The 72,089-nt window shown below is 33.6% G+C and overlaps 5 protein-coding genes across 5 annotated transcripts in view; 2 read left to right on the plus strand and 3 right to left on the minus strand.

Annotated features, from left to right (window-relative positions):
- Positions 1 to 688, minus strand: part of LOC133288065 (thioredoxin reductase NTRB-like) — a 3,174-nt gene extending 2,486 nt beyond the window's left edge. The window contains exon 1 of the mRNA XM_061485762.1: positions 1 to 688. This exon is cut by the window's left edge and continues 398 nt beyond it. Within this exon, the coding sequence (XP_061341746.1) occupies positions 1 to 668 (668 nt within the window). The 5' untranslated portion in view covers positions 669 to 688.
- Positions 689 to 7,891: 7,203 nt separating this feature from the next.
- LOC133288039 (AT-rich interactive domain-containing protein 6-like) lies at positions 7,892 to 16,817 on the minus strand. The gene is made up of 13 exons (XM_061485735.1): positions 16,670 to 16,817; positions 15,364 to 16,319; positions 15,213 to 15,252; positions 14,469 to 14,521; positions 13,965 to 14,010; positions 13,317 to 13,409; positions 11,901 to 12,008; positions 11,745 to 11,796; positions 11,580 to 11,655; positions 11,328 to 11,394; positions 11,196 to 11,246; positions 8,723 to 8,815; positions 7,892 to 8,297 (listed from the first exon to the last, which is right to left on the minus strand). The coding sequence occupies exons 2-13, from the start codon at positions 16,278 to 16,280 to the stop codon at positions 8,196 to 8,198; spliced, it is 1,698 nt and encodes a 565-aa protein (XP_061341719.1). The 5' UTR covers positions 16,281 to 16,319; positions 16,670 to 16,817; the 3' UTR covers positions 7,892 to 8,195.
- Positions 16,818 to 36,278: 19,461 nt separating this feature from the next.
- LOC133288045 (protein PIN-LIKES 3-like) lies at positions 36,279 to 40,393 on the plus strand. The gene is made up of 11 exons (XM_061485742.1): positions 36,279 to 36,426; positions 36,628 to 36,798; positions 36,894 to 36,973; positions 37,098 to 37,222; positions 37,823 to 37,944; positions 38,103 to 38,333; positions 39,219 to 39,311; positions 39,424 to 39,524; positions 39,613 to 39,665; positions 39,762 to 39,947; positions 40,037 to 40,393. Exons 2-11 carry the CDS (start codon positions 36,664 to 36,666, stop codon positions 40,159 to 40,161), a joined length of 1,251 nt encoding a protein of 416 aa, XP_061341726.1. The 5' UTR covers positions 36,279 to 36,426; positions 36,628 to 36,663; the 3' UTR covers positions 40,162 to 40,393.
- A 3,819-nt stretch (positions 40,394 to 44,212) lies between these two features.
- On the plus strand, positions 44,213 to 50,039 carry LOC133288072 (protein FAR1-RELATED SEQUENCE 5-like). Its single transcript, XM_061485770.1, has 2 exons — positions 44,213 to 47,031; positions 49,649 to 50,039. Exons 1-2 carry the CDS (start codon positions 44,827 to 44,829, stop codon positions 49,814 to 49,816), a joined length of 2,373 nt encoding a protein of 790 aa, XP_061341754.1. The 5' UTR covers positions 44,213 to 44,826; the 3' UTR covers positions 49,817 to 50,039.
- An 843-nt stretch (positions 50,040 to 50,882) lies between these two features.
- LOC133288047 (diacylglycerol O-acyltransferase 2D) lies at positions 50,883 to 58,823 on the minus strand. Its single transcript, XM_061485744.1, has 9 exons — positions 58,425 to 58,823; positions 58,270 to 58,344; positions 58,063 to 58,148; positions 56,983 to 57,089; positions 56,741 to 56,896; positions 52,953 to 53,039; positions 52,644 to 52,741; positions 51,959 to 52,046; positions 50,883 to 51,409 (listed from the first exon to the last, which is right to left on the minus strand). The coding sequence occupies exons 1-9, from the start codon at positions 58,625 to 58,627 to the stop codon at positions 51,308 to 51,310; spliced, it is 1,002 nt and encodes a 333-aa protein (XP_061341728.1). The 5' UTR covers positions 58,628 to 58,823; the 3' UTR covers positions 50,883 to 51,307.
- Positions 58,824 to 72,089: the final 13,266 nt, after the last annotated feature.

Here is a 72,089-nt window from a genome sequence, read left to right on the forward strand (position 1 = left end):
GTGAGGAACGTGGCTTCCTCCATGGCCGAATCCCCACCGCCGATCACCGCCAGCGGCTTGTTCCTGAAAATAGGAGCCGCACCGTCGCACACCGCGCAAGCCGAGATCCCCCTGTTCCAATACCCGTCGGGACCGTCGCCGGAGCCGGTGAACGGCAACCGCTTGGCGACGGCTCCGGTGGCAACGATGACGGACTCGGCCTCGACGGTTCTGGAATCGGTGAAAACCCTAAAAGGTCGTTTGGAGAAATCGACCTTGGACACTGTCTCGGTGAAGATCTCGGTGCCGAAGCGCTGCGACTGCTTGCGGCAACGTTCCATGAGCTCGCCGCCCATGATCCCGTCAGGGAATCCGGGGAAGTTCTCGACGTCGGTGGTTGTGGTGAGTTGGCCGCCGGGAGCAATGTCATTGGCCATCCAACCCTCGAAGAGAATGGGTTTCAGCTCGGCGCGAGCGGCGTAGGTGGCGGCGGTATGAGCTGCGGGACCACTACCGATGATGCAGAGTTTCGTTTTTTGGATCTGAATGTCACTCATGGTGGTGAAAGGGGCGGTGGAGGTGGCGAAAGTGGCGGTGGAAGTGGCGGAAGCGAGTCCAACACAGACCAAGTCGCGCGCTTTGTTTAAGAGATTGTTCCAATTCAGATTAGGGCAAAATCTAAATCTCATTTCCCTCCTTCTCTTCTCTTCCTCCTTTTAATTTTAGGTTATTTATTTGTTTTTAACCCATTCTATTTAATTATTTATATTTTATATTCTTTTTAATTATAATCCTAATTATTCTTTGCTTTTTTTTCTTTTTGAATATATTATTCTTTGCTTTGGTTCTCTTGTCTTTCTACCTAGGGTGTTCCTTAATGTCCTTGTACGCATAGTTAAGGATAACATAACACACAAGTTCTTTCTTGATGCTGATACAGGTAAATTTCATGGGAAATGTTTTTCTACGAAATTTTTTATCTCATGTTATATATACATCAAAATTTAAGGCAAAATTTTTATTTTTAATTGTGAGACCCACCTAATTATGTCTCTACATAAGACAATGTGTCTCATATAACATGAGAAAAACATTGCCCAAACTTTATTAGGGTGCATCTCGACTTGGGCCAACCATTTTTCATATTTGGGTTAGCTGCATGTTACACCTTTTAAATTTTGTTTATGTGTATTGACCAGTGTTTTAAAACTCGGACCGGTCATTAAACCGATCGAGGTACTGAGTCACTGGTTCAATCGGGTTGAACCGGATTTACTGTTCACATATTAAAATATAAAAATATTACTTATATTAATAAAAATTCATATAAGAAAACTATCAATGAGCTTCAAAAAATAAATTGATTTTCAATGATAGCAAATATTATATACTTTTAAACTTCTAGCTCTAGACCATATCCTAATATTGGATTAAAATTGCAATATAAGTTAAATGCACCTTTTGTGCTTTGACATGATACGGATAAATTAAATCATGATAACAAATAGTATGCATGAAATATACACTAAGAAAAAAGTGTCACCGTTATCATGATAATAAATAGTATGCATGAAATATACACTAAAAAAAAGTGTCCACCGTTGAGATGAGATCATGAGACCATCAATGTTTATTACCACTTAACTTCGTGAGATCATTATAAGATACAACTAAATTACATAAACGAACATAAAAGAACTGCACTAATCTAAAATACCTTATTATTTTCACCTTACTTTTAATCATATTCATCATAAAATATGAATATGATTTAATTCAAGAGTTCTTATCAACAACAACAAAATTACCAAAAAAGAAGAAGAAGGAATAACCGGTCTAACCCGGGTAAACCGGGTCGCCGAGTTTTGGCCGGTCCAATCCGAGTTGACTGCAGAAGCGGTCCAACTACCCGCTCGGACCGGGGAACCCACCGGGTCGACTCGGCTGGTCCGAACCAGATTTTAAAACTCTGGTATTAACTTTGTGATTGGTATTCTTCATGACGTAGGAGATAATTTTATCTTTTACACACATGTAAAGGCATACGAGGCCAATTTTTTTTCTCTTTTCTCTTCGCATAATCCCATATAGGCCTTATATACTTTTATAAGAGATAAAATTATCTTATATAACACAAGAAACATTAAATTCATTAACATTAGGGTTTGCAAACGTGGAGATAACTCTCTAGACTTCATCATTTGAACACCAAAATAAAAAAAAATCATTAATAAAATTGCTAGTTATTTACGTGACTTGCATGTGAAACTAAACAAATAGTTAAACTTAAAGGATTTAGTGTGTGTCATTAGAAGGACACAAGTTGTTTTTTTTAGTGACTATGACTTACACAAAGTATAACTGGTCATACTTTGTGTAAATCTGAAAAGTTTTTTTTTTTTTTCACTTTACACGTCAGCGATGTGAATTGGAAGAGAAAAAAAAATAACTTTTCAGATTTACACAAAATATGACCGGTCATACTTTGTGTAAATCACCTAAAGGATATTGTGACATTTTAAATAATACTTCTTTTTCACGTAGTTAAAAAATGAAAAGTTAATGATGAATCTCACGAAAAAAAATTCGTGAATTAGTTACGAACGCTTGGATGCATTTTCTTTTCTTTTTCTTCAATTTTTTTGGTTAGCTGAAATAAAATAAAAAAATGGAGTGGGTACAGTACAATTGTTTGCCTTGCCCTTATATAGGAACTTTTTTTTATACTCTTGCAAACCTTTTGGGTTTATTGTGTTTTGTGTACACAAGCTAAAATTAGAGAGTGAGTGATATATATAGCTCAAGTTACCAATTAAGTCGCAAAAATAAAATTGCAAATATCGTTATAATAAAAAATAATAATACTCTTATAAATAAAGTTTATACTGACACTGTAGGTAAAAGTTTAAAGAAAATAAACAACTATAATTAGGTAATCAAATGAACAGTTTCCTCTTTAAAAAAAATAATTTTATATACTGACAGGCGAAAAATATATAATTAACGTGAAACTTTATAAAGATATTAAATATTCTATAAACTTTTAATTCAATCATTATTAAAAGAATTTGATTACTATAATAATTATTTAAAGTTACACTCTTAATATTATAAGAACACATTACATATTAATGTTACACTAACAATAAATCGAGAACTGTTGGTATTAGGATTTCAAAACCTAGATTATTATGGACAGGGTTGGTAAGTAGAGCTAACCTGTAAGCCAATTTAGGTACAACCTGGCCTTGTAATAGCAGCCTCAGTATGGCCCACCAACAAATCCCTAGATTATTAGCTGAAAAGCTAAGCATTAGTGGATGCCTAATCATCATCAACAGTACTAATATGGGAATAAAGTTTTATTATTTCAATATGGTTAAGAATGGAACTCATGTGAACTAAATTATAACAAAGAAACAATTTACAAATTCCGGGATATGAGTGCCATTCTCTTTCTAATGTCATCAATAATCTTCCCTTTAGACTTAACTTTATGTTTAGATTAGTCAAAAAAACGATTGTTGTGTTAGGTGGTAATACTTATACCACCTTTAGAATCTTCATATGTACCGACTAAGAAGTATAAACCATTCAACCATTGCCACTTGCCATTAAAAAGAAAAAAATCTACATTCTCTGTAATGTTTAATAAGATTTCTAAATTGAAGGAACAATATCTTACTAGTTATGACATTTTTCAAACTTGTTTACAGAGAATAACTCACTGCCAATGCAAAACTTTAGATGAAATATATATATATATATATATATATACAGAAAGAGGAAGAACTATATATTCTCAATCATTCCTAAAAAATAAAAGAAGACAAAAACACAGAAATTCATGATAGTTTTAAGAGGACACCAAAAAAAACCAAGATAAGCTAATCTTGGCATATTAATTTTCTCTCTACCAAAACCAAGAAAACAAAATGAGTCATGAGTTTCTATCATGAATATGACCAATTGGGTCTTGAATTTGGTCCATGGAAGAAATAGATGTTCGTTTGATGAACTCCAAGCAATCTGCAATGGCTTCTGCATAGAAAGAATTGTTCCTCCCATAAGATGATAACCTACAATCAGCTTGACCCTTGATTCTTTCCTCTCTTACTAAACCACTTCTGTTTCTGTTGTTGTTGTTGTTGTTGTTGTTTCTTTTGAAGCCACCTTTTCTGTGAAACACTTTCTTCAGCAGATGAAGAACCTGAGCATATGAGAGTTTCCACCTATCAAAGAGCCTGATGAAGAATTTGAACCTCTTGCGTAGGCGCAGAAAGTAAAGCCTTCTGAGGTTTAACCTAAATCCCCTGCATTTTGCATGGCAGGATGATCCCTTGCCACTGCTAACTCTATTGTAACTCATATGTCCCATGTTTTGGTGTATGCTAGCCAGGGAGGGATTGTGGGGAGCAACTTGTGTTGTGTACAAATATATAAGGTTAGAGGGTGACTTTTTGGATGGTGAAGTAATAATGATAGGTGTGGTGTGAAGGAGAATGAAGGAAGAAACTTGGAAATTTGTAGATTTGGACTGTTTTGGAACTTTGGATTGGTCTGGTGCTGCATAGACAAAGGTGTTTGAGTTGTGATATATGTGATCAGGACCAAACTTGAAAACTCATGTATGTTTAAATATTGGAAGGGGTGATAAACAATTAAACATCAAGGTATTGAATCATTGATTGGTGGGGTAGGGCCATTGGGGGGACAAGGAAAACAAGCAAAAGAGAAAAATGCCATCGATTCTTTTTCAAAGTAGGTGACTAAAGCGGCCCAGTAATATGATAATCAGTAACAAATTGGTGAGATTCCGGAATTGTGTAGCTAAGCCTATATTATAATATGATTATTCGAGCTTTGTTAGTCTAACAAAGTTTGACTTCTGAATTGGCTTTTATGTTGGAGTGGCTGGCTTTTCTTATTAAGAATGTGATGAGTTCCATGTTTTCCATAAAAAATTTGTCTGATTGCTGCTTGCCTTTAATGATAATAACGAACTTTGAGGGCTAATGCTCACTCAGATTTATGATATCTTTAATTACTACAGGTTTGTGTCAAAAAGATCCTCTAATCTTCCAAAAGAGTAGCTGATCCACAGTTTTCATTGAAAATTGATGTTATCTTTGATACCCACCTTGTAAGCTATTATTATTGTTGTTAATTTGGTGATAAAAATTAAAAATTGTCTATAGAACATCAACATTATAATAATTATAACAAGGGCTTTATGTATCTCCTGTTACAGAAGAGACTTTTTTTATCTCCAACTGACCCACAAAAACAACGGGCCTGCCATAGTTTTTTTTTTAAAAAAGAGTTGCATGACTTTTGATGGTGTGTGTAGGAAAAAAATTATATCACCAGCGGCATAAGACTTTATTTTCCCTTATAATAAAATCAAATGTGCTACTGTGCGTACCTTAAAGGGGTGAATTTGATACTAAATCTTTCTCTCTATCCTTTGTTGTTTTTGGCAGCCTTTACAATTGGAACATAGAAAGCACACATTGTCAACCTCTATGTGTGCTTTAACTAGAGAGGGAATCTAGCCAAAAATAATATGTGTTCACTAGGTCCACCAATTATAAAAATCAGAATTACACTAAAGCCTACAATACTGCTCAATTAGGTCAAATCTACTCAAATGTGATCAGCCAAAAAAAAAAGATAATATGAGTACAATCGGCTTAAATTTAATTGAATTGAAATATTTCATCAACCCGAATAATTTTAAAATAGCAAGAAAACATTAATTAATAAAGCCAAAAATTCAACATTTGGTACTTGTTTTTTTTGGAGAATTAAGGAAATGATCTCTATATTTTCCATGAGATGAGCTCATCAAGTCTCTCCATTGGATTTTCATTAGTTCTAGATGTAACTAAGTGTTTGTCTTAATAAGAACCCGAATTGATTATCTATGCCTTGTTCTTCTTCTTGCCTAATACGAACCAACATTGATGGTAAGTGTTTCTCCAATCTCATGGATGTATCTGCTTCTAGATAACAGTGACTGACAAGAAAGGGAAAACAAAGTTAAACTTGTATAAGTAATAAATTCATGAAACAGGAAGTACATGAAGTTATTAAGGGAGGTAGATTAAGAAAGTGATCTGAACATTGGCCAAAAACTCTGCATAACTATTGCCTTATATTTGGGACAATCCCCATTGGTTTGCTGAATGCTTGTTATGATGCTATTGCCTCACCTGTCTAAACAACCTTTGTGTATATTTGTTAAAAGAAGAGCATAGCTTTGACATTTGAAACCAGAGACTCCCACTTTTTAGCAGCCAAAAAACTTTTGTGTATTAACAGCCATCCATTACCCTCACATATTTAATTCCTAACTAACTGTGCATATATTTAAAAGAGTGCCCACTTCTGAAGTACTTATTATTTGTAACATAGAAGGACTAAAATTAACATCAAAAGATTATCTCAGAAGTATAGTTTTTTTAGATGGATTATTACTTTATGAAACAAGAAACTTGTTGCTATTAAGTGCTTAAATTGAGTTACTATCAATTATATTTTTCTTTAAATTTGTAAAAAAAAAAAAAAAACAGAAAAAACAAACAAACAAACATAAGTTCTATTTAAATTTCACCAACTTTTATCATTCCTGTTCTGTACAAATAATTACATATATTACTAGTGAACAGTAAAAAACTATATCATTAAAGTAATTAATGGATTTCACTTAAAATAAATTTTTAATAATTTCTTAAATTAACATCAACATCATAGTTTTGCATCTAGTTTAAAACATTACGTCTGCAAGAAAATGTCTGTGAAAACCATTATCGACCACAAAAAAAGTCAAGTCTTAATTTGTTGGACGTATCAATATAGTCAATAGTATAATAAATTAATAACTGAAGCAACAAGCATGAGTTTGACGATGAACAATTATCCCCCTTTTTCTTTTGCTTCCCAAGAGCATGGAACCTAAAAATAATAAACTAACTCTTATCACAAGGTGATCTGAAAAAGAAGATATGCAATTTGATTTTAGTCATTTGTTTAATGGTAATACTGCGTTTGCATCCATTAATTGTTGACCACTAACCTATTTACTCATGGGTTTTGTCAGTGTTAACAAAATCATCTATTTATTTATTTGATACGTGAAAGTTTAAAGAAGAGGGAGCAACGTGATTTGAGACACGGCTTACTAGTATACGACCTCTTTTGCATGAGAAATACTTGCTTTGGTTCGTATTATGTGTCATTTTGGTGGAAAAATCAGGAACTTAAAAATGCTCTACTCCAACTTGTTAAACGGAATAACCTTTTATCAGTTGATCCAAATACTACTGGGTGGTATCGAGCCTTCAATATAAGTATTTTTATCAAATTAACCTTAATCAATTTCGAACAACTAATTACCCCAATGTACCAAGTCAAACCAATTCACGAGTAATTGAAACTTACGAGTTAAAATATAAGGATAGAAGTGGAGAAATAAAAAAAATAAAAAAACGATTTATTGGCATGCAATTTTGCCACTAATTATGAGCCAATCTTGAAAGTTCTGGTGTCGAAACCACAGTATAAGGTCTTAATAATATAAAATCATTTATAAATCTCCATCAAATTGTTTAAACTTTTAAGGGTTATATTGACACCATATAAGAATTTCTTTAACCAAAAGACGAAGAGTTTAATTCTTGTGGGCTACAAGCTTCCAAATAAAAGTTGAATCTGACGCGAGAGGAATAATTCGTATAGACGAAAATAAATTACATCATTTTTAATACAAAAAAAATACTTTAAAGGTAAGTTTACACACTTTTTTTTTCTTTTATAAGAAAAAATACAGTAATAAAAAAAGGCCTGCCAATTAATTAGTGTAGGTGCAAGTGGGGCAGATTCAATGCAACTGGTAACAAATAAAAGATCAAAAGTATAATGTAATGTCACAAATCAAGTTGCTAATATTATGACATGAATCTCCACTCTCAAGCAATGGCTGGATCCTACCTAGCTCATATTAACATGGTCAAATTACAATGCTTGAGAAAACCATGTACGGGGATTTTAAATTAAATATCCGAAACATAAAATATTAAATATATACCAGTACTACACTAAGCTAGAAATTGACCCAGTTTTGAGGGCAGAAATAATTCCTCTAAATGGTTTTTCGGGTCAACTATACTATAAATCATGGTAGAGAAGATTTGGCATACAACCATCAGCTACCACTATTCTGATTGTTCAAATGGAACACGAACAAACAACTGCCCATGCAGTGTCACCACAGCAGATGTCTGATGAGGATCAATCCTTGAGGGCAAGCTGACAACCTGGATTCATAAAATTCTTTATATTAGAGAGAAAGCGGGAAGAGTAACACGCCATAGTATTCCAGAAGAATAATGTAGAACCCCCCTACCCCCCAAAAAAAAATGATGGATTAAATATGGAATGAATTAGTAAGCTTTTTACTGTAATGATTACTGACAACTAAGTATGTTGAAAAAATAAAGTTGTAGCTCAAGTGATGCAAAATAATATTGATGAAGATATAGGGTGGTTGTTTCACTTTAAATCCAACGGTGCTTTGCTATGAACACTACAATTGCAGCACATACATCATGGATTTATACAAGTTATTGACATGTAAACAATACATGTTATTATCAAGTAGAAGGTTGAAACAATAGCAGTTGTTGAAAAAATGACAAAGCCAGAAACATCCTTCTCATTGTTGAAGAAAAAGAAAATCTACCTTTTTGAATGGTGTCACACCCCAAGGATTATTCGGATGCTCAGGCTCACCACTTATAACCAAGCGACCCGCAGGGTCTGATTGAACACGGACCTGGTTTGAGAAAGTATACATGATTATCCTCAACTCCACAACTTCAATTCAGTATGTAAATTATGTTTTTAAATTCATGCCTCATTGCATTAAAAAGCTAACAAATCTGAATAAAGACAAAGTTACCACAAACAGAATTTACAATAAAATAAATGCTAGAAAAGGAAAATGTAGAATAAGTCAATTAAAGCACTTTACGGAAAGTTAACTCTGATCCCCATATGCCAAAAGCAAATCCTCTAATGTAAAGTTGTATTAACTATCTTCAAAAAAATAATAGTGGCATTAATGAAATTGCTAATTCAGGAGAGCACAAACTGCACCTACAGTTTTCAAGGGTTCTACTCCATGTGCTGGCATGTAGCTTAAAACTGTTGATACCCTTGTTATAAAACATTTTGAAGCAAGGACACCATCATCTTTGTCAACATCAACATCAACAACACCTTTATCCCAAATTAATTGGGGTCGGTGGTAGATGAACCCACATGAAAGATACAAAACGGTTGAAAAAAAAAAAAGCAAAAAAAATAAATAAATAAATAAATAAAAATAGACACATAAAATAAAAAAATAAAAAATAAAATAAAATAAAATAAAATAAAAAAAAAATATATATATGTATATATAAATAAATAAAAGTAAAAAAGAAAGGGACAAGAAGAAGTGGGGGAAATGAAGGGGAAAAGGACTAAAAAGGGACCATCTGGAACATAGGAATAACAGCGGGTCTAACCCTCCACCATACTTATAGCTTTTCTCCATTCCTTTCTAAGACATACTGTCCGCCAATCTATATCTCACTCCATTAAATCTTGTTTTACTACTTTCCCCCAAGTAAGCTTCGGCCTACCTCTGCCTTTTTTTGTGTTTAGCTCTTGGTAACAAACTTCTGTTCTTACAGGAGCATCCATGGGTCTTCTCATCACGTGCCCAAACCACCTCAATCTATGTTCTCTCATCTTCTCGGCTACCGGTACTACTCCGACCTTTCGTCGAATATCTTCATTTCTTATCTTATCCATCCTTGTGTAACCACACATCCACCTTAACATCCTCATCTCTGCTACTCCCATCTTATGCCCATGTTGCCTATGTGCTGGCCAGCATTCCGCTCCATATAGCATTGCTGGTCTTACTGCCGTTTTATAGAATTTTCCTTTTAACTTCAGGGGGATTTTGCGGTCACACAAAAATGCAGATGCACTGCGCCATTTCATCCACCCTGCTCTGATTCTGTGATTTACATCCTCATCAATCTCTCCACCGTTTTGTAAAATGGAGCCCAAGTATTTAAAAACATCTTTTTTGGGTACCTCTTGACCATTTAGATGCACAGGTTCTTGGTCCTCATCTCGTACCAGAGAAAACTCACACTTCAGATACTCAGTCTTGCTTCGACTTAATGTGAATCCTCTGGATTCCAATGTGCTTTTCCACAATTCGAGTTTTCTATTAACACCCTCATTGCTCTCATCAGTAAGCACAATATCGTCTGCAAAAAGCATACACCATGGCACTTCCTCTTGAATATCTTTTGTTAGTTCATCCATATCTAAGACAAAGAGGTAAGGACTTAGAGCCGACCCTTAGTGTACACCTACCGTGATAGGAAAATAACTTGATGATCCGTTACAAGCTTTTACACATATAGTAGCCCCATCGTACATATCCTTGATTGCCTTTACATACTTTAATGGAACCTTTTTCTTCTCCAGGACCCACCATAAAACTTTCCTTGGAACCCTATCGTATGCTTTCTCAAGGTCTATGAACACCATATGCAAGTCCTTCTTCTTTTCTCGGTATCTTTCCATTAGTTGCCGCATCAAGAAAATGGCTTCCATGGTACATCTTCCTGGCATAAATCCAAATTGATTTACAGAAACCTTGGTATCTCTCCTCAAGCGATGTTCAATAACCCTCTCCCACAACTTCATAGTATGGCTCATTAGCTTAATGCCTCTATAGTTTGAACAATTTTGTATATCTCCCTTGTTTTTGTAGATAGGCACAATCATACTTTTCCTCCATACATCAGGCATCTTATTCGTCTGGAGAATCTTATTAAAAAGATTGGTCAATGGGACTACCACCACTATGCTTGCTTATGTACCATGGATCTATACACGGGAATCAAGCAATTCACACAAAATCAAGTAATCAACTTTCTTTTGTTATTTTATGGCTCAATGTTGAAGTATCACAAAGTATATAGAAACAAGTAATCTCGCCCTGGTATAAACTGAATTTCTCACTCACTCAACCATGAATTTCACACCCTCCCAAGGGGGAAATAAAGAAAACAACAAGCTTAATTTTCATCATAACACAATTGATACAGATAAATTAAAGATATAACAACCAGAATATGTAGTACCTCTTCCCGCAGAAGACCAGGAACTAAAGCATATACCTCAAAACAATCTTTCTGCACAGAAAAGTTTTCATTGCTATGAGTAAATTACATATACAGCTTATATTATACTTGAACACAAAATAAAGAACTTACAGTTTTTTGCACATTGACTTTTACCCAATCAGCAGGAGGTCCAATATCGACCACAGCTGTGTCCAATCTATCAGCCACACATCAACACACGCAGGCAAGTCAGTGAATGAACCAAAGCATCAAAGTAAACACTTTGTAGTGAGGTTATGGGTTGTCAACATATCACACTTGTTAACTAGACAAATATATAAGTAAGAAAGCACAACACACAAGATAAAAGAGAGGTAAAAAATGGAGTAATTGTGCCCTAACTGTGGTTTAGATGGTTTACTGCGTGCCGCTTTGACTGCATTATCCATGTAAGATGGTTTCTTACGTTTAAGTAAATCTGAATCAATAAGGGGGAATCCAATAGTGAGAATCATTTAACACCATCTATACTGTTAAAAATGATAGCAATAGGATAAAAGACCATACTGATGTTTTTAAGCTGCTTTTCACGCTTTTGCACAGACACGGAATTCCTATCCTAAGAAAAACAAAAGTATCAAAGGAATTACACAGATGTAATGACACAGAAACTGAAAAAGAATTCAGGAGAACATAAATCACAACTTCAAAATTCTACCAGACCTTAATAATAGGGTCACTAACTTCCCCATTGCCTAGGAGACGTTGTGAGTGCCAACCCTGCATAGCCCGCGCTGCAGCATCTCTTCGGGCTCTGCCTGATGCTGAAGCCTGGACACATTCATCATTTAAAAATGATTGTAAGGCACAAAAAATTATAGTGATTATAGCAATAATGACAGAGTCATAGTTCAATTCCTCTTGCAAAGCCTACCACATCTAAAGGAGGAAATTTACAGGATTGCAAGACAAAGTAGAGACCAATTTCAGATATTAACCAAGCAACTTCCATATGAAATTTAACTCACAGTTAATGATGTCTTAATCCCACATGCAGGTCATTACTTACATATAGGCGGGGAAAGGAGAAAAATTAGTAGACAAGACTACAAAAATGCAGATTAAACATGTCGCAACGTGGGGGCAAAAAAAGGAGTTACCCATCCTGTATATTATTTTTATAATATTAGATTACCTCTTTTATCTTTTCGTTTCCTGTTGGATTTGAATAGAAAAAACTTATTAAAAGTTATCTATTCTCTTAAGATGATACCCACTAGCTAAAAGTCCAATTTTTCTGATTCGGCAGTTTGATCTACACTATGATTTCTCATTTGCAACGCTGTAGCTAACACCTTAAGTATCTTGCCTGGGGAGTACGTTCGCAAGAATGAACTTTTTCCTGATGCAACAAAATTTTATTAGGCCTCCTCAAGTTGTGAGGCACGAGAGGACCCACATACAATTTAATTTTGTGAAAGCAGAAACTGTAAAATAATGATGCTACTTGACTTCAGAACAATCTTGTACTAAACATTAGAAGCGACATATTTTTTATCTTTTGACTAGGTGTCCCCCCCACAGGCATAACTGTGACCCTAATCCCTCGGGCAGGGGTGGTAATTTGGCAAAACCCTCTCCATAATGGTGCCTCCAAGATCCAAACCTCTAACATTGTAGGTAAAGTTCATCTGAGTGTCAGTCCACTTCCACTACAAACATTAGAAGTGACACATGCCAGCAACTAAAATTATTAGAGATAAAACATATGAGGAGCAATTTGAACTAATAAATAGGACTTAAAAATCTTCTCTTAAACCAAAACAAATAATTTTGATAGACAATCTGAACAGTATTGCACCCTGTTGAAGTTTAGTAAATGCATGTTTGGTTTTGATTATTTTGGGAGAAAAGTCGTTTCTTTTTTTTTCTTTCCAAAAGCTCTCAGTAAGAACCTGATAAATAAGCTGTTTTGAATACAAAAATAAACTAATCCAAACACGGTCAATCAGTGAAATAACGGTGATGCTGAATGTGGTTTTCCAATAGTTCCCCATCTTATTTCAGGGAATTTGATGAGAATGGTCCTCTATATTACTGCTCATGCTATGGAAATCAAACACAAAAATTACATATTACCTGATTTTCAACATTAACAGGCTCTGGTTGAGGAGCAATAGGCACATTCAGCTCACCACCTTTTATTTTATGCCTTTCATAATCAAGAAGTGCCTGTAGTATATCAAAAACAGTAATAATAAAGTAAGGGTTAAAAAGAAAATATATATGCATAATTCTAAAGGTACAATATCTGATAAGAGTTTTCTGACATTTTGCAAATAGGAAAAATAATAATGAAGTAAGCCAATATGTCATATTAACCTCTAAATCAAGTATGGTTAAAAAATAGGCATTTGAAGCCAACCATGAGCAAGGAAACAAACAAAAAATGTAGCCCATGTCACATTTCAGTATTAAATTTATTATAAGAAGATTTTGTCACATGGCCACTATGTAAAGCGGTACGAAATATTCTCCGATAAGGTCATATAGCTTGATGCTCATCATCTTACAAACCAGAAAATTGTGGTAAACAAAAATTATCCAAGCAATTCAGGTAAATGAATATCATCTACATCAAAAGTCAATACTCATGTCCAAACAAAAAGTCTACATATAAACTTAGAACATCAAGTAGACACAGACACAAACTGTACTAGTAATTTGTGAAAGTAATTAAAGAAAGAGAGACAAAAGCTAAAGTATCACTTATTATTCTAAAATCACCTTCTCATAAAATCCCCTAAAAGTCCATGAAACTGTGGTGCATGTCCTGCATAAGTTGAAAATAGAGGACAGTGTTAATATATTATAAATAATAATTCCGATCCAAACAGCTGACAATATCCAATAAGTCAATAACCCTACCCAACTGCCACCACCACCACCCCCCGAAAAAAAAAAGGAAAAAGGGAAGGTAAAAAAATGTAGTTGGAAAGGGTCTGGGAAAAGGGGGGAAGAAATATTGGAAGACCACAAGCATCCATCAGTTTGTTTTCCATTGACACTTGGAACTTTCAAAAACACTTCCATTGCTCTCATCATCCTTCTCCAATACAGACTATCATTGCATAGTGCCATTGCTTAGCAAAATAGACAGAACACACAAATTTGACATCCAGTAACACTTAAAGAGACACAAAACAGAAATGCAAACTGCACATATAAGAAACTTTTCAATTTCAGAGCCATTAACAAGATTTAGATAAGAAAGTACAAGTCGATCCTTACTTTGGAGGTTTGAAAGACTCCCCCACTTGCCGCCATAACTTACATGAGGTTACCTATTCATAAATATAAGCCAATTAGCTGTATATCCTGGAAACAATCAAAACAACTGATCTAAAGTAAACAAACTGACAGCTTAGAGTGTAATCAACATTAATTTGGCTCAAGAAACAACCCCCAGAAATTTTGCTCTTCTAGAGTAAAATACATGAAACCTATTTAAGAATAGAAGAAAATTATGCAATTTTATAAGTGAAGTATCAGCCAAAAATAGATTTCAGGATCATTAAGGGAGTATTTGGCAGGCTGGTATCTTCATACCATTAATTAAGAAAGCTCATTATCTCGAATGCCTATGTCTGAATGCCATAGTCATGAGAATGTAGGATATCTGGGAATCTTAGATATCTACAATCTTGGGTATTGCATGTATACTTTGAATTATACTTATTTTCATACAACGCTAGCAATCATAAATACCTCGGCAATGATAGCAGAGTATCTCACACACTGATGTGAGAATAAACATATTACCACTGCTGAGTCCACAAAAGTTACCCAAATAATTAATAATAATAATAATGATATGTGCTAAACAATCAAATGAGGTTTGTCAACCAGCTTAACCAGTAATCGCTGCTTGCAATTACTAGGAACCTCTATATTTACTCATTCATCCAAATTCCTCGACATAAATTTGTAAACTGATTCATCAGGAGAAGAAAAATAGAAAGAAAAAAAAAATACCTTATCATAGCCACCCAATCTTGTTACAGCTCTCCATAACCTTATATTCCAACAATTAAACATTAAGCCAAAGTGAAAATATTTTAGAATTTGGTGTACTTTTGTCATATTTAAAGATTGGGAAAAGTTTAAATAAACACGTATAACTCACTTAAGGCAATTAAGCCCTTCTCCGTAAAACTTGGGAGGTTTGAATTCCATGCTCCTCTCCCTAAAGAAGTTTTCAAGCTCCTTCATAAAAGCTGATTGCTCCTCATCCGTTCCTGACTCATTACCATCATAACAATGGTCAGGATCCAAGAAAAACATGTGCTTTGAGTTTGAATTCCCATTATCTACATGCTCAGCAGCTTGCTTTTCATCAGCCTTACTCTCAACTTCTAACACATTCTTAATTTCAGTTTTTGTATCAGCAGGGGCAGGTTGCGGTGTAGTAGGCTCATTATGACTTGAGGGTATAAGGTCACCATTATTACAATTTTTATTTTCAGCAGGCCCATTATGACTTGAGGGTATGTGGTCACCATTATCGCATGTTTTACTATCAGCCACTCCGCAAGCTTCAGGCTTCTCCTCCACTGCTGTTTCAGCATCATTAACACTATCTTGACGAACATTATCATCATTCTCAACGCCCTTATTACTCTCAGGAAATTCTTCAACTTCCGTCTTCCCATCAGAAGCTTCTCCACACTCCATTCTATTCAAAATCCCAGCATCAGCCTCTACCGGGACCGAGTGAAGGATACTCTGAGCATCCTGTTGCGGAATGCCTTCGGAAGCAACCTCAAGTTTCACATTTTTATCCTCAGCAGGTTGCTCTTCCTTCCCATTTTCAACATCTTGTTGCGGAATGCCTTCTGAAGCAGCCTCAAATTTCACATTTTTATCCTCAGCAGGTTGCTCTGCCTTCCCATTTTCACCATGATTTGAAGTTTCCTCTACTGAAACAGGAGCAGAAGCAGCTTCAGGTTTCATTTGAACCTGTGCATCAACCACCTGCTGGTTTTCTTCCACAGCCAAGGGCACGCCCTGGCCAACTTCCTGGTTTTCTTTTGCATCATTCATTTTGCAAATTTTAATAATGCATCAGAACACAACGACCTCCTACACCAACCCATAACAGGAATTTAAGATTAACAAAAAAAACAAGAGAACATCTATCTCACACACCAAACCCACTAAAAAAAATTATTATTATTTTCAAAACAGATGAAGAAAAAAAAAATTACCCTAAGAACTAAACCCTAGTCTGTCATCTATTACTGCAGACAACCATAATAAATTCACCAAAAAAAAAAGCTCCAAAGAACCATGTGTTTGTGAAATTCACAAAGATCAAAACTTTGTTTTTCTGGGTGTTCTTTGCAAGCATTAGGAGTGAGAGGAATAAATAAATTTTAAGTACAATAAAGCAAAAAGAAGATTAAAAGAACCAAAAGGAAATGTAGCATTACCTGTAAATATTGAAATTGAAGGGGAAAGGCTACAGTGGGAGCACAAGAATGGAAGAGGCAAATAAATTGAAATTGAAAAAACCCTAATTGTTTATCCTCTTATGTTGTGCTCTCTGCGGTTTGCAGGAATTTTCAGCTCAACGCAAGTTTCTCGTTGAAGCGGCAGATTTTGTAGCATTATGCCACGCGCCGCGCTATGTACAAGCACAAAACTGCAGGAAGCTGATACGACGTCGTCGCCATCTTTTTTTTTTTTTCAAGAGAACTCTGAAACAACAGACTCGGGCCTGAGCCTACAGAGAATAAAACAAAGTGCTCTTTGAGCCCATAATATCTCTGCTTATTCATACTACTGTTGTAATATTATTGAACAAAAATATGATGTTATAGAAAAATTACAATTTATGATTAAGAGTTGTTTTTGTTTTTATAAATTCGTTGATTACTTTTATTTATTAATGTACCTAATTTGAGACATGCATATAATATTTTGTAAATCAATAAAACCTCCAAAAAATTTCCAAAAAAAAAAACTAAGAATAAAACATGAAGCATATTCAAGAGATGCAATGGATTGTAGCACTATGAATGATTTTCTGATTCCTTGTCAGCTATGAGAGATAACTCATGCAACTATACGAGAGATGACTAATGGTAATATATACATGAACAACTTACCTGAATATATTTTGAAGATGGAAAACCACACCGCAATTGACTCCTAAAGTTTTGCACAAGAAATACCATTTGTTCCTCTAAAGCTTGAACTCTTGCATCACTTGAATGTAATTCTGATTTCAAACCTCTCGATTCACATGATGTGACACCACTAGTTGAATACATCATTGAGACCCCAGAACAGCTAGTGGGTTTGAGTGCGTGAAAGGAGCAAACACCAAATCTCATGCCTTGAACAGTCTTTGATTGCTCTTTCCCAAAATACTTTAGTATAGGCCCCTTCTTTTTTTGGGAAGAAATCCTGTCAATTTGTTCGCCTAATAACATTAACAACATGTAATAGCATGCAAATTCTAGTTGTTAATTGTTCATTAACAGCATAAACTCATAAATAACATATTCTCCTCGCTCTCATTTTCCTAGCCTCATCATAGGCAAAAGATCAACCTTTTTTTGTTATGAGTTGAGTTGTTATGTAATAGAACTAGACCTCTATTCCCTAAATGGTGAAGTATATTGCTACGTGGTTATTTATAGAGATAATGACATGGGCCAAAGTTAAAGGAGTCACCGTAGGGGTATGTATATCTCATGTGTTAAGAGAGGGGGAATATGCAAGAGCATAATAATTTTACGTTTTTATTACGAGAAGAGTCATAGTCATTTGACCACTACCTCACTAGTGTGAGTAAGGAATTGCTACACCAAAGTGTAGGATTGGTGAGTTGTGCAAAGAAGGGCGATATCCTCTACAATAAAATCTATATGTTCGTTATGAGAAGATAGAGAAGTGACTCCTTAATGGGCCTTGCAGGCCAACCCAAATGAGTTTCCTAACATTTCATACCGAATTAGTAATATCATAAAATAACAACTTTATATTTTAGAATTAAAAGGATAAATACTTTAAATAAGCTATATCAGCTCACGTTTCTTCCTCGTTATCATCTTTGACCCAAGATCATGAGGAATAATTCATTTTTGTTAGTATTTTTATCACATATTCCTGCTGACCATATTAGTTTTACTTAAGCTAACCATAATTGATGAATTTCTACAAGTGATTTGATGCAGCTTTAACACTTGGGTCTTCATTAGAACGAGGTAGGGAGTGTACTCGCAAGACACTCTGACGCGCAAGTCAAATTTTATGTAAATTCATGTAGAAGAATGTGTACCTTATGTTTAGCACACTTATATTTATAGTGAGGAGATGACCAGCTTTGGCAAATGCCTCTGATTGCTTTCGGCAAGTGATGAGGTAGAAATGTCTCTCAATTGGTTCTTGTAAGGGTGACTTGAAGATCAGTTTGCAAAGGAGTGGTATGAGCAACCTTTCTTGACTAGGATGTTATGTATTTCTTCATGGTGAAGGCTTTAAATATGAGCCTTAATATAGTTATTCCATATCACCTGCATTATTAAAAATAAACAACAACAAAGTTAGTAAATGGTAACCACTATTAGAATATTTTCAATGTATGTATTATTACCATAGTTTTGGCACTTTTAGTTCGAAAAAGTTAATCATTTGTGTTTAACTTTTGTCATCCCAACTACATGATGGATTAAGAGAGGAGGAATATGCAAGGGCATAATAGCTTTATATTTCAGCAGAGTAACAATTTATAAAATGTATGAACGTAAGATATATCTTCAATGGGTAAAGAATCGAAAATATTCTCTAATGATAACGAAGAGAAGAGTCATAGCTTTTTGACCACTACCTCACTAGTCTGAGTAAGGAATTGCTCTAGCAAGATGTAGGATTGGTGAGTTGTGCAAGGAAAGGAGAGATCCTCTACAATAAAATCTATATGTTCATTATGAGAAGGAAGTTAAGTGATTCCTTAATGAGCCTTTGCAAGCCAACCCCGAGTTTCCTAACATTTCATACCGAATTAGTAATATCATAAAATAACAACTTTATTGTTTAGAATTAAAAGGATAAATAATTTAAAAAAACTATATCAGCTCACGTTTCTTCCTCGCTGCTGTATTTGCAAGATCATGAGGAATAATTCATTTTTGTTAGTATTTATCATATAAGAGTAGGTGTAGAATTTTAATGCAAAAAACACCACATAATCCATAGGAATGCACCTTGAACATTCATAAAATGAAATATTTTTTAATTGAAATTTTATATATAAATGCATGAACAAAAATAACCATATATGAGCATTTTGAAAAGAAAAAAGGAACAAAGATTCACAACATATAAATGCATATGTTCGTAGATCTCACATCTCCTAAATATACGAGCAATGTTTCCTTTATAATGTTTGAGCAATTCTCTTTCCTTGAACTAGCTTCTGAAATAGAGTTAGGGCTAATTATTCTCACATAGTATGAGAGCCTATCCACACTTCCATTGGGCCACCTGAACATGCACAAATCACAAAAGTTGAATTCGGGGGGCTCTAGGGTTCTAGAAACACCTCAATGCATGAGACACAAAAATGTATACAATTACACACAGTCAACACAAAATAATCTCAAACATAATTTTCCTCTCAAGAACAACAACACATAAGAAATTACAAGCTTTTCTTCTATTCAAATTTCAGAAGAAAAAAACTTTTCTTATTTCCCCCCAAAATACTCCACATACAAAATCATATAATAATATATAGAAAGATCCAATTGAGGAAGAAAAAATAATTTGCATCATGATATATAATCGATGATCAATGATTTCGCAACTTACCGAAATGAAATGATGGATAAATTCTGGCATTATATTCAATCACCGGAGGAAAAGGTATGCGTAATGTGGCGAACTCTATGAAACCCTACCTTACGCGATAAATATAATAGATTTGGACTAATAACTATCAATAGTGGAATTTCAGGTACGACACAAACAGTGGTGAGGAATGATGGTGATGGTTTTTTGGGGGGGAAATGGTGAAGGTAAAGACACAAATTAGGTCGAATGAATTTTATGAGACTTATAAGGCCTAGGTAAAAAATTGTTAATACTATACAAAATGAATTAATTGCCAAGTTTTTAATGCTTGCCAAAACAAATGGCTTCTCATTAATTATATTATAGTCACATTTAAATATACAAAATTAAAGTAAATTTTAGTGTTATATTTTTTGTATATATTCTATTTATTTCTTTGAAATAATATTCTTCATTAAAATATATTTCAAGCTCTATATAGATTAAAACTCAAAAAGTTTTGAGATAGAGAATGAACAAGACTTCACCATTGTTCCCAAATCTATTACCTTCCTTCAAAATATTGCAATAAGTGTATGAATCCATTTTCCCCCTACTTATCAATTATCATTCCCTCTGTAACAACCTTTGATTATCAACCTAGGAATATTACTTACATATTTTGAATTCTAATTATATACGTGTATCACAAAAGATTTGGAATATAAGTCTTACTGAAATTGACTTTATTCTAGAATAACAAAGTACAAATCATCAAACCAATATAGGGTATTAAGTCACCCTTACTGTGAAACCAATGCACTTAAAATGAAGAGTTCAATTATACAAGAGTTTTGATGATAACAAACAAGCTTAGAAGCGACGTCAAAGATAATACAACTTGCAACAATCAAAAGTCCAAGGAAGTAATTCAACAAAACAACAAGAGCAAATCATTCAACACACATGATCAAGATCAAAGATCAAGATTGCAATATATCCTTGAGAGATTAGATCTAAATGTAAAGGTAATTGATTAATGATGCATAAATGAGCTCAAAGAATATTTAACTCTATGCATGCATTATCCATGACATCAATCACTTGAAAGCTTTAATATTTATGAAAAAGACCCTTGACATATTTGGTAACTTCAAAACATTTTCAACAAGTCAAGAAATTACATTAAAAGTGATCAGAGGAAAGTAGAAATGCTTTACAACTCAAAAAATTGCATTATTTATGTTATGTCAAGAAAGTATTCCAATACTTTCTTGACTGTATTCAAATACTTATGCTGTGAACAAAGTATTCGAATACATTAAGAAAAGTATTTGAATACTTGATGAAGTATTCGAATACCTGATGAAGTATTTGAATACTTCACGAAAAGTATTTGAATACTTACTAGGCAGTAAGCTTTCTAACGGCTAGTTTCGTGCCAACACCTATATAAACTTATTTATTACGATTCAGAAAGCTAAGATTTATTGTTCCATTGATTTTGCAATCATTACTGACTATTCTCATTGAATCAAACTCATTCATCACTTGTTCTTACTCATATTGATCATAAAAATTCTTTGAGCTTCATTCTTTTGTCATTGATCAATACCCATAAGCTTCAACTTGTATAATCTGTACTTCAAGAGTACAAATCCATTTCTAAACACTCTCATTCTGTTTATTTGAGTTGAGGGTAATGAGACCCTAGTGAAAAGGTTGCTCATAGCCTAAGAAAGTGAGTGAAAGTTTAAGGGTTTCAAGAACCTAAATTCTTGAAGGTTGTAGTGATTTGTCAAGCACCCTTGAAGCTTGATCATTAGTGGAAAGTTGAACGAGCGGCTTCAATCTGGACATATGTCACGGTGGTGGTGACCGAACCAGGATATATCTTGTTTGCAATCTCTCTAACTCTTTATCTCTTTACATAAGCACTATTAGAATACTTGAGCTTATTTAAATCTACAGTTTGCATACTATTTGCTTGTATTAATTTCTATTCTTTAAGTTTTGCTTGTGTCAACATTATATTAACTCAAGAAAAACGTTTTCAAGAAAGAAAGTGAGGCATTTTGCGAAAATATTTTCAAAACTCAATTCACCTCCTCCTCTTGAGTTTGAGGCCACTTGTCCAACACTTACAAAATACTAAACACAAATACTACAACCAAAATACAATCATGGTTTAGTACAAAGCTTCACAAGTAAAAATATAAACTTTATTGGCTAATACTTCTGCCTTGCACATACACAACATCTACTTTAGGTTTTGTCCTTCGTATCTGGAAGTACACACTTAATGAAATATTGATCTCAGTGAAGATAACAATTAAAGGGTTTTCGCAGAAGTGTATTATTTCTCGCCACAACTTATTATGAAAAAATCCTTTATGACTTTAATTAAATAACGTCAACATCATAATATTTTGAAATATTATAACATCACAGATATATAAACATTATTTGTCAAGACATTTTCATAAACATAAATTTTTCTATTTACCAAAGATTTGTACTTTGCAAGGCGTACCCTTACCTTATCTTGTCTAGGGAATCTGTTTCTTAACTAAAGAAAACTAGTTTCTTAACCACGCACATATTTAAATTACCTTCTATGAGAAATCTCATAAACTCTTTAGGCAAACAATAAGACAAACATGCATATACCTCCAAAAGGATCCCATAAAAAGGAATTGTAAATCATAATATACAATTATTTAAAATTGTCATAACAAAAAAAAGTAAGAACAATCACATTTAAAAAATATAAGTTATAGGAATTGTTACAGTATGAAATTTACCATGCAAAATTTACTGAAATATTTTACATAAAAATTAAAGAAACAACATATCAAAATAATGAACATATAGAAATGTAAATAAACAATTAAATATATACATGAATGATATTTTTCACGTATATGACATTATTATGCACATATAAAAAAAATTATAAACTGCAAAATTCTAAATTTGCTTAAATATAAATTAGAATATATATACATGGTTACCAAAAAAAAAAGAATATATATACATAAATATACAATTATAATATGCAATAACATAAATTGCAAAAAACTAAATTACTGAATATAAATTGCTTAAATATAAATTAGTAAATATATATATAGGAAAAATAATTTGTAAAGTGGTTGTATATAGGGATTGGTGTGGTAAAAAATTTATAACTATGTATTCCTGGGAATGCATAATTATAATATTAAAATTATTTTTTTTCCTCTCTTCTGAACAACTTTTCAGACATTATCGGGTGACGTAGAGAGAGAACAAAAATAACTTAATATTATAACTATGTATTCTCGGGAATACATAGTTATAATTATGAAGAAAAAAAAAACTTTAACATTAAAAGAAACATTATATCATTCACACACATATTTGGACTTCATATATGGGTTCAACGGTCCAAAATAATTGAGAACAATCTCCTTCCAAGTGTCAGGCGGGTCCAGGGTAAGCTCGTGGCGGAGGACCACCACCAAGAAGTTAAGTGGATCAAATACACCAAGTAGATCTGACACCACATCTCAATCCAAAACCTTAAGGCATTGGGTTCATGGATTCATCCACTTATATACACTTCACCTAGCCCATTATCAACCAATGTAAGACTTATAACGCTTAAATAACCCAACACCAAGCTCTTTAGACCCTAAACTAAATTTACTAAACTAAGTTTTTATATACATATTTATGTTCATGTGACATTACTTTTAAAGATTTATGCCTATTTAGTTTGTTATTCCCGAAACCCATGATAGAAGCATTTTTGTGGAATTTTTTTTATCAAATCCCCTCTGGGTATTTGCTATAGCGTAGATCTCAAAAAGTTACATTAAATAAAAAAAACCTGATTAGGACAACCGAGCCAAAAGTTATGCCCTTCTAAAGATTACACAATTTAAGGGTATAAAGAACTTGGACCCGCAAATACCCATCCTAAGTCTATTTATACATGTTCAAGATATTAGAACTTGGTTTGAATAAAAAATATTCATATATCCAAATTTGAGATGCCCACTTGCCTAATTTACTCGAGTAACTCGTGATCAATGTGGTCGAACAATGGTAAATTGGTATATAATTTGGAATAAGGGGCAAAGTGATAATTTTTTTAAAACAAGGGCAAAAGGTCAATTAGCACCAATTGTTTATTTATTTATATAGCGTTCATATTTTCTCCTCTCCTAAAAAAAAGTTGTCCATAAAATCTGTTTTATTGTTTTATCTATTATAGTAGCTGATGAAATCTTTATCTAATTTTTTCTTCCAGTTCCTAGGTGACTTCTTCTAGCGTCAATTATTCCTAAATAACTTTTATTATAGGAATTATCTAATTTCTCAAAGTTTTGGTACTATGATCAATAATCTGTGTTTTTTTTTATATATATGTTTCAAATCATCTTTTAATTGAATTGACTCTTTATCTATGACGTGTGAAGAATAAAAGATATATTTTCTGGGTTGTGACACATGAAATATGTTATGATGCAATATGGGTTATTTGGTCAATCTATCCACAATAACCCATATTATATCATCCCCTACTTGATAGTCCCATGACGAAAATCATAAGCAAACTCCCACTTCCATCTTGGAATTTCTAATGGTTGGAGAAATCCAGTGGGTTTTTTATGTTCAATCTTCACCTTTTGACAGATCAAGCACTTGGTAACATACTTTGCAATTTATTTCTTCATTCTTGGCCACCTAAATATTTTCTTAAGATCTTGATATATTTTGGTTGATCTAGGGTGAATTGTCATCTTACTCTTATGTGCTTCTTCTAGGATCTTTTCTCTTAATTCTCCATCTTTGGGGACATAAATCCTTCCTTGGTATAGGGTAGTCTCATTCCTTGTCTTTGTGAAACAATCTTGGTTCTTAGACTTAGGAAATTCATCTAATTCTTGAGCTTATCTAATTTGTTTGTGTAAGTCACAAATGACTTCTAGCTTACACAGCCTCAGACTAATCAGGCTCAGGATTATTGTCAAATTCATGTCTCTAAACTTTTCTATCAATTCCAACTCTTGAACCATCATATGAGATAAGGGCAAGGACATGCGACTACATTTGCCTTATCGAGGTGATGTTTCAACGCAAATTTATAGTCTTTTAGATATTTCATCAATCTTCTTTGCCACATGATCTATTTTTTTTTTATCAAATAGATGTTTAAAACCTTTTTTTTGTAGGCAAAAAATTTAAGTGAAGTTAGATACCGGTATCCCAAATCCTTGCCCTTGAGGGGATAAACCAAATCCTTAACTAACTGTGTTCATCTTTGTTGGCACAAATATTTAAAACTTTAGTAATCACTATAAACTTCAAATTTCACTCAATAATGTCTCAGTTAATTCTAAATCATGAATAGAGTAGCTTTTCTCATGCGTTCTGAATTATCTAGAAACATAGACTAGAACCTTTTTGATTGTATGTTCTAATTGAGATGTTAAATGGCATCTAAAGGCGAATTTCTCAAATTGTGTAAAAGATGGAGAACTCGATTTGGTAAATGCCTTTTTCCATTTCTCTTTATATATGCGGGAGCTGTTATGATGGATCATCTCATGATGGCATTAATTAGCAACTATAAATTGATCTTGAATTGTGACTGTATGAAAAAAATTGTGTAAAAATATTTAACCTTTTATTTGTATGGACTTGAATTAATGTATCATGCTTAAAATAGTGGTGATATGTGGACCCCATGTGATGTACTAGTGTTCCACGTGCATTAAATTGATCGGATGTCTCGGATGTCTTCATTGTCTTGCAGACAGATTCTATTTGTACCATGTTTCCGACATCGTGTGTATGTTTCAACAGCTGTAGTGGGTTTCTACGTACATTGTGTTATTTTTCAATGGATGATTGCACAAATGAATTTTCTTCGTTTTTCAGTATTGTCCTTTGCTTCGTGGCTAGCTATTTTCTGGTGCGTAATTTACATTTTATAATAGCCTTTATTGTAATTTAGTCTTTTATGGAGATTTTTTTTTAATAATCACGTGTATCCTCAACGAAAAATAATATTATTCGGAATGAGTTTATATTAAATTTTAAATCCTTCCTAAAAATAATATTAAAAAAAATCGAATACACATACTCTCGTTCACTTACTTAGCTCTTATTCTTTTACGAAGCTTTATGACTAATTACTTGGCATAAGTGTGTAACTCCTTGTTTCGTGCAACCAGAGTTCAAAACTGCAGTCTAATATTTAATTCTATTTTTTGGGGGTCAAACTCTAAAAAAATTTCTTTCACACACGTATAGCTTATCTGTATGTATTTTAAACTTAATTTTTAATTACCGAATTAGATAAGTCACAAAGTGATGAATCGATTAAAATATTTAAAATAATAATAATTAATTTTGTTAAAAAGCGGATGATGAGATTCGAAAATGTTAACACTTAATTAGTGATAAGCTTTAATATCATATAATAGAACTAATTTAACCGAAGGTGTTGATCATAACCAACGAACTCGAATATACATGTACTTCCTCTGAAAATGGGAAGGACAATAATTCTAGTTGCTTGGAGATTCCCGGAGGTGAATATTTGTGTACGTACAAATGCTATTATGACACTATTAAAGTTTTGCGCTTTCGGGATTTTTATTCGAGAAATGTGTTTTTCAAAATATTCCATCGATTTAATTTTTTGAACAAATATAGTAAGGGATTAATGTAAGAAAACGTGTACCAAGTGATTACGCGCTTAGTCGCGCTCCATCCCTCTCCAGCACACTCAAAAAATTAATTTTATTTTTTCTATATGATGTGGGATCTATTTAAAATATGTTTATGCAGGAAGGAAAAATAATTCTCTGGCAACAGAATAAAATGTTCTCCCTTATAAAATACATCAAGGATTTCAAAAAATACATCAAGAATTATACTATTATCAATAAAAAATAAAGAATTAAATTAATTAAAAGTAAAAACAAAAAAATGTAAAATGATTGCAGGTGTCAAACTTTTTTTAACATAAATATAGAGTTATACCATTTTGGGTACAAAATGTTCCTCCCGGTCCACCTTGTATCCGTGTGGACCGTCTCTGATTGTAATTACGTGTAGGAAGCTTTGACACTGTTCAATAATAAGTTCTCGTTTAAAAAAAGAAAAAGTTCATGCTTCTGTGGTTTGCTTCAGAATCATTTATGTCCTTGTGATTTTTTTCTATTACATATACCCATGTGGTTTGCAAAAGAGTATATTTTTTATTATATATGCCCCTGTAATTTTTTATTTTTTACAAAGCACAGGGGCATATGTGATAAAAATAAACCACAAGGGCATAAGTGATTCTGAAGCAAACCACAAGGGCATTGATGAATTTTTTCCTTAAAAAAAATGAAAAACTATTAATTGTTTCTAAATTTGTACGATATCAATATCTAGCGTTATGACTATTTTTAAATATTTACTTAATATTATTATTATATATGTATTTGATAATTTTTCAAATATAATCCCCAAGAATGGGTAGTGTGGGTACTGGGTACCACTATCATACTAAACAAATCCTCAAATATTTACTATAAAACTAACGATTAATAATATTTAATTAATTTGGATACCAGTATCCATTAGATTAACATAACTATTCTGGTGTTTCATGCTTTTACTTTCTAAGCATCATCTGTTTGTCTAATATAAGCTAAATAAATCTTGACTAATATATGTTTAAAAAATATAAATTTAATTTTCAAACGCGATTGATGGAAAATAATTTATATTATTATCTAATAATGTATTATTATATTATTTAATTTACTCGACAACTTATGAGATCTTAAATTTATTAAATAATGTAAAAATATTTTATAAAAAAAATTCCATGAAATTTATTTACATTAATTGTACATTTAAATCAAATTTAAAAAATAATTGTCATCTCTCACGAACAAAGTGTTAAGAACCATTACAACACAAAATCTTAAGATGTTGGGTGATGGTCTTTATAATGATTTATATTATTCTCTAATACAAACAACTAAACTTTTAAAGAATTATATAATATTTTCTTTTCCTTTCACATACAGATGAGCATGAGCATGAGCATATATGTATGTTAAAATTTAAATTTTTTGAAAGTATTATTTATTTTCAATCTATTTCAATATTCTCTTAATGAATTTTTAATGTTAGCTTTTTTTTTATATAATAAGATCATGAGGAAGATTATATTTTTTGTTTACAACTTTTTACAATTATAATCTTAATCGTTGATTTTCGTCACTTAACGATTATTATTTTCTCAAATTAAATTTATTAATTAATTATTAATTCACAAATAATAATAACTATTTTTTAACAAAAATCAACCATTAAAATTATTATTATAATTATAAAAAATTAATTATAAATATAACCTTATTCTAAGATCATTTTGAAAAATATTAATTTGTGTTGAATATAACTACCAACGAATCAGTAAAATGATAACATTAGGGACTTTTGACCGTATTGTCACGTTCCCAAAAATAAAATATCAGAACGTTACGACTTGCGAGGCTGAAATTATTTTTCAAACTGTCACGAGGTCCACGATGTCAAATGTACTGTTAGTTGCAGTACGTATGATTTGTCATGTAGCATATTTCTTGAGGCACCAAATTTCCTGCCAATTTGTATAGTTGCAATAGCCAATGTGCCATGCCACAAACAATCAAAATGCATCTTTTCATATTTAAAAAAAGGATTATAGTTTGTTATGTTACATAACATAACTTTATTTTTCTATACACACAGTGGGGGAGCCGAATTCAAATTTGAGTCTGAGCCAAAAAAATTTATGTGTATTTATTTTTCTTAACTTTAGTTAGTTCATATCATAATATATTTAAATTGGAAAAGAATCTGTTTATAAAAATTTTTTGCAATTTTTTGCAAATTATACTATCTACTCTCAGAAGTACATAGTGTACTTCTGGGAGTACATAGTGTATTTTATAAAAGTTTATAAACAAAAAGTTTGTAAATATAACTTCGCTATTTAATAGGGGTGTTCGCGATCTGGATTGGATCAATTTTTGAAGCAAAAATTATCCGATCCAATCCCTTCGGTTTGATCATGTAATCATCCATTCAGTTTGGATTTTTTTTTTAAATCCGATCTGATCCGATCCAATTTTTTCGGTTTGGATTGGATCGATTTTTGATTTTTTGAAAATCTTAAAATTTATTTCATGATTATTGTGCAAATAACATCTATTGTATATATTGACTTTGTAATTATTATTTTTTAAATAAAAAAGCATCAGTAAACGATAATATAATTGTTTTTTTTTGGACAATGAGATATGAAGCTCTACATAGATAAAATTTTGTTAATGAGATGTGACTAGATTTTTTTCTTGGATTTAGCTGATGGGTTAATGGGTCTTGGGTTAGAAATTTTTGGACTATAATTGGGGAAAGACCCAAGTAGGTAGAGGAAAATTAATATATTGGATCGGTTTGGATTGGATCGGTTTTCATCTACCAATCCGAAAACCGATTCAATCCAATTAAAATCTACGGTATTTTTTGGTTTTCGATTTTTCGGTTTTCGGTTATTCGGTTATCGGTTTTTCGGTTCGGTTACTGCGGTTTGAATCGGTTTGGATCAGTTGATGAACACCCTACTGTTTAAATTATATTAAATATAGAGCACCTGAGCACGCAGTACCAAGAAGAATTATAATTTTACTAAATATTTTTTTTATACAAGTGGAAATTGAACATATAACCCAATACAACTTACTCAAATCTCTTACCAAAAATATTAAGTTTTAGATAGGATCAAAATACAAATTGTAGCCCAGGCCAAATTATAATTAATTATATAAGGGAAAAATATTTCTGCAGTTAATGCAGATAAATTATCTGCATTTATTCTCAAAATGACGTCGTTTTGGTATTGAAATCTTAAAAAATTATAAATATAAAAACTATTATAACCCTGAAATAAATTAAAATTACAAAAATACCATGATTTCCGTCCCAAAACGACGTCGTATTGGGCTTACTGCAGGTAAGTTATCTGCAGTAACTGCAGAAAACGAGAACCCGTTATATAATTACATATAATAAGTATACTTTGTTAAAATTTAGCCCGGATCAAGGCCATACCCAAGATATACCTGGCTCCGCCACTGTATACACATATTAAAAAAGTAGGATTCACATATTTTGCCTAAATGTCATAAAATAGTACTTTTTATCATATTGTCATAAGTTTAAATTCGTTATCAGTCATAACGAATTTGGTTAGGTCACGTGACATGTTCTCATTAGCGTATCAAGTTTGCTATCGGTTATAACAAATTTAGTTCAGTCAGCTTTTTTGTTTCAGAATGTGCACCTGCCATGAAATCATAGATGACGAAGTTCGTTACAACTGATAGAACATGATACATTAATACAAACATGTCACATTTCCTAAGCAAGTTCCCTATGAATAGTAACGAACTTGAACACGTGACAGTCTAATAAAAATTATTATTTGCGTGATATTTAAATATTTTCTTGAAAAAAACGTGACATTTAGGTGACTGTTTAAATTTTTTTTCCCACCATTACATTTCGATAATTTCCTTTTTGGAAAATAGTGGCAACACGGTAAAAGTCCCAATATTATTGAGGAACAAAGTGACCAAGAGGTCAAGTTAAGTGAATAAATGAAGGAAAAAGTGTGTGTCATTTTAAAATATGTAAAATTGTGTCATTTTAAGAGAGAGAAAGAGATAGATAAATGAGAAGAGAGAGTTGACAAAAAAAAATAAAGGTGTGGGTCCCCTCTCTTTATGTGAGTGAAAGGATATAAGTTGTGTAATTTAAAAGGATAAATATTTTTCCCATAAATGAAAGGACAATAATTGTACATCCTTTTTATTAATTGATGTGACCATTGATTAAAATAATTACCATTTAAAATGATTTTAAAAAATTTAAAAAATTATTAAATATTTTTAATTTTTAAAAACAGTTATATTTAATCAAATTATATATTTGCTTCATTAATATTATTTTCATTTTACTTAGTAAAAATATTGAAAAATAAGACTAAAATTAAAAAAAAAATCTTTTCTTGAGAAATTTCAATTGAACCTTATAATGCATATGAGCTATTGCAAATCTCACAATACTTTGTCACCTGTGAATTTCGCGTGTATATTTTGTTTTTTATAAATATTAACAAATTTTGATAGGATTCACCAATGTAATACTTTAAAAAAAAAAAATCTTAAAAAGTAAGAAATGGTCGATGTTCATTGATGAAGAGAGACGATTGCAAGTTTTGTAGGTTTGTTTGGTTATTGGCACTTTGTACATGAATGGCACCAATTACGACTCATAATGACATAAACCAATGTTTTGTTGGTGAACACTGAACAGAGCTCAGGGACTGGGAAGTGGGAAACATCACATGTGCCTAAGTTCCCGAGACCCGAGCTGCCAAAATTAGTTGGGTACGCCATTTATTTTTGAAAATGAAAAGAATGACAGTGAAGTTTGTGGCTTTTGAATTTCGTTTTACACCTACAAACTATGATGATTATTAATTATATTTTTTCGCCGAAAAATGAAATTCTCATGTTTTTCTGGCGTTTGACAGTATTTTTCTCTAAAAATAAAAAATAATGAATTATCACATTATCCTTCAAAATATTCCTTTATTCAAATTTAAAAGCATTTTGAAATTTAGATATATAGAGAAAGACGGCAACAAATCTAATTAACTACAAATAACATGTTAGAGAGATACAAAAGATATAAAAATAATTAATTAAGTTTCACATAATGTATTAAGATTTTGGATTGAAGTAAAGCTTGGATCTGATCCTCTAATGTGAAAATTCACATGACAATGCAATGTGGGAAATCATAACCATACAAAGGTGGATCAATGGTAAAAAAAAAGGAAAGAGAAAAAATGATAAAATAGGTAGTTACGAAATCATAACCGTTGATTTACTTTTGTATGATTGTGATCTTCCTAGATGACCGTATCATGTTTTTTTGGCATGTTAGAGGCTTTTTCACCTTAGTAGTGTCATTTTCATAAGGTTTTACCGGAATAATTTCTTGGTCAAACATATTACCTATATAATGCATAAGGACGCGGTAATGTGAGAATCACTTTAGGACGTGACACTTTAGCAATCGCGTCCTTTGCATTTGTTCCTGACCACTGGAACGTGATACCCTGACAATCACGTCCTATTCCCAAGACCTAAAACGTGATACCCTGGCAATCACGTCCTATTCCCAAGACGCGGTACCCTCTCAGCCACATGTCAGTGGGTCCCATCCCAAAAAGAATTCAACGGGAAGCGGTAGTGTATAAGCCGCGTTCCAGGTTACAAGTCAAGTCGGAGTCAAGCAGATATATATTTCACCTAAAATTTAGACATATTGATATATTCACGGTAAAAGAGTTCAAAAAATCCAATAAAAACAACAAGTCATTTTCGTACAAAATGGTTTTTATAGTTGCTAGCAATTTATTCTTTACTGGTTAGAAGACTAACTCTTAAACCAGAGAATAATTAATTTAGAAATTTACTAACAATAAAATTATAATTTTAAGGTGTTGGATGAAGGTCTTTATAATGATTTATATTATTCACTTACACACTCACTCATACAAAAGCCCTTTGGGCTTGAAGTATGAATTTTGCATAGATTCTATTTTTTTTTTGTTTACCTTAATATAAATCATTAAAAAAATTGGATTAAATTGTTTCTTTCACATATTGGAAATCGGGAAAGCAGACCAAACACGAAACATGGGTATATATTGGATTTATTAGATTTTATGTACTCTTTTACAATGAATATATCAATATGCCTAAATTTTAGGTGAAACATATATATCTGTTTGGCTTTGACTTGACTTGTAACCTGGAACGTGGCTTATACACTACCGCTTCTTGTTGAATTCTTTTTGGGATGGGACCCACTGACATGTGGCTGAGAGTGTCCCGCGTCTTGGGAATAGGACGTGATTGCCATGGTATCACGTTCCAGTGGTCTAGGGAATAGGACGTGATTGCCAAGGTATCACGTTCCAATGACAAGAACAAATGCAAAGGACGTGGTTGCTAAAGTGTCACGTCATAAAGTGATTCCCACAGTACCGCGTCGTTATGCATTATATAGATAATATGTTTGACCAAAAAATTATTCCGGTGAAACTTTATGAAAACGACAGTACTAAGGTCAAAAAGCCCATGTTAGATGATCCATTTCCGTGAAGCTTATCACAAAACTCCTATGTTAGTGTGAAAAATAACGTAATTGACTTTTATCATTTTACATTTACCCATCCTTTTATATATGGTTATTTTCATTTAAGCATGATATTTTTCTATTTTTACTAAAAGAGTAGATACTCTTGTAGTATAAAATATATGCTCTAGTCGATGTGATTCTTAAATTTAAAAAATTTATAAATAAAACGAAACTATGGTTTAACATTTATAATTCCCTCAAATCCTTCCATTAAATTCATTTCCTTTGATTTATTTAATTTTCTTTTCTTCCATATATCTAAATACATAACATCATATGATCATCTTAATTACTGACAATTAATAAATAACTGAAATTTTTTACATATCATATTAAAAATATATTAAGGATTGATTCCCTCATCATATAAAAAAACAAGTGACGATTTTTTCAATGTTTAAGTTGTAAAAACTTATTAAAAATAATAAATATTTTAATAGATCAAGATTCTTCATTTATTTTATTTTTTCCAATTCATTTTAGAAAACCCTAAACAAGATTTTTTACTTAAGATATATTCTCTTTGACTTTTTCCTTTTTTTTTTTTTTTTGTCATTTCCAAACATTCGGGACTAATCACTTTGGCAACAAGTGGCTCCATTGATACATAAGCGTTGCATATATTTACTCAGTAAGCGACCGTGGAGTTGTCTTATTGGTTCCCTGTCATATCGTGGTTCCGTAGCATTATTGCTCATATGTTCTTTCTCATCATTAACCAGACAAGGTTCACCTGTGCTGTTACATCGTTCAGTCCCCTCATCGCTTGTGAACCACGTTTCTAGTAGGCCATGTGAACCACGTTTCTCTTGTCCAAGTGACATTATTGCGGTTTGAATTATGAAAAAATCATTACTTTCGTAGAAGATAAATTTTTTTATATTCAGAAATTATAATTTTTAGGAATATAGTGAAAAGATTATTTTCTCAAAAATATTAATAAAAAATTATTTGATAAGTTAAAATATTGCCAAAATTTTATTTAAAAAAAATATAAAATTATCCCAACACCTAAAATTTCAAAAATATCATTCATTTGACGATATTTTTGGATGACATTTTGAAAAACAAAAATTGTATACAAAATAAAATCTCGAAAAAAAATCAGATTTCTGAATTTTTTTTAAAAATTTTATATTAAATATGAATAAATATAATTACTCTTATCACTTTTTTAAAAATCTCAAAAAATTTGCAGTATCAAATACCCCTTTTAAGGCCTCATATGGGAATAATTGTTATTTTGCTCAGATTCCTGATTAGTGCGAATTTATTTTCGCTTAGCCAAAATAAATAATTAAAATCATGAAATAAAAAAAAATGGAATGAGCATCCAAATTTTCAAACGTAATGTGAAGTCAAATATGTTTCATAGATTTTAGTATATCGCTACGGCTGAAAATTTTCCACAATCGTGGGAAGGATAATCATTTGGGTAACCTATAAGAACAGGGAATGAATCAATTAAAAATAAACTAACGGTGAAAATTTTCTTTATATTGAAAAAAAGTACAGCAATAACTCTTATAAATAATTATTTTTTGTTGGTTAACTCTTTTTAGATAATTTTTTATCATATTGAAAAAAAAAGTACAGAAAATAATTTATAGAAAGAATATTGGAAAAAGTGTTTGTTCTTTGAAATGATACAACTTGTGTCATTTCACTCTCACAAAGAGTTGGAATTCATATTTTTAATTTTTTTTTGTCCACACTCCATATTCTTTTATTTATCTATTTCTCTCGTTTAAAATTATATAATTTTATATTTATCCAAGAATGTAAAGTCTGAACCATTATTTTATTATTTAACCGTATCATGTCAGTCTCGTCTGATTCACAGACTTATCATACGAGTTTTGACTAATCTAATCATTGCTACCTGCTCCGTTCTTCACCTCTGGTTTCTCTTTGACAATTAAAAGCAACAAACATGGTAACGTACGTAATAAGTCAGTCATGTTAATTGTCAGCCTTTGTTTTGCAAAAGTAAAAATAAAAATAAAAATTCAAAGGACCAAAACATCATCAATGAAAGTAAGAATGGAAATACAAGGTGCAGCTGAGTTGACATCCTGACTATAGTTCAAGGGTCGAATTCTGTGGCAAGTTATGACTTTGATTTTTGGGTTCACTTTTTATCATGTCACATGACAAGGTTATTTTTCTGCACACACAAATCAAGTGTGAGTCTCATGCTTAAAAAAAAAAGTTAAACCAAAATCAGGATACGGCGCCGTATCCTCAAGATACGTTGCCGGATCCTTATTGCAGGAATAAACAGTGTCATTCCTGCAACATGATTCTTATATTTCCCTTGATTTTTATAAGAAACATTTTGAAACCAATGATAAAAATTATTACGCTCCAAGCCACCAACGTGGCTTAGTCTCATCCTACATTACAGGGGGACAGTGACCAAAATGCCACGCTTTGGCAAAAAAATTACTAGAATGCGTGAACAGTAAAATTTTTCAAACTGCCACGCGGCATAATTCGCTACACAGTGTAGCGAAATATGCCACGTCAGAACCAAAAAGTGCCATGTGTCAGAATGTTGAAATTCGCTACATAGGGTAGCAAATTTCAACAATTTTGACACATGACAATTTTTGGTTCTGACGTGGCATATTTCGCTACATTGTGTAGCGAATTATTTGCTTGCATAATTCGCTACATATGCCGCGTGACAGTTTGAAAAATTTTATTATTCGCGTGGCATTTTGGTAATTTTTTTCCAAAACGTGGCAAAATGATCACTATTCCCGTTACAGGAACACCCAGGTTTACTTTAAAAAAAAAAAAAGGGTGACAAGCCATTTTTACCTAACAAGCTTATTATGGTTAATCATCAACCTAACAAGCTTATTATTGCTATTTGCTATAAGTGACAATAATAATGAATAACATATTGGTCCCCTTCAATCAATGGTAGAAAACGCATGTGTCTATGTCATCTCGCTTCCATTATTGCCACTTCACATTTTTTTTTCCTCGTCTTCTTCATATGAACACGGATAGTGGGAAGTAGCTTGTTCATATTTATGGCCAATATATGTTTATATGTTTTGGTCGAAGATCATCACTGGTACTCAGACTTGTCTTATCCGTTCGTATAGTTTTTCTTTTTATGATTATTTTGTTTGTGCATTCATTTCATGAATGTTGGAGTGAAGCAGAACGAAACCATATATTATATATATTTAATCTATGGTTTTGAACATTGCATGTACTTTAGGTTTGTTTGAGATATATTTAGTTTACAAAAATCTCTTCTTTGTGTTTGTAGGATTAATTAGCATATATTTTCCGAAGATTTGTGATAATGGGGCTTCTGGATCTTTTCTGGGTTGCCTCTTTCCCAGTTATCAAAGTATTACTAATCACTGCAGTTGGCTTGTTACTTGCACTTGATAACATAAGTTTATTGGGAAAAGATGCAAGGATACAAGTGAATCATGTAAGTCCAGGAGTGCTTAATAAAGTTTATTTTCCTCTTTTTTCTTACTTCTATTTATTAATTTCTTACTGACCACAGTGTTTCATCTGTGTCAGCTTGTACATTATGTGTTTAATCCTGCACTGGTGGGTGGCAATTTGGCCGAAACGATTACTTTTGAGAATGTTGTTTTGTTGTGAGTATTGGTTTGATTAAGATTTTTGGTCATACATCCAAGAGCATCCCATATTACTTTTAATTTGAGGATTTGTTTTCTTCCTTTAAATTTTTGCTTATTACATTTCTGGTTGTCAATTTAGGTGGTTCATGCCAGTCAATATCCTTGGAACATTTATGATAGGCTCAGCCTTAGGATGGATCCTTATCAAACTCACAAAGCCTCCAAGACACTTAGAAGGTCTAATATTGGGTGTCTGTTCTGCAGGTAGATCACTTGAAAAAATAATTGGATGCAGGAAGCCAAGCATGTAGTCTGTGTTATGCTTTCTCCTAAATTCTGTTTATACTTAATACCAAAGACTATATAACCTATAGCTCAGTTAGCAACTGAGTGTTCAAGGGTTTGCTTTTATCAAGGTTCGTTAAAGCAAATTTTTGAAATTTTTTGAGGTCAAAAGGAAATCACCTTCCCTTCAGAGGAGGATTAGACTCACCCTTTCTCTGGTGTCAGTGGTCAAATTCACCCTCTATTTCAATGTAGAGCTAGCCTTATTGGCTATACTCCAAGAACAAGGTGGCCGAAGGAGATTGTGTGAGGATATCTTCGGGTTATCTACCCAAAAAAGAAAAGAAAAAAAGACTGTATACATTGTATTTACTAATTTTGCAAACAAAGCAACTGTGCAATAATTTGGAAGTTACACAAAAACTACCAAAAGATCTTACTTCTTGCACATGTCCTGTCCTGCAGCCTGAATTATGCTTGAAATATATCATCTTTCATCCGAGCTTCAAGCTGTAGCATCGGTTCTTGGCTGATGCATCTTTTGCTTGAGCTTATCTTTTAGATTATTGATATGAACAGGAAATTTAGGAAACTTGCCTCTAATCATTATCCCGGCTATATGTAAAGACAAAGGTAGTCCTTTTGGAGATCCTGATATCTGCAATCAATATGGATTGGCTTATGCTTCACTTTCTATGGCAGTATGTAACTTCATTAGCTCCTCTCATATTAATTCTGAAGTTACAATTATAGATATTAATGTGCAGTTATCCAACCAAAAACTGAAAGAAAATCATTAATTTGGTCCTAATTGTTTCTTTTTTGTTTTCTGAACTGATATTCATTGGGGAAATTGTAGATTGGAGCTATTTATATATGGACTTATGTTTACAACATAATGCGGATTTCCTCAAGTAAAGTCCACAAAGAAGGTAATAAAAGTAGTGACTCCATCAAATTGGAGGGTTCAGGGGAGATATCAGAATCACTCCCAGAGAAAGGCTCAGAACCCCTAAATCAAGCAAAAGACAACGTGGATGATGCATACACCCTACTGCTTTCTTCGAATGAATCTGAGGAGAAAGTGAAGGTTGCTACAAACTTCCCTTTCAAAAGATATTTTATACTTATCAAAGGGAGATTATAATTTTGGAACAGTTTTTTTTACGCATATTCTATATTTAGAAAATTGAACAAGAAAGAACCAACTTATGCTTATTTCAGAAATTTCATTTTAACTATAAAATATTAGCATGCTAGGTTCCTGTATCACACAGACTATACAGTAAAGGGAGAAAGTCAAATTCTTGCTTCTAACTTTCCTTTTTCTTCAACCAGCATAATATATAGGTATACATTATACAATGAGTTCAAATTGAACATAAACAGCAGCTTTTGGAGCATAATAACAATACAATTGTAGATGAACTCCTAGTCCTGAATGAGTTGTCTAAAATTGCAGAATATTTGCATTGGTTATCTTGAATTTATTTGCAAAGAATCATTTCAACCCAAAAACTTAAGCTTGTAAGTGAAGATTCATCAATTACTTTTATATTATATCTTTCTAACACACCTCCTCGTGCAAGAGCATTTTGGACTTGAAGCATGGATATTGCATAAGTCCATTTTTTTTGTTCTGCCTTATGCTTACTTAATTGTACTAGAAAGTGAGATAGTAAGGATCGAACTCATAATAATGGAGGTTCTGATAGCATGTAAAAAAATAATTCAAGCTCAAAAACTTAGAAGCGAAGGTCATCAATAATTTTTATATTATATCTCTTTCACAGTTTTTGTTGAGCTCATGATTCTAAAATTCATCTGAGCTTCTTTCATATTCAAGAATATTACCTATAAATTATACAGGCAGCACTCAGAGCAGTAAAGCTCCATATGAGAGTTATACAATCTTATAGTCTTGGTTCTTTTCATTTGTTGTAATTCCAAAATGTTTTGGCGGGTTTCATTGCAGGTAACAATGTCAGATAAAATTAAGCACCATTTGGGAATGATTTTTGGCAACTCCAATTTCAGAGCCATATTTTCGCCATCAACTCTTGGAGCGGTATGATACAGTGTTCATTTCCTTGGAAATCTAGAGACCTTATTTCCCTGTGTGCGAGACCATATTCATCTATGAATCCCCCAAGTGAAAGATAATTTTTATTTTTATGCAGATTGTTGGCTTTGTTATTGGTGTAGTTCCCCAGGTACGTAATTTCATGATTGGAAACAATGCTCCACTTCATGTGATTGACGACTCTGTTAACATGCTGGGGTATGTATGCATCTCAAAACTTCAAGATTTTGAAAGTACATGCAGTGAAAAGAAGTTTTATTTCCTTACATTGTCTTATTACATGCAGTGAGGCAGCCATTCCAACTATAACCCTTATAATGGGTGCAAACCTCTTAAGAGGTAATGTAGTTTCTTATAAAGTCATGCTTAATTTTTTATTTTATTTTTCTCTTTGATGGTTTATAAGTTAATTTCTTTAATGGATGAATGGACCAGGCTTGAAGGGAGCAAGTACTCCAGTTTGGACAATTATAGGAATTATAGGAGTTCGATATATTTTGCTACCAATTTTTGGTGTTCTAATTATTAAAGGGGCAACACACTTGGGTTTGGTGCAATTAGATCCCTTATATCAGTTTATGCTTCTTCTTCAATATGCACTTCCACCAGCTATGAATATAGGTACTAATTAATTAGTTAGTCTTAGTAGATAATGAAGTGGATATATATAACTTATTCCAACTTTACTTCACTCTAAATTTCTTTCTCAGGAACCATAACCCAATTGTTCGGAGTTGGGGAAAGTGAATGTTCTGTTATCATGCTATGGACATATGCTTTGGCTTCAGTTGCAGTTACTCTTTGGTCAACCTACTTCTTGTGGCTTGTGTCTTGATTTTCTTCATTCATTTCTATGATGATTATTTCTTTTTTTATTAATATTTTATTTTATTTTACCTCAAGTTCTCTCATTTCAGCCAGGGGTGGAATTACCTATAGTATATACGTATGTAATGTAACTTAAACAAGCTTCCTCAGATAGATCAAAATCTGTAACTTTTTAAACTGTTTTACAGAATATTTGTTAAGTGTGTATGTATCAGACCATGTTTCATTTTATCATTGGATACGCTATTTTCGTAATGTGTTGACTTAGGGATTGTTTGCTGTGATGTATAAGGCCTGATAGCATAAGTTTATATTATACGTTATGATATTTTTAGTTGTTTGATATGATCATCGTATAGTATAAGCTCATACAACATGATCTCTTTATATATCAAAATGATGTATAACTTATTTAGACTTAGGAGAGTAGCATTAAGCCTGATAAGGGGTTATGTATTACCTAATACAATTCTCAAGAATTAATACATTATTTTATTAGTGGATTCGCTTTTTCTGCAGATAAGTTATCTGATCTGCAGTAAGTCCAAAACGATCTCGTTTTGGGGCGGAAATCATGGTGTTTTTGTAATTTTAATTTATTTCAAGGTTATAATAGTCTTTATATTTACAATTTTTTAAGATTTCAATACCAAAACGACGTCATTTTGAAAATAAATGCAGATAACTTATTTGCAGCAAAAATATTTTTTTCTATTTTAATATTAGTATATTAAAATAAAAAATAATTTTTCAATATATAATTTTTTAAAATATTGGAGATTTTTATTTTTATAAAAATTAATATAATTTTTGGACACATTGATCAACATATTTCTATAGAAAATAATATCATCTGATATATTTGGAAGAATTATGTAAATTCATTATTAAAATGTATTTTTGACAAAAATATTTATTTTTAACCTATCTAGTATTATACAGTGTATTACTAAACATTGGATGATATTATCTTATACAATATCATGCCAAATGCTAGATAGTATTAAAATTTAATCAGGTCTTATGCAATTATGTCTTATATTATCATGTTTTATACTATACTATAGGTCCTATACTATCGTTAATACATCATAATTCTTTTTTGGTTCTGATTTTAAATAATACAATAAAAAGTACAACTATGTTTGTATATGAAAAGACCAACAATAATTGCTTTTAAAATTTATTATTTATATTTTTAAAAATTTATATTAATTGTATCCTATTATTGATTCAAATTCCTTTCTGTTCAAAGTCCCATGTAATTATTGACATACAAAAAACTATTTTTGTTGTCCATCGAATTTATTTTAAAAACTTAAAAAAAGATTTGATGAATTTTTCAATAATTTTTTTTTGAGTTTTCACCATAAACAATTTTAAAGGACATGATTTTTATTTTAAATAAAATGATTATGTTGTAGTATTTATTTATTGATTTTTTATATTTTTTCTAACAAAATTAGAAAGAGAAAAAATTTAAAAAATTAATAAATATGCACAAAACACTGTAATTTAACTTAAAATGACATAAAATTATCAAAATAACAAATATTTTTCTCATTCTTAAGATAAAAACAAAATAAAAATGATGTACTATTTTTGTAATTGTTCATAAAACATATTAGTTGAAAATAAAAATAAAAAATAACTTAACACACTGAGCTTATACAATAAAACTATCACTATAGCACCACTAGGGTTAGCCTAGTGGTGTCGGGTGTGTGTATTAGGAGTGTGTGTAGTGTATGGTGTTATGTTCAATTCCTTGTAACCTCCAAAAAAAATAAAACTATCACTATTACAAACTTTAAATAAAAATAAAAATAAAAAGGGGTGGTTATCCTTTCTTTCAGTTTAGATTTATCACTCTTACTACCAGTTTGATTGTTGTTGGATCGATTTAAAATCAACGGTTAAAAAAAAAGAAAAAACTAATATTGATTTCAAGTTGATCCAACGGTAACCAAATAAGTAGTAAACCTAAAATAGTAGTAAGTATAATCTTACCAATAAAAAATAGGATTTTATACTTTTCATGATGTAACATGAGAAGAGAAATTTTTCAACGTATCATTCGATTTTCATACTAACATAAGTTCAATAGTTGATTTTTTCTAACATATATGTTTCATATGACTTTTGTCTCTATGACATAAGAATGCTCATTTCATTCATGTAACATGAGAAGTATAAAATCCTAAAAAATAACCTGGTAACTTCTTAAGTAAGGACTTATATCCAACTACTTGTAATTTGAATTTGGGAATGAAAAGTTTGTGGTATACCAAAATCCTTACTCAAATCTAGTTTCTTTTCTCGTCTCTTTTTCTGTTTTTTAATTAAAAACTAGCCCTTTAGTATAATAGTTACTAAGTTAAAAAGAAGTCTTTTATTTTTATTTGATAAAAGAAGTCTTTATCAATTAAAAATCAAATATTTTTACTAAATTAATAATATTTTATTAAAAATAAAAAAGGATAATTTAATTCTCTGCATTGAGTCGGTTTTATAAAAAATTGCAATTTTTAAATTTATTTAAAAAATAATTTAACTCTTAAATTAGTTAAAAATATGATTATTTATAGTATAGTTTGATTTGTTACTGATTAAGTTTGATTTATAAGGTGAGATATCATTTTGTAGTTGTAGTTTGAACTGTCTTATGGTTGGTTAACGAAATTCATTTGCTGATCAACATTTCACACTGTGGAATAAATCTTTAATGTTGCGGTAGCACCGGAGATTCAGTATTACTATCATTTATTTTGTAAGAGCTATGATTCTTTGGTATTGGTGTCAAATTTAAAGTTTGACATCTCATATAAGAGTTGATCCTTTTAATCTAACAGCTCTTAGATGAGGTGTCAATTTTAGCTCTTAAATGAGATGTCAAATTTTAAATTTGATACTAGAGCCAAAGTATCCTACCTCATTTTGTAACATATAGACAAAAAAATATTATATCATTGTTTTAGCTGTCATTTAATCTTCCTTAATTTATTCCACACTTTGTTGTAGGGGTGTTCAATAACCGATTCAAATCGCGGTGACCGAATCGATAACCGAATAAATCGAAAAAAAAACTGTAAATTTTAATTGGATTAGATCGGTTTTCTGATTGGTTGATGAAAATCGATTCAATCCAAACCGATCCAATATATTAATTCCCCTCTACCTGGTCTTTCCCCAATCATAGCTCAAAAATATTTAAACCCAAGATTCATTAACCCATCAACTAAACCCAAGAAAAAATATAGTCACATCTTATCAATAAAATTTTATCTGTGTAGAGCTTCGTATCTCTTTCCAAAAAAAAAAAACTATATTATCATTTATTGATGCTTTTGTATTTCAAAAAAAAAAAAAATTTACAAAGCCAATATGTACGAAAGATATTATTTGCACAATAATCATGAAACAAATTTTAGGATTTTCAAAAAGCCGAAAACTAATTCAACCCAAACCAAAAAATTTGGATTATATAGGATCAGATTAAATCAGATAATTTTTGCTTTCAAAATCGATCCAATACAGACCATGAACATCCCTACTTTGCTGCATGATTTGCAGCATAAATGGTTAAGAGAGTTTGCAGGTAAACTCATGATTGTTAAAATCTCGATTTATCACTGCGATTTTACATTTTTATGATTTTTTTTAATCAAAATGATTTTACCAATATTCCAAACGCTTTTACGATTTTTTAACTGCCTTCCGATTTTACTTAAAATTTCGATTGTAACAATCTTGAGTAAACCCACTCGTCTATGTTATACTCAAAATTAAGGCTCATCATTTTTTTTTCTTTTAATATTTTTAATTTAAAAATCTATAATTTTTTTTAAGAAAGTTAAATTAATTATAAAAAGCCATTTTTTAAAATACTTTTTTATAGTTAAAAAGTAGTTTTTTATTTAATGAAATAAAATATTACAAAATTATTATTAAGTTTATGCAGCCTCATCCAAATAAGTAAGCAAAACACTGAAAAACCCATAGACTAAGATAAAAGCAAAGCCAAATCATCGTCTTCCTCGCTTACGCTAACAACTTTTTCGCTTCTTCTTCTTCTTCTTCTTCTTCAAATCTCTCTCTCTCTCTCTCTCTCTCTCTCTCTCTCTCTCTCTCTTCAACTTTTGAATTGTACCACTCGAATCAGTAAATGTTGTCTCTCATTGTGTCTAACTCAAACTCTGCCAAAACCCAACTCTGCTTCCACCCAATACTAAGTAGTGTATTAAAATCTTGCTTCTCTCTCTTCACTTTCATTTAACTTCAACAACTAATACTTCTTTTCCTTTCCAAGATCCGGGTTTGCCCTTTTCATTTTTTTTATAATTTTTATGTTTTTAATCGTTATTTTTTTTTTTTTTTTAATAATTCGTCTCCAGCAGGTTCGTACCGATTTCATTTGGGCATTCTTCTTTTTCCTATTCTAATGCTGCATTCATTTCCATTTGTGATGGTATCATTGAGCTGAAACTTTATCATTCATGCTCATGAATGATGATAATGATGATGATGGATTACTACTTCTTTTTTTTTCGTTTCTGTTGTATTTAATCATTTGAGCCCTTTTGGTTTTCCCACCTTAACTCCCTAAATTTTCAACAAAGATCGTGTCTTTATGAGACGTTGATGCTATTTTGATTATTGGGTTTTCTGTAAAATGGAGTTTGAACCTCTGAGTCTAAGCAACGAGATCATTGAATTTGATATGATTGGTTTGGGGGATGATGCTGCTATTGATATTGAGCATGCTGTGGAAGAAGATGATGACCTTGTTAATGTTGACAATGGTCCTGCTGCTGTTACTTCTATTACCAGTTTAGCTGCTACTACGGGACCTCACATCCCTGGAGGGGACACAAATCTTGAACCTTATCAGGGTATGGAATTTGAATCAGAAGAGGCTGCTAAGGCCTTTTATAATTCCTATGCACGCCGTGTTGGCTTCAGTACACGGGTGAGCATGTCTCGCCGCTCCAGGCGTGATGGTGCTATAATTCAGAGGTCTTTTGTGTGTGCCAAGGAAGGTTTTCGTGTGGAGAAAGAGAGGAATTCTCTAGATGGAAGAATCAAGCGGCCTCGTGCCGAAACCCGTGTTGGTTGCAAGGCCATGTTGGTTGTGAAAATTCAAGATTCTGGCAGATGGGTTGTTTCTTCCTTTGTCAAGGAACACAACCATGAATTGGTTCCACCTGACAAGGTGCATTGCCTTCGCTCTCACCGCCATGTTTCAGGTCCAGCTAAGTCGTTGATTGATACTTTGCAGGGTGCTGGCATAGGGCCCAGCGGAATTATGTCTGCTCTTATCAAAGAATATGGTGGAATTAGCAATATTGGTTTCACTGAGCGTGACTGTAGGAATTATATGAGGAGCAGTAGACAAAGGACCCTTGGAGGTGATACTCAAATCCTCTTGGATTATTTGAAGAGCAAACAAGCAGAGAATCCCTCATTTTTCTATGCTGTGCAGGGTGATGAAGATCATTGCATGAGTAATATCTTCTGGGTTGATCCTAAGGCCAGGACTAACTACACTTACTTTGGTGACACTGTCACCTTTGACACAACATATAGGTCTAACCGCTATAGATTGCCTTTTGCACCTTTCACTGGAGTTAATCATCATGGACAGCCTGTATTATTTGGTTGTGCTCTCTTGATAAATGAATCCGAGGCATCTTTTGTATGGCTGTTCAAAACCTGGCTTGAAGCAATGTCAGGGCAACATCCAGTTTCAATTACTACTGATCATGATAGGGTGATTCGCGTAGCCATCAACAATGTCTTTCCTGATACCCGTCACCGATTTTGCAAGTGGCACATTTTTAAAGAATGCCAAGAGAAGTTGTCTCATGTACTTTCTGAACACCATGATTTTGAAGCTAACCTCCATAAATGTGTTAACCTGACAGAGTCTATTGAGGAGTTTGAGTCTTGTTGGTCCTCTCTAATTGATAGGTATGATCTTAGAGAACATGAATGGCTCCAAGCAATTTATGGTGATAGGAGGCAGTGGGTTCCAGTGTACTTGAGGGACACATTTTTTGCAGAAATGTCAATAACACAACGAAGTGATAGCATAAACTCTTACTTTGACGGATATATTAATGCATCAACGACACTTCAGCTTTTTGTTAAGCAGTATGAGAAGGCTCTGGAAAGCCGTTTTGAGAAAGAAGTCAAAGCTGATTATGACACAATAAACACTGCCCCAGTTCTGAAGACTCCATCACCTATGGAGAAACAGGCAGCTGGAGTTTACACAAGGAGATTGTTCACCAAATTTCAAGAAGAGTTGTTTGAGACATTAACTTTCTTGGCAAACAAAGTAGATGAAGAAGAAATGATTCCTGTGTATAGGGTAGCCAAATATGGGGAAATTCATAGGGCCTACTTTGTCAGATTTAACATTTTCGAGATGAAAGCTACTTGTAGTTGCCAGATGTTTGAGTTTTCTGGTCTAGTTTGTAGACATATATTGACTGTTTTTAGGGTGACAAATATTCTTACACTGCCACCTCATTATATTTTAAAAAGATGGAGCAGGAATGCTAAGAGTGGTGTCATGTTGGATGAACGTACTACTGATTTGTTAAATGGTGCACAAGAATCTATAACTATCCGATACAATAATCTTCGTCATGAGGCCCTTAAGTATGTTGATGAGGGAGTAAACTCTCCAAAAGTTTATGATGTGGCTATGACTGCTCTTCAGGAGGCTGCAAATAAAGTGGTACTTGCAACAAAAAATGGTGGAAGACTGGTTATTTTGAATGGAACTTGTAAAGATGACCTTCATCAGAGCAACGAAGCAACTACAAGTCGCAGTGATCATCAATTTGGTTCAGAACAATCTTCATCTAAGGTCTGTTTTCTTGGTAATTTATGATGGCAGTTTCCTCCTGCAGCAATATTTCTGTCCTTTTATTGTTCATAAAGTTTTGGATGTGCTAATCATATATTTTTTTAATAGTTCTAGTTTTGTATTATTACGTTCATTCCATGTCTAAAGGAAAATGGTTTATAAGAATAGGACCATAACTTTTTTACCATTTTATTTAAAAGAAGGAAAAAAAGCCCTACCCTTCCTCTCCCTTAAGAAATTGTAAACTTTGTTTCTTAAAGCTAGTTCATGAACCAAAAAATCTGATATGGTAACATGGTGTAAATTAACAACTCTCTCTCTCTCTCTAAATAAGTATTATATGATTTTCTTTTTTAAGACATTTTTTATGTTATGAGCTGGGATTAGATATTTTATAGTTTCCATTGTACTAATCATTGAGATTTTGATACAAAATTTTTATGGACACCATTTCTGGTTGCGATTTTATTTAAAAATGATCGTACCGTTTAATTGTTAACCACATTTTGATTTAGTCTACCACTCTATATTTTTATACGACTGTCTCCCTGTACATTTTGGAGAGGTTCTATCTCAAAACTATCCTTAAGTAGATTGGTGAACGAACTTACTATGTGACGTAGTTCAACAATCCATCAAGTTCCCCAAGGCATTTAATTAATTCTTCCACATATATTTGGATTGTTTCATTTTATTTTTTAAAAATAATCATTATGATCTTGTTCCTGAATTTTATTGGTTTTATTGTTTACACATCTGCTATCTTGTGCTACTTTCATGCTAGTTAGAATTGCTAAACCCTTTCAGCTGATTTGTTGTCGAATTTTCTCAAAAATAACTTACTCTGGAACTTTTGAGTACATAATATGATGATTGTAGCACAAAAATTAGCATATATACTGTATTAGATGTTCGACAAAGAGAGTTCTGATACCTATCGATGTGAAGAATACAATGAAATAGAAGAAGAAAAAAGGGGTTGGGGAAGGAAGAGAAAGTCTGAAGAGTACAAAGACATCGTTATGTAACCTAAGATTGACTTAGAAATATCCATGTGTGCTTGCGTGTGTCATTTTAGGCTTTTAGGTTTATTCCATAGTTTAGGGCTTTTCAATAATTGTCAGATATTTACTATTTTTGTTATTTCTTTGATTCTGTTTGAGTGTGGATTGATTTGTGCGATATATCTTTTGATTATGCATAATCCCTTTAGACTCTGTTTGAGTTTTATTTTTATTTTATTTTGTTCTGCCTATTTAAGGCATGGAGAACCCTATTGTTATTTGGTAGTTTTTTGGTTAAATAAAATTTAAAAAAGAGAAACAGTTTTTTCTCGCAATCCTTGTGTTCAATCTTTCTTTCTGTTTAGCTAATGGGTTACTGCTTCGGCATTACATCGGTATCTCAAGAGAGTTATGAAATTTTTATTCAAAACTCAATCATTACATGTGAAAATCACTCCATAATGCAACTCAGAGTAACTCTTGTTAATTCTGATTCTACTAGGAGAAGGCATCTTGAATCCACTTCAAACAAAATCCTAATGAAACTAAATTCCTTTACTGATGATGTAAATCACATAGTACATCTTCATTAAATTTGAAATACTTGATGCCAAATTTCCAGTAACTTCAATTATAAAATCAGAGTACCATGTTTTTTTATAATCCAAGAAAAAGAAAATTAGAAAGATTACAAGGAGCAATAATGAATCCATTTTACTCCTGTCGATTTGATAATTTTGGTCATGAACAATGCTAGACAGAGTGCAATAATATAATTTGTAATGGATGGTTCAAGATCAGGAGCAAATATGTAGAATTAAAAGCAGTGGGAGACTAGAGTTTGTTGAAAGAAGTTGACAGCTTGGAGCTGATGCAGATGTTCGGGGGTGGTAGTGGATTAAAGGTGTAAAATGAGAGTCCTGAATGACTGGTTTAGAATGTTTTTGAAGACCATGGGATTTCAGCAATCAAGCAACTGTCTGTTATGATTTCAGACAAGATGGCCAAGCAAGCAAAAGAAAAGATGCTATAAAATTGCTGGATGAACAGAAGACAGGGTTTTATTTATCGGGTTTTTGGAAAATAATGAGACAAATTATAGAGTGGTTATTATGAGCGTTTAACGTGTTAGATCTAGAGTTACCATTCTTGTTGCTGGAAGTGATATAATAGATATTTTGACCACTTCTGCCACCATCACTGTTTCATGTATACAAGTCTACATTGTTGATAATAGTTCTTAAAAATAGCATAGATTTAAAATTGTCCAAGAATTTTACTTTGTCACTTATCGTTATGAATCTTATTAAACTTGTTATATGATAAGCAGAGGGAGTACACAGGTCTCTGGAGCTTATTATTATTACTTTTATATGAAAAAATAACTATGCTTTTGTTTTCCTTTGTTTTTAGGAGGACTCTTGGTCTTCCTTCCTTGTATCGGTAGTCTTCTTTTACAAAAATATATTGATATCAAATTCTTGAGTTTAATATTCAGGGTGGGGCCCCTGTAATTTGGGATTCTTCAAACTGAATGGAACCTAGTAGGGCCTTATCCATTCCCATTTTCTTCTTTTGTTCTGTTACTAATGATGTATGTTACTTTATTGTAGGATGACCAGGACAGAACAATTGAGAAGTTGACACGTCAACTTGACCGAGCTCGAAGGAAGTGTGAAGTTTATAGGTCCAACTTGCTGTTAATTTTAAAAGACATTGAAGAGCAGAATCTAGAATTATCAGTTAAAGTTCAAAATATCAAGTTAGGTATGAAAGATTGATATATGATTGCCATTGATGGAGTTTATGCCTGTGTAAGTTAACCCTCTTGCAAAGCATTTTAGTAGGTATGCCGAGTAAGGAAGTTCGGAAGCCGCCAAGAGTGAATGCCTAACCAGTTTTAAACTTGTTTCCATATGCTGTACTCGTCAGGGTATGATTCATTTTACTTCTAGCAGTTTCGTACAAATGAAAAAACATACATAGTTAGGAGAGACATCTTGAAACGCCTCATTACCAATTGTAGAAAATGACATGATAACTTGGAAGTAGAAGCAGCGGCGTTTAGCGTAACTACAGTCCTTTCTATTTTTATTTTGTTTTGACAAAAGAAAAAGTTTGAACTTTCAATTATCCATTCTCAAGCAAGAAGCTGGTTTGTAGTGATCAAGGACAAAATGATTAAGGGCAAAAGGCATTAAGGAGGCAATGATTTGTTTAGACGGGATGATCCTGGCATTTGGGCTTTTGCACAACCTTCAAAAAAATGGATCAAAAGTACTATGCCACCTAACGAGATCGCGTAAGAATTCATAACCTTAAAAAAATAAAAATAAAAAAATAAAATCACAAAACTACTTGCCAAGAAGTGAATGACTTAACATTGTCCTTGTTTGCATGCAGCCAGCAATGCTGTCATATTATCCTTTAAATATCAATTTGCTATTGATTTTATTTTTAAAGTAACAGCAAATTAATTTTTTTAAAATTACTTGCATTAATTATCATTGCAAAATTAACTCGATATTTTCAATAACGAAAGAATCAGTGTCACTCAACATGTACCGAAATTGACGGCAACATCATCATCATTATATTATTGTATTCAGCGTGATAGGGTGGCAAAGAATCTTGCAGAGAATGATTTTAAATATACAAGACAAATAAAATCAGAAATGAATCCATTCAAAAGAAAGTAACATCTATTGAGAAAAATGGTAAAATTGCACTTAAGGGGATTTGACCATGTGAAGAGAAGACTAATCGAAGTCCCAATAAAAAAGCATATCAGATAGTGGATAATCCAACAGTTAAAGGCAAAAAAAAAAAAAAAAAACCAGGAAAAAACTCTAGATGGCATTTAAACGAATTTTTTGAAGACTTGTTCCTGACACGACATAATAGTTGATCCATGTAACTAACTACCTGCCTAGAGGAAATAGATTGGTTATTATTGGACTATTGTTATTGTGCTGGCTGTGGCAGAGGTTCCCAGAAGATAAATACAACACTCCACCTGAAGAGGCTAGACATAAATGTGCCCCATGAACTAAAATATATAATTTATATTGAAAAAATAATATATAAACCTAACGAAAGATGGCTACCACCTCATTTCTCATTATAACTCTATTCCATTACCCGGGGGTGATATTTAGTCTTACTACAGACAATTCATAGCCTAAATTACATTCACCAACCCCATCCCCAAACAAAGATATAGAAAGTAAATAAATAAACCAATGAAAATATGGGACGATATTAAGGCCTTATCAAACAATTCTTAACTCTAGGTTTGGATAGCCAGCCCGAGCCTTGTGCCTTTCGAAGAGATCTTGAAGTGCATCCACAAACTGACTATGTATCTTGGCAACCTAAAAGCAGGTTAAAATAGTGAAAGAGGTCAGAATTTTAGCCAGCTGTTCCCCAACATTTGCATATATCTATCACATAGTAACGAGAATTTCCGTCCAGAACAATTCATCATATAATGCTAATCTCGGGTCATCATATTTACATACTGGTATTAAGACTTATGCAAGTATATTGCATGCTACTCAAACACTTTAGCTAAGGATAAGACAGGATAATGATCAAACCAGATGGAAGTTTCTTATTACTCCAAAGTCTCTTTATTTCCATCTTAGCAATTAGTTAAAACCTCAATGCTTCCCCAGCTTTGCAAGGAGGAAGGGTGAGGGTCAATTGTAAACAATCTTATCCTTGTATTTTTGCAAAGAGACTATATTTCAGACTCGAATCTGTGACCTTTTGATCACAAATGAATAATCTTATAACTTTTCCAAGACTCACCCTCATTTTAGCAAAAGTTAACGAGAAACAAAATTTCAAGAGGCATTTTAACTTAGGAGAGGCTGAAAATGACTGGATCCTTGTGAATCCTAATTAACATAAAGGCATACCTCCTCCGTGGTTGGTTCAGGATTTTTGTCGAGCTCAATTGGTCTACCCACTACCACATGCATTGAATGTCTGAACGGTATCGGGGATCTGAAAAGGAGTGGAGATGATCTGCTTTAGAAAAAATAGTTCCAGAGAACAGCAACTTCCATGCTGACTAGTTTAGACTATATACTTGTGCAACAATAATTGGCTACTCTCCTCAGATCAATTATTCAACGCAGTCGAAGTATCTTCAATATAGAATAAATACTACCTTAAAAAAAAGGAGCTCGCGACTTACTATCACTAAAAGCTGATTGGAAAAGGCATACGTTCTGTACAGCATGAAATGAATGCACCTTTTCCAATCACATTTCTCAGCAAATATTTTAATCTTAATTCCAACAAAACTTGACCTATGCATTTACACTATTGTTTCCATATTTCACGCCAATTCCTTTTGTTGTCAAAAAGTGTGGGTGTGTGTGGCGTTTTCAATGGGGAATGCATGGTTTCACGTTTTAAAAATGGTTTCTAATATTGTTCCATCCCCTTCAATTTATTCGATTTAACAGCCTCGACTTCAGGCATAAAATATTAGTTAGCTTCCTTCATCGTTGAAGAACCCTTAGCAATTTTGTTAGAGAAAATTCAGGCGTAATGAGAAGGGAAGGATGCATGTTGACATGTAAAAGAAAGACGCACCCGAAAACTCCCCAAAAATAAATTGGGGTGAATTTGATAGCCCTCGCAAATTTCAGAAAGAACTTCCCGCCTGGTTTCCACCACTTATAGACATCTGACTATAGCAAAGTTACACCAAAAAGGATAGTTAACTTCACCTTGTATTGTATGAGCAAGAAAATGAATAACATTAAGAGGGACATTAACAGACAAGGAAGTGACAACCAGGTACATTTTAGAGTAAAAGTTTTATGAAGCTGATATGTGTGGTCAAGTAAAAGGTGCAAGGTTTCCACATGAATGTAAGAGATTGGGACAAGAAATGAGTACCTGACCAAAGCAGAAAACTGGAACCAAGGGTTGGCCCTTCTCCATTGCTATGCGGACAAATCCTCTTCTTGCCTTAAGGAAAGCAGTCTACAAAGTAAATAGTTCAAATTATACAGTTAACCTCTATGATATACAGTGAACAGAGTGATGTCATTCTTGAAAGACCCATTTTATGGGAGAGACCTCTTCTTCCTATAAATAGGAACAGTATAAAAAGATTCAATCCAATGCAGAACCAAAGCTTCTCAACAGTATCTGTTTAATAGACAAACCATACTTGGAGGGGGCTAGATAACGAAAATTGTTTGTTTACTTTGTGTATTGATATTTGTGCATTAGTCACAATTTTAGCTCTACACACCAGACACAACTCAACCGTGATTGGCATGTAGGTGTGCTGGAAATACAATATAGTAGGCTGAATGATTTCTGCTTTTTGATCCTTAGACTCAGATTATACAAATGAAGTAAAGAACAATGTATCGCTTTCCTCTTTCTTAGTCTAAATTCAAAATAGATACAAAATATAATAGGGAAAAAACTAATATACTATTGAAATTTGAACCATACGCAATTCGTAATTGAGCTCAACTTCTTGCATGGCTAGGAAAATTGCCTGCACCAACGTATTATTAAACTTGGCAACAGTAATAATCCTAAATGTAGAGAAAATTATAATAGCCCTAACCTAATTAATTAGCAAATTACATGTAATTAAATAATTAAGCATGTTTTAGTGAGTAAAATTAAGTATAAGTCTTAATTAAGTGAGATGGGGTCAATTCTGAGTTAAAAAGTGTACTCAGTGAAAATTAAGAGGTATAAATGGGTACAGTCAAAAGTGCCCAAAATATAAAAATAAAAATGAAAATATTCCTAGAATAATATTCCAGACTTTTGGGTGAAGTTTGATAATTATTAGAGTTAAATAGATAGATGAACCAATGCCCACTTGATTCCACTTAACCTATGTTAAGTCATAAAACACAAAAAGGAACCCATTCCCCACCCCTTGCCCATCGAACAGCCAGAGAAAGGAAGGAAGAAGAAGAAAAAGAAGAAGAAGAGAGGGAGAGGGAGAGAGAACCCTAGAGTGAGCAAATCTTAACCGATTGGAGTGATTCAAAAGCCTAAACCACCTAGAATCTTCTCCTCTTTCATAATCCTAGCTTGGTTTTGAATGGGAGTCCTTGTGGAGAGAGATATTGGCCCCCAAAGATTCTCCCCTTTTGAGAAGTGTGGGGTTTTGGGAGTTTCTACCTCCATGGAAGCTTGAGGAACGCTTATTCCTCTATTGTGTGATCATTGGTGGTAAGTTTCCATTCTCTTTCACATGATTCTTGGAGATTTGCATGAGTTTAGGGTTTATAAATAGTGAATTGGGGGTTTTTATGAAGTGATTAAATTAGCTATGTTCTAAGAAGAATGGAGCTTAGTGTATGTTATGAAAAAAGCTAAGACTGACATTTAATCGGTGAAAATGAGCCTAGTAGTTAAATGACTATACTTGGTATATTGCAAGATTATCATGCTTGTTGATGAGTATTCTCGCAATGTTGAGTTATGGTGTGGTTGATTGGTTATTGATTGTGCCTATATGGTGGTTAGGATTGAGGCAATCGGACCAACCGTGATAGACCAACCATTGGAGCAAGGAATGGAGTTGGATTAGCTCCTTGAACTAGGTAAGTTCATACCTTGTGGTTGATGAGTTCTATAAGTAGTTGATAGTAATGAAGTATTATTGATGCAATGTGTTGAATTGCATTACATTGTGTGTAGGTGTTGGTAATTGAAGTAGATAATTGTAGAGATTGGTGAAAGAACAAAGGTTCATTGGAAGCTTGAGGTAAGCCTTCGGACCTTGGGTGTAATTCCCTTAATTGTTCCACCAAGCCCGGAAGGGGTAATGGTTGTTATGTGTATATAAATGCAATGAAATAGTGTAATGCTTTGTTATACGTATGTGTATGCATTTGGTGTGGCATAGGATGGTGTTTCCCTATGTTGGTATGTTGCATGACGATGTGTAAATCATACTTGGTAGTTTAGCTGGCCAGTAGGACTATTTGCATCTGAGTATCCTTAGGACGGTTTGAGGGCTCGAGGTATTTCTCCTGAAGATGTTGTTCACACATTGCATAGATATGTATTTACTGCATTATTATTGTTATTGCTATTACACTGATATGGAACTGTGGGGTGGAGAGATGCTCCAAGGACCCCTGGTTTACTGGATATATTCGTATATCTCATCCCGTGTTGTGGGGACCCCCTTTCAGGTAAGGATGCTGCAGGAGCCACCAGTGGCAAGTGGCCATACTTGGACTAGTAGTGATGCATGAGGATCCTGTATTTTGATATTATACATGTTATTTTGTAGCTCACATGTATAGGATTGTAATTAATAGACAATTAATAGATGTATGTTCTGTTTATTTGGAATGGACTTAGCCTATGCTCATGCCTTTGGTTATCTCTTTGTTGATGGGAGCCAAGGGAGTGATCATAGCGTTTTGTAAGCTAAGTTCCATGAATTGTAATGAACATGATTTGTAATTGATGAGTACTTTAAGTTTATTATATGTATGCTCATTAAGTATTGGATTGTTGAACTGGAAACTAAATTAGGTACCTAGTGCTAAATTGGGAAGTGTTGAGAAAACAAAAACATCTTGTCCAGTTGACCAATTTTCATACCCAATGTGATGGAATTGGACTTTGATGTCTCTATGGAAGTTGTAGACATTTCTCTTAGCTTTCCATACAGACCAAAATGGTGTAATTTGAGTGAGTATAGCTCAAGTCATGAGTGAAAAACCATAGGTAGGTTAAATGACCTTGTTTTGGGTCACCCAGCCCTGTGGATGGCGCCTGGGGCGCCAGATTCACGCTTGGGGCGCCAAATTACAGAACCAGACAGTACCATCCACGCTGAGGGCGCCACTCCCACGCTGGGGGCGCCAACTTTCTGTTTTCCCACGCTCTGGGCGTGGATCCCACGCTACGGGCGCGGGGTCTTGGAGATTTTGCACCCTTTTTCTTAGAAAATGCATAACTTTGGTTACGGTGCTCCGATTTGAGCGCGGTTTGAACCCACGCGTAGCTAATGAAAAATCCTATAACATAGTAGAAGATGGGAATCATAAAAGGAGTTTAGAATTAATTTGATAATTAAAGAGATGAAGACATTTAACGACGTATTGTCAAGTAGAATGGGAATATAATATTAAGTTTAGTCCCACTATTCCGCGAAGCATATATAGTTATGATCACGCACTTGGTTATTTAAATCCGGCTTGTTTAAAAAGGAAAAATTTATCCGGTTTTCTAATTGAACCAATGTGATTGTAACTGCGCTTAATGTCGTACGCAATGATAACAATCCGGTTCTAGAATGGGGTGTTACAAAAATGAACATTTTTATTTCGGCTTAAATATGCTTTTAGTCACTATAAATATACCAAATTTTGAAATGAGCATTTTTTTGTCCCTGCCATTATTATAGATTCGTTAAAAGCTGATGTGTCACTTAACACTTAACAGTGAGTGTTGGGAATCTGTTAGGCATATTTGCACTTAACGGATTTATGATAATAGTGGAGACCAAAAGTGTTCACTTTTAAAAAACAAGAGACACAAACCACAACTCAAATATTTAAGGGACTAAAGCCAAAACTTGGTATATCTATAGGTACCAAAAACATATTCAAGACTTTTTATTTATTATCAAAAGAATAAAAATATCACATAAGCATTGAGTAAGAGGAGAGTGAAAAGCAATGCACCTCAGAGCCATGCTGCATGAGAAATGTTTCTTGAACTCCACCAGGTATCAAAATGCAACTATACCCGGAGGCTAACAGGGACATAAAATTTTTCTTTGTAGCTGGTGTAAGACCCAACCATGTCCATATGTGTCGCAAAAATGGTGTGTAAAACACCTATCCATTAATGTGAAGAGAATAACTTGATATGCAATCCCCAATAACCATCATTAATCATTTAGAGTCTCAAGTAAAAGCTTTACCGCACTGCTAGCAAGAACTTTAACTTTTGGAAGAGGCATGAAACCTGTGTTGTCAGCTAGTGCAACAACGCCAATCGGCAAAACTGAATGTGGTTCATAACCAAAAACTGCATGTTGAGCATACTGTTGTTACTATCAATGAGCTACTAACAAGATACAAAAAAACAGGGTAATCAATAAATTATTAGGTCAAATTCTGCAGACAAAAATTGAGTTCAAAACCCCCTTCCAACAGGAGAAGGCCAAAATAACCAGGAAAAATGGGAAAACTACAGTGACAGTCAGTTGGACTTTCTAAGAAAGCAATTATAGGAAATTAGGAATCATTACGAGGCTTAACCAATGGGGAAATATAAAGTATATCCGTAAATTGTGTTAATTAGATATATGGAAATCTCCAGCAACTGAGGTGAACGAAACAATAAGCTTTCTTAAAGCTTGTAAATCATGTTTCTGATCTAGTTCAAGTCAACAAGTAATTTCATCCAGGACAATTAACAGTCACCTTTGAGTTTTTAATTTAAAGAAGATATGTAGTTGTGTAAAAAGGCAAATCCTTATTACTAAATGGTGAAATGAAAAGATGGTATCCTAAACGGAGGCAAAGGAGGAAGAAGAATGGGTTAAACAAAAAATAAAAAAAATTAAGATTACACTGAGTAAATTAAGAAGAAAAAGACATTTCTCTCCTGCTCCAGGGAGGACTGGAGACGAGAGATAGGGTTAAGGTATACTAAAAATGTAGGGTCCGTACTATATTGTAATTACCTCACAATCACTATAGAGCAGACCGAAGTAGCATTCTACTCTCTTGTCCCCTTTGAATTTTAGTAAAAAATTAAACTTTTCACTGCCACTATGACTCTTTCTTCCCAAAGCAAAGCCAAGGAACATAAAAAACATGTTCGCCCACTAAATAAAAAATGAGAAACAAGTTTTTGGTTCATTTCCCCAATTTATCTTGCCATTTCAAGAGAATTCATCTTAGGCAGGAAAAAGGAATGTAAACGAAAACAACTTACATTCATAGAAAAACAAATTTTTTTATGAAAATTGAATTGACAATTTTTTTATACAAACCATAAGCACGATTAGGATCAAAGGCTTTTATATCCTCTACATGAAGCGTGATGGGAAAGTAATTGCAAACGTGCTTGCATATGTACCTGAAAATATACCAAAAAATAAATAAAAATAAAGTAGATTTATGACACATAGCAGAAAACAAAAATGCTCGAATTGTGCATTAGAAAAAGCAAAAAGGCAGCAACGAAAGCGAAAAACTACCTTGACAATCTTCGCCCAAATTTGCTCTTCTCATCCATAGGAAGCACCATAAACACAAACAAAAAACCGAAAACCCTGACACGCAAAACCCCAAAACTCAACGAAATCGAACCGAAAGCAGAAGAAAAAGAAGAACACAGGGATGGAAAACGAACAAGAGCGATTTGGAGAGAGGAAGGAAGAACAAGGAAAAGAGGATCAACGCGACATTGAAGTGAATAGCTCCCAGCCACAGCGCCAATGCAAGAATCGTGCTGAACAAGTTGGATGAGTCGCCGAATTCTTCTCTCCCCCTGAACACTTTCTCCGCCGCGTCTCCTCCGTTGCGGCGGCGTTCACTTTCCGGTACCGCCGCCATGATCAGGAAACGGCGTCGTCTCAAGTAACAGACTGCAAGCACACTGATGGCGATGGTTGCCTGGTTGTTATGGAAACATGAACGAGAAGCGTTGTGTAAATCGCGGAAATGTGAGGGGTAAAAGCGTCAATTCAGCTTCATCACATGCTTCGCTCGCTGAATCGAGATTTCACTTTTTCAGAGGTAAAGGAAAAAGGTTTAGACAAGAGGTGAAAAAGGTTCAGTTATGTATCTGCCGAGATGGGTAGTGATCAGGTGCGGTGGGGAGCAGGGGACCACCGTATCGTTAATATCAACGGCACTGGCTGTGTTCCGCCACGTAACACGTGGCAATTGACGATTCAGTTATCGTTATTTTCAATGTTTGGGTCCAAATTGTCCAATTGAATTTTAACGTGCTTAGTTAATAATTAATGTACGGTACCTACTTCCTCCCTTCGCTCACAACCACCCATTGGCGTTTACGTGCATTTATTGATAAGTTATAATCGTGGATTTTGGTTTGCCTGTCTTGTTACGCAGGGCTTTGGTTACGTTTCGTGATAAATGTAATGAATGTAAGAACATCGAAAAATGGAAGACATACGTTTTACATGATGGCGAAAGGGTCATAGGATTTGTTTTAAATTTCACTCGTAAATAAAAAAAACTTATGTTTTGGAGTCACATTAAACAAGATTACACTTAAAGTTTGTCTCTTGAGTTACAATCAATTTTTGTTACGATGAACCATTAGAGTCACATGAATTGCGTGTTGAATACAAAAATTAGATTGAGTGGTACTCATATATGATATGAGGTCTCGAGCTTTGTTTCAGGAGCAAGCCATTGACTTTTCCTGATATGAGGTATCACTCCTGTTGATGAGATGGGATTCTGTTAATAATGCAAGAGTATAACGTTTTGGTAAACATTAATGATGGGCCAATGAAAGATAAGTGTCCTTCAATTAATGCTCTTTCCATTGCATAATCCATGCATTTCTCAAGTAAGAACTTGTAAGAGAAAAAAAAGAAGAAGGGTTTTTTATCTAAATTTTTTTTCTCTAAAAGAAATTCATATAGAACCATTTTACTTAAGAAAGATGCCCGTACCATTAGGTCCTAATTCATGTGAGTTAGAGCCAAATAGCTCTCAATAATAAAGATTTGTGTGGGCTAAAAACTCTATGGGTAGGGCTAGCCCGTAAGCCACCCATAATTTTATAAAATTTTATATCATATTTAATACATTAAAAATTATTTTAACAAACAAATATTTAACATTTTCTTAAAATATTTTATAAAAATATACAAGTGAAAATGTAAACAAAAATTTAATATATGTAAACATTTAATTACTAGCTCTATTAAATTTATTATTAAAGGATGTCATCAAATGATTTTCTGATCACAAGGACTCATAACATAATAAAGCAATTTTAGTGAAAAAATGATCTTAATTAAATAACTGCTCTTAGTATGTTATATATTTAAAAATTAAACTATTAATTTTCTTCAACTACTACCATCACAGAAATATTAATATCCACAAAATTACCAAGGTGCATTGTGTATAATATGTTTCAATGTAAATTTATATAGATACATAAAATGCTTAGACATCAATAGAAAATTTCATTTTTACTGATGCGCAGATCAAATCTCTATTGAAACATATAACTATTGAAACATTTATTTTTACTTATATTATGTTTATAATTTATTTTCTATTTATAAATAATAATAAAAATTATAAAAGAAAAAATTTGGCCTGTGATTAGCGCTACCCAACCCACTAATTTATAAGTTTTGCAGTTTCAACCCATTTTGACGAGTTATAAGAAAAGCTTTTTACTACCTTTTTTAATTAAAGCTTACCATAATGAGATTTAATTGCTCAATTTTGGTCGAAAATATTGGTTTTGGACGTAGAGCTCAACCTTATCATTTAATGGCTTGAATTAAAAAAAAGTTTTGTTTTTATTTTTATTTTTGAAAGGTACAGCATTTTTTAATTTCAGCATTTTTTTTGTAATATTCCTTTATTATAGTTGTTGTGAAGTATGCATTTCTAACCACTGATGATAAAGAGTGGTGTAGTATTAATGGAAATCACACGAGAAGAATTTAAAGATCTTTAATTCTTTCTCTTTGGAAATCTTCTTCTGCCCTCCTTCATTTCCCACTCTAGGACACGGTGATCTGATCAACTGCAATGTGGATTACTCTCCAGTCTCCACCTTCTGCATGCATGCCAGTTGTCGCGAACATTAATAAAGCCACACTCCCAACCGTTGATAATTCACCTACCTTATGATATGACGCGATGATGCAATAATACAGAGTTAAGGAGTAGAATATATATTGTTATGGATAATTGAATGAGTGTTGATTATAACAACATAAAAAAATATATTAAATAGGATACCACTCATGTTTTTCTTGTATCACTCTTATTGTGTTTCAAAAAGTTAAAAACAAAGAAAGTAACTCTCAGGGTATTCTTTAAAATTCTTTTCTCTTTGTCTTTTGTTTTGTTTTTTCTCTTCCCTTGTTAATACATGTTGTATAAAATTGCGCCTATTACAGTATATATTTTGGTCTATATGTTGAATCATAATTACCAATAATATTATTACACTACACTTTGTAATAATTTCTATTATTTATTAACTATATGTGTTAATTGCAATTCTCTTACCACGCTTACCTAGAATATTGTGTTATCTTGGTCTTGTATTATAATAACATTAGGGTACTCTATCTTATGTCTATAAAAATAATGTTTAGTAATATATGTTGATTTTTACTTCAAATTAGACTTTTGATTTTTTTTTATCTTAAAAAATAAATAAACTGGGTGGCCATATACATTTTCTTTTTCGGTATTTGTAGTTTTGAATATATATATATATTACGAGATTAATAAACATTACAATTTCTTAACTAATCAATCATTACTTTAATTAGTATGTACATCATTCACTTTCGCTAATTTCACATTTGGTCCGACAGAAAACTGCATTTTTGAATTTTTTTTTTTTGTATGTGTATAAATTAGCTAAAATGACGACGTAAATATATAGACGGCATGGAGTATTTTGTTATGCATATGTAATGCAAATTAATTTATATTTTCTTAATAAAGTTGTGTCATATATTAATTTACATTTATGTTTTATTAATTTCAGATAAATGATAAAATAAAACTTAAACATTTAAATAATAGTAAGTTTTAGTTTTCAAATTTAAAACTTAATTTGCAGCTACGTACAGGAAGCTAGATGAAGTGTAAGATCCATGGAAGCACCAAAGAAAGTTACTACACGAAGGGTTCTTCGTCCATCAAACCCACAACAATTAATCAAGAAGGGAAAGTGCTTCAAGATCTAAGCCTGCAAAATCACCACCCGCTGTACAGAAGACTTTTTCCAAAAACACCAGCAAAAAATGGCGAAGCTTCATATCAATGTTATATCCAACAATCACCACTTATTGACCGCCATGTGGATTGACCTGTCATGTATCCTAAAGTTGTGTTGAAATCTTAGCGCTCGATGTATAATAACAGTCACTTTTGTGATTGGTTAGTGTTATAGGTTTATACGTTATTTAATTATCATATGCATAGGAAAAAGATTTGTTACCTATCAGAAATACAAGAGGCATGTGACTGTAATTCTTGTGTCAATTACACGAAGGCACTACAAGAAAAAAGTTTATTTGTGACAAAAAAATTTGTCACAAATTTTGTCACAGATGATAATTTTCGACACAAATAATCAAATTTTGTCACAAATAAATTTGCGACGCAGGCATTTGTGACGAAACTTCATATGTAGTGACGAAATTTGCGACACTAATAAACAAATTTCTTGTAGTGAGGAGATTTCTTTTATATATTAAACTAAATAACAAATACACACACATATACACAATGTGGGACTTCTATACTATGTACAGCAACACTCTCCCTCAAGCTGGAGCATATAGATCGTATGCATCAAGCTTGTTACATATTTGGTCTATCCTAGGTCCTCTCAAAGACTTAGTAAATACATCAGCTAATTGATCATTTGAGTTGACAAAACGAGTGACTATATCTCCTGAGAGAACCTTTTCCCTAAGGAAATGACAATCTATCTCAATGTGCTTAGTCCTTTCATGAAACAATGGATTTGAAGCAATATGCAAAGCAGCTTAATTATCACAAATGAGAGATGTTGGGCCAGTGTCTCCAAACTTGAGTTCCTTCAGTAGCTGTTTTAACCAGATGAGTTCACAGGTAGTTGTGGCCATGGAGCGATATTCTGCTTCAGCACTTGATCTAGCAATTACACTTTGCTTCTTACTTCTCCAGGAAATCAAGTTATCTCCAACGAATACACAATACCCAGAAAGTGGATCTTCTATCAATAGGAGAACCTGCCCAATCAGCATCTGAGTATCCTACAACTCTGGTATGACCTTTGTTTTCATAGAGAAGACCTTTGCCAGAAGCAGTCTTGATGTACTTGAGGATACGGATTACTGCATTCCAGTGATCTTCACAGGGAGAATTCAAGAACTGACTTACTACACTGACTGCAAAGGAAATGTCTGATCGAGTAACTGTGAGATAGTTCAGTTTCCCAACCAATCTTCTATACCTTTCTGGATCAGAAAATAACTCCCCCTGATTTGGTAAAAGCTTGACGTTCGGATCCATAGGAGTATCGACGGGCTTAGCATTCAACAATGCTGTCTCCTCAAGAATATCCATAGCATATTTTCTCTGTGATAGTACAATGCCATCTTTGGATTGGGCCACTTCTATCCCTAAGAAATATCGGAGTCTTCCAAGGTCCTTTGTTTGAAAATGATGGCACAAATGTTGTTTTATCTGAGTTATGCCATGAGTATCATTACCTGTAATGTCATCATATACTACCAAATAAATAGAACCTGAATCAGAGTGTCTGTAAAAGACTGAGTGATCAGCCTCACTTCGAGTCATGCCAAACTATTGTACATCAGTGCTAAACCTTCCAAACCAAGCTCGGGGAGACTGCTTGAGACCATACAAGGATTTTCAGAGACGACAAACTAGGTTAGACTCCCCCTGAGCAACAAACCCAGGAGGTTGCTCCATATAAACCTCTTCCCGCAGATCACCATGGAGGAAAGCATTCTTTATGTCCAGCTGATACATAGGTCAGTGATGAATGGCTGCCATAGTAATAAAGAGGCGAACAGAAGTCATTTTCGCCACGGGAGAAAATGTGTCACCATAGTCAAGGCCAAATATCTGAGTATAACCTTTAGCCACCAAGCGGGCCTTGAGACGGTCCACCTGACCATCCGGACCAACTTTGACCGTGTATATCCATCGACAGCCAACAACAGACTTCCCAGAGGGAAGGGGAACCAGATCCCAGGTACCACTGCTATGAAGTGCACTCATCTCATCAATTATGACCTGTCGCCAACCAGAATGTGATAACGCCTCACCTGTAGTCTTAGGAACAGATACAGAAGAAAGAGAAGAGAGGCAAGCAAAATGAGATGGTGAAAGACGATGATAACTCAAATTTATTAAATACCTGGGAGGGGGACGAGAATCACGAGTACCTTTCCAGAGTGCAATGGGCACATCAATGTCAGACGGAAGGATCGGAGCTGCCGGAGGAGATGATGACAGAAGTGAGTCCACAGGAGCCTCAGTTACAATAGGGGCAGACTCGGGGGGGAGGGTCCTGGGGAACAGGGGGACGTTGCCGACAATGATAGACCTGGAGGGGGGAACAGGGGCGGGAACAGGGACAGGGACATCTAAAGAAGGAGATGGTGAAGGTATATAGTGAACTGAAACAGGTGGTAAAGGTAGCTGAGTAGCAACAGAATCACTGGGATGGGAGGAGGAGTCAAAGAATGGAATAGACTCAAAGAATGTAACATCTGCCGAGACAAAGTAACGACGAAGACTGGGAGAGTAACAACGATAACCCTTTTGTGAGCGAGGGTAACCCAGGAACATACATTTATGTGACTTAGCAGATAACTTGTCAATACCAAGACTGAGATTGTGGACAAAACAAGTAGAACCAAAGATGTGAGGAGTGAGTGGGTACAAAGGTTGATAGGGAAACAACACAGAATGTGGTACCTAGTTATTAAGTACGGAGGAAGGCATGCGATTAATGAGATAACAAGTTGTGAGGACAGCATCGCCCCAATACTGGAAGGGGATATGACCATGTAACAAAAGTGTTCGAGTGGTCTCAATTAGGTGACGGTTCTTGCGTTCAGCAATCCCATTTTGTTGAGGGTTGTGTGAACATGATGTCTGGTGAAGGATGTCGTGAGATGCAAAGAAGGTTTGAAACTGATGAGACAAATATCCACGAGCATTATCACTACGAAAAATGCGAATCGAAACACCAAATTGAGTAAGGATTTCATTAAAAAACTTGTTGAAAATAGAAAACAATTCACACCGATTTTTCATTAAAAACAACCAAGTACATCGAGAATAATCATCAATGAAAGTTACAAAATATCTGTACCCCATAGTGGAAACGGTACGACTAGGACCCCAAATATCTGAATGAACTAAAGCAAAAGGAGACGAAGACCGACGACTGACACGATCGGGAAACAAACTACGAGTGTGTTTCCCTAACTGACATGACTCACAAGACAAACTAGATAAATTTGAGAAACGTGGGACCATCTTCTGGAGCTTAGCAAGACTTGGATGACCCAACTGAGCGTGGATAGTAAGCGGAGAATCCACAACAGAGCACACTAGGACAGAAGTAGAAAGCTGATAAAGGCCATTGGACTCAGATCCGACCCCAAGTGTCCTCCTCGAGCTCCGATCCTGCAAAATGACAGACTCTTTAGTGAAAGAAATAATACAGTCAAGGGATTGAGTCAAGCGACTAATGGAAATAAGGTTGAAAGGAGAATGAGGAATATAAAGCACATTCTTAATGGGAATAGAAGGAAAAAAGAGAACAGTGCCAATCCCTTGGGACTGAACCAGTGACCCATTAGCCATAGTGATACTGGGCAGGGTGTGGAATCAATGCACTCTATGAAAAGAATATAAAGGTTCAACGATTTCGATGATAACAAACATGGAAAGAAAGCTTCAAGGTGCAACCATAAAAAAGAAGTCTAAACAAGATCAAGACTCAAGCTTCAAGAGAAGTCTCTAAGTCCAAACTCAGAGTAATATACTGTAGGACTTAGGATTATTTGTAAATTGATTCTTTACAAGAACGAAGCTCAAAGTATTTTTTCAAATACATGCATTAAATCATCGTTTGACATTCAAATACATTCTTAACATGAAAACATACTTTTCAATGTTCATAAAATGTTTAAACAATATTTGAAAATGATGTGAATCAAGAGAAAACCATTTTAGGGCGAAAACCAACCTTTCAACAGGTTGGTAATCGATTACCCAACAATGGTAATCGATTACCCTTCATGGTAATCGATTACCCACTTAATGGTAATCGATTACCTACTGTACAGAGACAAAAATAACGGCTATAAAACGGCTAGTTTGCGAAAATGAGTAGGAAAAAGGCCATGGGGGCCCTCTATAAATAGAGACTACTGTTCCCATTGATGAGACACACTTCTTGATCATTATTACTCATTAATTCTCTTCCTATTTGCATTATTCTTGTCTTCTTGATCATAAATTCCTTTTGAGCTTTATTCTTGTAAGAGTGTCATATACCCTTGTTCTTCAACTTGTGTTATTTGTACTTTGAGAGTACTTAGCCATTATTAAACACCTTCCTTGATTACTTGAGTAGCTAGGGGAGTGAACCCTACACACTTGAAAGGTCACCAAATTCCTAAGAAAATTTGGAGTGAAAAAGTGTAAGGCATCAAGAGCCCGAAGTCTTGAAAAGTTGTAGTGGTTTGTCAAGCACCCTCAAGCTTGATAGTTAGTGAAAAGAATTGATCGAGCGACTTCAGTCTGGACGTAGGTCACGGTGGTGGTGACTGAACCAGGATACATCTAGTTTGCAATCTCTCTAACCTTAATCTCTTTATTTAAGTGTTAAAATTGCATATTAGATTGTCTTTATATACATTCGCTTGCTTACTTTGTTGATCACTACACTTGCTTTTACAATTAGACATTTCCTTATTAAATCACTTTATTGAAGAAATAGTCTTTAAAACATCAAAGGAGGTACTTTGCGAAAAGATTTTATAAAACTCAATTCACCCCCTTCTTGAGTATTGAAGCCACATGTCCAACACAGGGGACCAGATGTACAAAGAGAGGTAAATAAAGACTTATTACCAGAAATATGGTCAGATGCACCAGAATCGAGAATCCATGGACCAAGAGAGGGCGAGTCAGAAACACCAGCAAAAGAATTACCCGTATGTGCACCAGAGACAGTGGTACCATGAGGACGCTTCCCTTCATACCATTGCAAGAAGTCAGTGAGAACAGATGGAGGTGGCTGTGGTCCAGCAGTCAAAGCGGAGTCCGAAGCAGGAGCAACACTCTAAGCAAAATGAACGGAGCGAGGAGGACGACCGTGAAGATCCCAGCAACGATCAATAGTATGTCCCGACTTGTTGCAATGAGTGCAAAGAAAGCGTCTCGTAGAGGATTTGCGTTCACGTGCATAACCCTTGGAGACAAGGGAAGATGGGTCAATTGAAGATGGAGCAGATACTGCAGGCTCCATAGCAGTCTTAGGTGGAATTCGAAGCAACGTAGACCAAATAGAGTCCAGCGATAGAACAGTAGGAGAGCCCAAGATCTGATCCCAGTTGAAAGAGTATTCCGGGGGCAAACCATAAAGAGCCATGAGCATGAAGAACGTGTTGCGTTGCTCAAGTTCTTTAGCAGGATCGACAGCAGGCGGCAACAGTTCATTGAAATCATGAATGAGGTCCTGAACTTTTTCCAAGTAAGCAGACATAGAGACATCAAGTTGTTGAGCAGCAATAGTAGTGATCAAATTTTGACAAACACCATATAGTCGCTGAGTGTCATTGGTATAAAGTGACTCGGCCTGGCGCCAAACAGACTCACAAGTGACGTGAGCACGAAAAATCTGCTTCAAGGACGGGTGGATGGTAGAGTTGATGATGCTACATAACTGAGCATCAACCTTTTTCCAATGAGGGCGTGCATCTACCGAGATGGACTCATCCTTAGTAATGAGATGGTCAGCATAATCCTGTCCATCAAGCCAAAGTCAGAGATCGGAAGCCCAAGAATCATAATTGGAGCCATCCAACTTGTCGACGTGCAGCGGAACATTAACATAATTAGAGAAAACAAGCGTGTCATTCTTTTAAGAACCCTTGGGTGCATCGTGGGGTGACAAATGAGCCATAGGTCACCGAAACAAAAATAAACAGTAGCGAAAAGCACAAAAAAATCGCGTGAACAGTAACCAGCGAAGTAAAACGCTCTGTAGGAAGCCGTAACGAAGTCAAAAACACAAAATGAGGACAGATCCAGGTGCGCAAGGTCAAGACGAGTTGGAAGGTGGTGGTCGGACGTGAAGAAGCAGCCGCACGCGCCTCCACGCGCCGCTGCAAAAAATCTAGATGCAGCCCCTTTGGCCCGCGCGTGAGAGCGCGTGGAGAAGAGGACGGGGATGGGTCCGGCACAGATAGGACCGCCTTGTCCAGACGATCACAATCGTGTATGGTTTTCCTGAAAATTCGCCGAAAAAGTCATCGGAGACGGTGGTCAACGGCAGTTCTGGACAGCAGCGATGATCGGAAAGGTCCTGGATCGTAAAGATGATGACCGGAAACTGACAGGGATGACAGTTTACGAAAAAAAATATTTTACGCAGCGAACAGTGGTTAACCGGAAAAAAACGCGGATTAGGATTCCTCTTGTTTGGCTCTGGATACCATGTTACCTATCAGAAATACAAAATGCATATGATTGTAATCCTTGTGTCAACTACACGAAGGAGATTTCTTTTATATATTAAATTAAATAACAAATACACACACATATACACAATGTGAGACTTCTATACTATGTGCAGCAACAAGATTAATAAATGAGGACAATTTTTTCCACTCATTTTTGTGGTTGATCAAATTCATGGATTTTTGTGTGTGTGTGCGTGTTTTGTATTTATTTTTCATTAATTCATAGGGATATTTATTTATAAACTTTCATATAATAACTCAAGTTTTTATTAAAATTGGTCATTGACATGATATTATAGTTTTTATGACTAGGTGATTTTAGTCCATCTAGAGGTATTAGGTAGGGTGATCCCCTCTCACTGTACCTATTTGTCCTTTCTATGGAAAAATTAACATATTATCATGACTGCTTTTAATGGTGGAATGTGGAAGCTTATTAGAGTTGGCAAGGGAGGTCATCAAATTATTCATCTTGCTTTTGCAGATGAACTCATGGTTTTTATGGAAGTTAGTGTAGACCAATATGATGTTCTGCAGAAATGTCTTACTCTTTTTGAAGAAGTTTCGGGACAAAGCCTTAGTGTTGAGAAGACTAGTGTTTACTTCTCCAAAAATACAACTGTTGATGTAAGTGAAAATATCATTTAGATGAGTGGTTTTAAACAGGTTAAAAATATTAGCCGTTATCTTGGGTCAATGATGAGACATGGCAGGGCCTCAAAGGATATCTATGAAGAAATTGTGGAGAACGTAAAAGGCAAGCTCAATGTTTGGAAACAACAAAGTTTGTCTCAAGTGTGTATTACATTGAAACACTCAGTTTTGGCAGCTATTCCATATTTTCAAATGCAAAGTACAAAGATTCCTTCTTCCATTTGCATGGAGATTGAAAAAATTCAAAAGAATTTTATTCGGGGAGACATGGATCATGACAGAAGACATCACCTTATCAGTTGGAAGACTATCACGAAGCCTAAAAAGGATGGTGGTTTGGGGTTGAAACGTTTGGAGGTTATGAATGATGCTTTTCTTGCTAAAAAGGCTTGGATGTTTATGACAAAAACAGATCAGCTATGGACAAAAGTTCTGCGTGCCAAGTATGAAGCTAATTCTAGAAGGGTTGTTCCTTTCATGTCTACAAATAGTGATTCTATTTTATGGAAAAATCTGTGTCGTGTCTGGAAGGATATGGAGGATAAATTAACTTGGGAATTAGGAGATGGTAAAAGTATTAAATTTTGGGAGGATAAATGGCTTATCCCGAATCAGTCTTTACTTGAGTGTACTTTCAGAAGGGAATCCATTATGAATTTAGATGCTAAAGTAGCTGATCTGGTTACATCTGATGGGGAATGGGATTGGTTACTTCTCAAGCAATGGCTTCCTAGTAATATTACTAATATCTTGCTAGGAACACTTCCTCATAATGTATCAGATGGTCTTGATAGAAGATCTTGGTATTTAGTTGGTGAGAATGCAGTTTCAATTAAGGCTGTTTATTACTCAATCTCTGAGCATACTGATTCTTGTGGAAATAATAGATGTAATTGGTCCAGCATGTGGCAATAGAATGGCCCTTAAAAGGTTAAAATCTTTATGTGGAAAGTAATGCATGGTAGGCTTCTGACCAAGGCAAAAATTGCTCAATGGAGTAATGGGGATGACTTGTGTCCTTTATGTGGATCAGAAAAAGAGATAGGTCTTCATACTGTTAGGGACTGTTGTTGTGATTATGACAAGTATACCAATCGTTTCAAGTAATAAAGTAGTGAGAAAGAGTATCATCCCACGAGGATTAAAGCACCAATTATTATTATAACTAGTCCCCTTAATTTGAAAAATTCGATTTGGTTTAGAAAATAGATTTTAAATTAAAATGAAAGTAATTAAATTTTATTGTAGTAAATATCAAGAACATTCAAGAATATTCACGAACGCAAGAAGAGATACGATTAAAGAGCTGTAATAGAAACTGTAGCCAGAAATTATTTCACCTCAGATCCTCCTAGAGTAGTTTAAATTAATTTCAATAATAATTCATCTCAGATATTTCAGACAATTCATCTTCTAAAAATAGTTAGTTAAATCTTAATGTCTTAGTGACTTTAACCCTTTACTCTAATTAGAATCCTAATGTCTTAGTAATTCCTCTTAGAATAAGCATTAAACACAATGAATTATGAACTCTACAACTCAAGCAAGCCTATGTCTAAATCATGCAAGAATTGGTATTTTACCCCTGTCAGGATTAAAACCCTAATATGTCTATTGCGAGCTCTAACCCTCAAATTCCTATGAGAGTGATCAATTCATACAAGGATATAGAAATTCATGCAAGGTAAAACACAAATAACTGAAACAATTTATTAAAGAAACCAAATTAAACCACAACTAGGATTCACGTCGGATCCATAATCTTAACTACAAAAGAAATTTAGCCTAACATATTCATAAAATTAGTATAAAAAGATGAAAAGAAACTATAAAGATTCATAAAACTTAGTAGGGAAACTCCACGATGATTTCTTGATTTTATTTTCTTGCTTCTCCTTTGCAGTCGTATCCAGAAGTGCTCCTCTGCCTCCTCTTCTGAATGAATGGAATGAGCCTTAACATGCGTTTTTATAGAAATAAAATATGAGCTTTTTAATTTGGACCAGGTTTGCTGACGATTAATTTTGTTTAATTCTTTATTTTCTTGATCCTTATCCTTTTCAACTACCTTTTCCATCATATTAGTAATTTGTTACATTGAACCTGAAACAATATGAAAAAGGATTATAATCTTATCCAGTTGTTGGCATTTTAATATTCTTTAAGATTTTATTAATTAACACTATATTTTTAATCATATTAATTATTATTTGAACTATATATGACATTAAAAACATAGTGTCTTTGACACTTATCAACTGTCAGCATGTGAAAAATATATGGTCTTGTCTTCTGCCATATGCTGACATTCCTAGTTTCTTTCTTGGTGACTTGGATCAGTGGATTGATTTTAATTTTAATGAGAGTTGCGGGTAATGCATCAAAGAATTGGTTGTCCATATTTTTCGCGACTTGTTGGAAGTCTTGGTCGTGGTGTAATAAAGTTAATCATGGGACTACTTTGCTTGCGGTTAATGACAGAGAGAGGATCATTCGTAAACTAGTTGATGATACAAAATATACTTTTTGTAATCATTCTAACAAACTTGTTAAGAGCAGAACTATGAGCATTGATATTTCTTGGCAGTTTGCTTGTGCTAGTGTAATTAAGGTTAATACTGATGGGGCTACTCGTGGTAATCCTGATATTGCAACTTGTGGAGGTGTGATAAGGGATGCTAGTGGAAAGTGGCTGGGTGGTTTTGCTTATAGGTCGGGATTTTGTATTTCTTTCAAAGCTGAATTGTGGGGTGTTCTTAGGGGGTTGGAGATGGCTTGGGGTGCAAGCTATCGTAATGTGATTATTGAAAGTGATTCCTTTAGTGTAATCACTCTGCTCACCAAGCATGGTGTAGCAATCAATGAGTGTCATCTGATATCTCGCATACGGATATGAA

The sequence above is a fragment of the Gastrolobium bilobum genome, unplaced genomic scaffold (genome assembly GCF_033153095.1).
Source record: "Gastrolobium bilobum isolate Gb01-03AN ecotype WA unplaced genomic scaffold, APGP_CSIRO_Gbil_v1 utg3205, whole genome shotgun sequence".
Taxonomy (NCBI): domain Eukaryota; kingdom Viridiplantae; phylum Streptophyta; class Magnoliopsida; order Fabales; family Fabaceae; genus Gastrolobium; species Gastrolobium bilobum.

Excerpts from the sequence above, each read along its gene's own strand:
- LOC133288047 (XM_061485744.1), bottom strand. The coding sequence starts at position 58,627 with ATGGCGGCGGTACCGGAAAGTGAACGCCGCCGCAACGGAGGAGACGCG. Across the intron at positions 57,090-58,062 it reads TGATCCTAATCGTGCTTATG|TTTTTGGTTATGAACCACAT; the intron begins GTTTGTATAAAA and ends CTCAACATGCAG. Across the intron at positions 52,047-52,643 it reads TATTTTTGGGGAGTTTTCGG|ATCCCCGATACCGTTCAGAC; the intron begins GTGCGTCTTTCT and ends ACTCCTTTTCAG.
- LOC133288039 (XM_061485735.1), bottom strand. The coding sequence starts at position 16,280 with ATGAATGATGCAAAAGAAAACCAGGAAGTTGGCCAGGGCGTGCCCTTG. Across the intron at positions 13,410-13,964 it reads TTAGGGGATTTTATGAGAAG|GCACTTCTTGATTATGAAAG; the intron begins GTGATTTTAGAA and ends GATATACTACAG. Across the intron at positions 11,395-11,579 it reads AGTAAACCATCTAAACCACA|ATTGGACACAGCTGTGGTCG; the intron begins GTTAGGGCACAA and ends TGTGGCTGATAG.
- LOC133288072 (XM_061485770.1), top strand. The coding sequence starts at position 44,827 with ATGGAGTTTGAACCTCTGAGTCTAAGCAACGAGATCATTGAATTTGAT. Across the intron at positions 47,032-49,648 it reads CAGAACAATCTTCATCTAAG|GATGACCAGGACAGAACAAT; the intron begins GTCTGTTTTCTT and ends ACTTTATTGTAG.
- LOC133288045 (XM_061485742.1), top strand. The coding sequence starts at position 36,664 with ATGGGGCTTCTGGATCTTTTCTGGGTTGCCTCTTTCCCAGTTATCAAA. Across the intron at positions 36,974-37,097 it reads TTTGAGAATGTTGTTTTGTT|GTGGTTCATGCCAGTCAATA; the intron begins GTGAGTATTGGT and ends TTGTCAATTTAG. Across the intron at positions 39,666-39,761 it reads GGGTGCAAACCTCTTAAGAG|GCTTGAAGGGAGCAAGTACT; the intron begins GTAATGTAGTTT and ends TGAATGGACCAG.